The sequence below is a fragment of the Pleurodeles waltl genome, chromosome 10 (genome assembly GCF_031143425.1).
Source record: "Pleurodeles waltl isolate 20211129_DDA chromosome 10, aPleWal1.hap1.20221129, whole genome shotgun sequence".
NCBI lineage: Eukaryota > Metazoa > Chordata > Amphibia > Caudata > Salamandridae > Pleurodeles > Pleurodeles waltl.
Genome location: NC_090449.1, coordinates 32,823,264 through 32,895,352, shown reverse-complemented (window position 1 = coordinate 32,895,352; position 72,089 = coordinate 32,823,264). Strand labels below are relative to the sequence as shown.

Genomic DNA, 72,089 nt, shown 5'->3' with positions numbered 1-72,089 from the left:
CTCTGCGAAACCAACCTCTTTTTTTCACCCCAAAGACATTTCCCCTCTGAAGAAGTCTTCTCTTGACGGTCACAATTCTAACAGTACTGCCCTATAGCAAGTGTGACTTGATTTGGGAAATATACAGAATACTGTGCTGTCATCCAACTACAAAGCACTTTGACACACATAAGCTTCCCAATCCTTTTCAATTTGATATCACCAGTGCCACAGCAAGCCAGTATGACTCATTCTGCACTTTTGAAAATAATGTCTGCTTTCTTCTCATTCTCTTAGACTCCTCAGCACGCTTTGCCATCCATGACAATACACAACTCTTATCCTTCTAACTCATAGGTCACACTTACATTTGGTGTTAAGGATCAATTTATTCTCCCTTCCTCAATATATGCATGACGCCCTACTGAAAGAAAACTGCCTGCAATAGTCCTCACTTAAACTGCCAGGTGAGAAAAAATAAAAGCCTTTCTCACCCAGACCTCTAATATATGACCCATGTCACCATAATTTGCTGATCTATTGCACCTTCCTCTCAACAGGCATTTCCTCCTTCTTACCACCCCCAACCTCTATTCGTCTCATGCATGGGGTTGCTGAAAGTACGACCCCGTCTCAGATTCTCTTAAAACCATCATTGGCTTCCACTTTCACCTCTCAGATATAAACCTGCCTTACACGAGGGGCGTAATATGGGCTGCACAGCCTCCGCAGTGACGGAGACCCTCACATTACCCCATCCGAAAGGGAGCCGCCTACCCTCAAGTCTGCACTACAGAATGCTCGCAGCTGTTCGGGAAACAGTACAGTACTTTTACGAGCAGAAAGTTACAAACCGGCAACATTGTTGAGTGGCTGCCTGTAAACTCTCCTGGGCAGAGTAACGCAGACCCCTGCAGCAAAGGAGCTCCCCAGCCTTTCACGGAGCTCCAACACCTCAAGGGGGTTCATTCCAAAGCCAATGAATATCTGTGGGATGTGGTCACCTCAGGGGATCCTCATCCTATTTGGCAGGACTGGGACCATCATTTTGTCTTGTCACTGCCTGCAGGGTAACCATCATACATGTCCAGTAAATACTCTTAGTTGCTCTGTTCAACAAAACCTGCTGACAATCATGCAGTGTTGTGGTAAGAATATGAAACCCCCTCTGGACATTATCACTGTGCCACACCTATTCTCGTCAGCCGCCCGCTCAAATTTGTCCTAATAAAACCGCAAACCCCTCCTCAAGACACTGCCGGGGTCGGACTAGGGCAACCAGCCAGCACCCAATGGGCTGTTCTGGCAGGTGAGTTTGTGAGCTCTGTGTTTTTTTGCTGTTTGTGGGCCTGTCTTATGGTCTGCTGGACCATTGTTAGGGTAGAGCCTGCAAGTGAATGCGCTAGCGCATGCGTCTTGCTTGTGAGACTCTGTTGTGTACAATAAAGGCCTTGGAGCTCACCAGTCACTCACCACTTGGTGGCACTCATCTTTACAACCTCGTAACTCGTCCACTTCAGGCCTGGCATCATTTCCGGGGCCGTTCCTCTATGTGGCACAGGGACAAGCATTGGTTGATTCAACTTAATCAGTGCCTGTCGGTTGCTCCCGATGTGATCGAGGTACTATTTTGTTCTTTTCAACTTCTAGTGCCCTGCAAACAGAAGGCTTGTGACTGGCAAAAACATACCTAGCAGGAAAAACAAAATTGCAGTTTTCTTTTTTTTATAGCTAACTTTCTTTTATTTTGCCAGGTCGTCTTTTCTCAATTTCCAATCATGTTTCATTTTGTTTTTGCTTGTGGGCGCTCTTCTGAAAAGATTATTTTGTTTGAAATATTGCATTGCCACGTTGTTTCTTTAATATGTGTAATTTATGAAATTATGCTTTAACACATAATCGTGCAGTACACCCTAAGCCACACCACTACAATCCACATTACTTTACTCCACACCAGTCCAAACCACTCACTCCAATGAAGTCCATCCCACCCCATTCCAATCCTCTCAACCCACTCCAGTTTAATCTGCCCCACTCCAATTAGCCCAACTCTAATCCAAAACAATCTGCACTACTCCAAAACAATCCGCCCCACTCCAATTCAAAACAATCTACCCCTCTCCAATCCAAAACAATATGCCCCACTCTAATCCAAAACAATATTCCCCATTCCCATCTACCCCACTCCAATCTGCTCCACTCCAATATGAAAAATCTGCCCCACCTCAATCCAAACCAATCTGCCCTACTGTGATCTGCCCCAATCCAAAACAGTATGCCCACTGCAATCTGCTGCTCCCCAATCCAACACAATCTGACCCTCTCCAATTCAAAACAGTCTGTCCCACTCTAACCCACCTCACTCCAATCTGCCCCACTTTAATCCAAAACAATCTATCCCACTCAAATCCGTCCCGCTCCAATCTGCCCAATTCCAATCCAAAACAATACGACCCACTCCAATCCATTCCACCTCACCCCAATTCAATCCACCCAACTACATCCCATTTCACCACATCCCTCTCCAGTCCACCCTACTCCCTTTTAGTCCACAGTACTCCCATCCAATCCATTTCAATCTGCCCCACTCCAATCTTCCCCACTTTAATTCAAACCAACCCGCCCCACTCCATCCTGCCCCACTCCCTTCCCAAACAACCCACTCCAGTCCAAAACAATCTGCCCTATTCCAATCCAGTCTACCTCACCCCAATCCAATCCACCCGCACTAATTCAGTCCACCCCACTTCAATGCAATGTACTCCAATCCAGCCCAGTCTAATCTATCCCACTCCGATCCAATACACCTCCCCCCAATCCAACCCACCCCACGACAATCCAATCCACTCCAGTGCACCCCACTCCAGTCCAATCAACCCACTCCAGTTCGACACACCCCATTCTAGTCCAACCCAACCCACCCTACTCCAGTGCATCCCATCCCATCCCACTCAAATCCATCCTACCCCAATCAAACTCCACCTTCCTCCAATCCAGCCCACTCCAGTTTCTTCCACCCTACTCCAGTTCATCCCACCCTGCTCCAATCAAACCACCCTACTCCAATCCAATCCACCTCATTCCAATCCAATCCACCTACACCACCCCAGTCTACCCCACTCCACTACACAATACTATCCACATTAATACAGCCTACTCCAGTCCAATCAGCCCCACTCTAAACCACCTTAATCTATCCCACTTCAATCCAGTCCAGCTCTCCAATTCACCCACACCAATCCAATCCACCCCACACAATCAAATCCAACCCACTCCAGTCCACCCCAACCACCCTCAATCCATTCCACCTCACCCAACCCTTATCCACCCCATTCAATCCAATCCACCTCACTCCAGTCCAGTCCACCCCAATCTGATACAGCCCAATCCGACCCACCCCAATTCAGTTCTTCCCGCTCCAGTCCACCCCACTCCAATCCGCCCTACTCCAGTCCAATCCACCTCACCTCAATGCAATCCACCCCACGCCAATCTAACCCAACTCACCTTAATGCAATCCACCCCAGTCCAATCCAACCCACCCCACTCAATCCACCCCACCCCAATCCAATCCTCCCCACTCCAACCCAATCCAGTCCACCCCACCCACCCCATTTCAATCTAATCAACTCCACTCAAATCCAGCCCTTTCCAATCCAACCGCTTCAATCCCCCCAATGTACGCTAATTTAGCCCACCCCATCCCAGTTCAGTCCACTGCACTCCAATCCAACCAAGCTACCCCACTCCAATCCACCCCACACAATTACAATCCACACTCCTTCATTCCAGTTCAGTCAACCCTACTCCAATCCGTCCACTCCACCGCACTCCAATTTGCACCTCAATGCAATCCACCCACTTCAATCAATCCAATCCACCCCAATCCAGTCCAACACACCCCTCACCCATTTCAATCCACCCCACTCCAATACAATCTACTCCACTCCAATCCTCCCCACCCATTCCAATCTACACCACTAACTCCAATCCATCCACTCTATCTCACTACAGTCCACCCCACTCCAATCTATACAACCCGACCCACTGCAATCCATACAGTCCACCCCACTCCAATCCACCCTACCCCATCCTAAACCACTCCAATCCAATCCACCTCACTGCCTGAATCCATTCCAACCCACTCTACCCTATTTCACCCCACTCTGCTCTACAACACTCTCTCCCACTAAACCACTGAACTCTACCCCACTCTACTCAACTCTACAACACTCTACTCCTCCTACTCCACTTTACGACATTCCAACAAATCCATTCCACAACACTGCTCTCCCACTCCACTCTGACACTCTACGCCACTAACCTTTAGCCATGCTGAATAGCAACTACACAACATAGCAAAACACACTGACAAAGCCAGTAGCACTCCCCACACCCATTTCAATCCACCCCACTCCAATACAATCTACTCCACTCCAATCCTCCCCACCCATTCCAATCTACCCCACTCACTCCAATCCATCCACTCTATCCCACTCCAATCCACCCCACTCCGATCTATACAGCCCGACCCACTGCAATCCATACAGTCCACCCCACTCCAATCCACCCTACCCCATCCCAACCCACTCCACTCCAATCCACCTCACTGCCTGAATTCATTCCAAACCACTCTACCCTATTCCACCCCACTCTACTCTACAACACTCTCTGCCACTAAACCACTGAACTCTACCCCACTCTACTCAACTCTGCAACACTCTACTCCTCATACTCCACTTTACGACATTCCAACAAATCCACTTCACGACACTGCTCTCCCACTCCACTCTGATACTCCACACCACTAACTTTTAGCCATGCTGAATAGCAACCACACAACATGGCAAAACACACTGACAAAGCCAGTAGCTTTCCCCACACCCATTTCAATCCACCCCACTCCAATACAATCTACTCCAATCCAATCCTCCCCACCCATTCCAATCTACCCCACTCACTCCAATGGATCCACTCTATCCCACTCCAATCTATCCAGCCTGACCCTCTACAATCCATACAGTCCACCCCACTCCAATCCACCTTACCCCACCTCAACCCACTCAAATCCAATCCACCTCATTCCATCCACCCTACCCCACTCCAATCCTATCCACCCCACTCCAGTCCATTCCATCCCACTCCAGTACAATAATTCCAATCCACCCCACTCCAATACATCCACTCCAGTCCAATGTAATCCACCCCACTCCAATTCAATCCACCCCACCCATATCACTCTAATCCAAATCATCTATCCCAATCCATTCTAATCCACCCTCCTCAGATCCACCCCACCCCATCCACCTCATCCTATTTCAATCCACCCCACTCCAATCCAATCCCCCCACTCCAATCAACCGCAGATAAATCTTCTCCACTCCTCTCAATCCACCCCACTCAACCCCAAACCACTCCACTCTACTCCAATCTAATCCACCTCACTGCCTAAATCCATTCCAACCCACTCCACCCCACTCTACTCTACAACACTCTCTGCCACTAAAGCACTGAACTCTACTCCACTCTACTCAACTCTGCAACACTCTACTCCTCCTACTCCACTTTACAACATTCCAACAAATCCTCTCTACAACACTACTCTCCCACTCCACTCTGACACTCCACGCCATTAACTTTTAGCCATGCTGAAGAAAAACCACACAACGTGGCAAAATACACTGAAATAAGTGAGACCTATTGGCGTGGCCAATGCTTGTATACTGTTAAATTCCCCGATATTAAAACAAATATTACCATCAGGAAGCTCAAAACCATGCAGATTTCCAGACCTTGTGAAATACCAATAGAGCGTGTGTTTACAAGTACAAAACCATCCTAATTTGCAAACATGGGCCAACGTTTTAGCTAACTAATTCACTAATTGAGGATCACTTTAATTTTGCTGCATGTACCTATTTTCTGTCCCTGTCTGAATGTGTCCTGATCATTCTCTTGTTTCCCTAAATCAATATATTTTTCATCGGTATTGGTGAGAACGCAAACTTTGATCTGAAAGGAAGAGCAGCAGCTCATGTAGCATCAGAAATAAGTGCCCAACATGCACTAACAAGTAGATGCGTCTAAGTTACACTGATAAACAGGAACAGAATGTAAAGGGTGTGGACAAAAAAAATAGAGATTAGTTCAGGAAATCACACTTTCTCTGGTGTGGAGTGAGTCTGCTGTTGTGCTCTGGGATGGACTTGGCATATATCAGAATGTCATTGCTGACATTTGTTGCACCTGGCAGGCCTTCTAGGATTTCTCCGATCGTGTTTTGGAAGACTTTGGCGGCACTTGAAATGCTTAAGTTCAGTCAGCGATGATGCCTAAGTCCAATGTGGGTGGAAAAAGTGGGGCTGTATTGCGATTTCTCTGCCAGGGTGAGCTGATGATATCCAGAGCAAAGGTCAACCTTTGATAACCAGCAGACACCACTTAGTTCCGATAAGAGGTCATCTAAGGTGGGGGTGAAATGTTGTTTGCACTTGACTTGATGGCTGCATTAGGCAGTCGCATTTCTTCATATATGCACACTTCCCCTGGCTGTTTCAGTTTTCAGGTCGCTATGATTGGGGAGACCCACAGGGGGGTGGGCCTGACACTCTCTCAATTATTCCTTCTTCTTCCAATTTTGCGAGCTCTCTCTCCAACTTTGGCCTCAAGTGGAATGCAATTCTGTGGTGTCTCAGAGCCACTGGCCTCACCATTGGGTCAATATGGAGTTTTATTTCCTTCCCTTTGAGGCACCCATTTCCTTTGAACACGTCAGGTAACTCATCCAGAATGTGGGTCACTCCTTTCTGATGAACACCCAGGGCAAAGGTGACTATCTTCAACACTTCTGCTGTTCTGTACCCCAGCCGCATGCCTTTGCCTTTTCCGGTGACATAGACGACCTAGTTGCAAGTTTCTGTCCCATGGGTGATAGAAGTGTGAAACTTCCCTTGGATGGCTAGGGGTTGGCGTTGGCTGTATGCAAATAATTTCACTAGCATTGTCTGGAGAGGCAGGGGTGGATGTAGTTTTTGGTATATCTCCTTGGATAGTCGGCTGATTGAGGCTCCGGTGGCGAGTACCGGATGGGTGCCCATTCGTACTTGCGGGAGGTGGTGATGCGTTGTTACCACTGTTCCCACTGTGAACACCACGTGGACAGTGTGTTCAGTCTCTTTGTCATCATCCATGTCACTATGAGGGTCTGTTGATGGTGGCTTGGGTTGCCCCTTTTGCGCTGGATCGACATATCTTGGCGAAGTGGTTGTACTTGCCGCAGGCTGCACACCTCTTTCCTTTTGCAGGACAATCCACAATGCGGTGTGTGGTGCCTCGCAGTATCCACGACTTCGGTGGTGGACCTTTCCTTGGGGGCTTTCTTGGGGAGAGTGTTGAAGTAATAGTATTGATCGGTTCCATCTTGACGGTCGTCTGGAGGGCCGCCTCCATATGAGATGCTCTGGCTTTGGAGAGCTCTTTGTTCCTGCACATTTTCAGGATGTCTGTGAGGAATTTTCCTGATTCTTCCGGGATGCGTTCTCTTAGTTTTGCTGACACACAGCCCTGAATGGTTTGGACTGTGATCTCTTCACTCTCATCCGCAAAGCCACAGGTGCTTGCTAGCTCCTTAAGTCTTGTATGGAACTCATTCTCTTATTGCCTGGCTTGCCTGAATATGAATCGCTGGTAGTCTCGATTTACCATGGGTGAGAAGTTGACATTGAGCGATGTTACTTCTTATCGGAGTTAGCAGAAAAAAGTTTGGCTTACAGGACTATTAATGCTTGCAGTTCAGCTATTTCAACAGGCCATTTTCCTTTCCAGGATATCCTAGTAGGGGAACACCATCTAGTGTCTAGAGTGATGAGGGGGTCAGGTTATCAAGGCCCTCAGTTCCCAATATTCTTCTTTGTGGGATGCTAATGCTGTACTTAAGACTCTGGAGTCCGGGCAGGGCACAAGTTCCTTTGACAGAAATAGCTTACAGATAAGTTGGCAATTTTATTATAACTCATATCTTGCAAACGTGTTGGATATCAGGGCACTAGATATTTCAGACAGAACCTTTTCCTAAAAAGGGTTGTCGTTTTTCATCTTATGGAGAACCAAATACTAACACTAGAATGGTTCATTATCCAGCTTTTCCCCAGCATCCAAAGTTAGGCGTGGCACGATGCCTAAGGGAATATGAAGCTATGCAGAGTAGTTTTGCCCTCCAAGAATGTCTCAGCTTCTCATTGCTTAGAAAAAGATTGTTATGGCAGTCTCTTCTCCAACCATAGCATGTTGGGAGAGGTGGGTTGTGCAGGAAGCAGGTACTCTCACGTCTGTCTTCAGATCTCATTCCGCCTGAAGGGACATGGCTTCCAAAGCCTTTTAGCTCGGTGGTTGTCTGGAGGACATTTTAAATGTAACTGACTGATCCTCAAAATCTACTTTAAAAAGTTCCACTTTAAGTCTGTCTTGAGTGTGGCTTCTCTTGTGGTCAGTCAGCTTTAAACGTGTATAATATGACTCTCCAGTCCTGACACATAATGAAAAGGTTTCTAGCTAATGTGTAGGAAAGTTTCAATCTATTAAGGACACAGAGGTGAAGATTATGCCCCTCTACATTACTTCTGTATTTTCACTTACCCATCCTAGTAGCATGATTGGTACTCTGTGGGAATAAGTATATTTTCCACATTCTATTCTTTCAATACATTCAAAAATGTTGCGAGGCATGTTTAAACACTTAGCACAGTGATGTTAGTAATCAGGTCTAAGGATTTGTAAGTCACAATTTAATTTTTCCCATTTTTACTTGGAGCTGAACAGAAAAAAGGACTTTTACTCAAAAGCAGATGGCATAACACTTTGAACAAAGAAAGAGGAAGTGCCTTTTTTTATGATGCCTACATACGAGGCAGAGTAAGGCCATTGGTGGATTTGGACATTTGATTTAAAGACTCATGGAAAATGTAGTCTTTTGTATTTGTTAGTCAATACTAGTATGTTGGGCTGCTGATCTGAAAATAAAGTGCATAATCCACACCTCCGTAGCCTTACTAGAGTTGAAACCTTCCTTCACGTTAGCTAGGAAATTTTACCAAAAAGCTAAAGTAATCTATATGCTGAATCTCCTTAAAAGCTAGGTGCATACCCTTTAGCTGGTCATTGTCATTTTGAAATTGTAGAGAGAAGGAGCAGCAGCCAAGAACCTAGGATTTTGACAGGAAACAGGCCCAGGTGAGAGACTCTCCCAGCCTCCAGCTGTAGGTTTCATATGGGGTCTTCTGAGCCCCAGGAACTGCAGGATCCCTCAAAGTACCACAGTTCTCAGGCACCCAAGTGGCTGAGAGCTGCTTGTGTCCATTGTCACATGCCTGTGAATGGCTCTCCTGTGGTGTTTTGTGTATTGCTTCTAGATATAGAATCAAAAAAGAACTAGTGTGGAGGGAGAGAGTATTCCAGACAGGATGGCTGGAGGCAAGATGTGTCCTACTCTGATTACACTTCAAATGACCCTGCCTGCAGCACACAGAAAGGATCCTGACACCAGGCCTGCTCTTGCCTTTGTCACCCTATAGAGTTTGGAGCTGAACACAAGGCAAGGGAAAGAACTTACCAGAACCAGTTTGAGGGTTGGCCAGTGAATTCCCTGCATAAAGGCTGGCACCAGGTATAAATGTGGCATCTTCAGAACCTCTCATCAGAACAATCCTGGACCTGTGGAAGCTTCAGAAGAAGGACCGCCCTGCTATCTGAAAAAGGAAGATTGGATTTGCTTACCTTGAACCCAAGCTTTCCTGAAGTGACTCTTCAAAGGTCAGTACCCGACCTCCTGTTTGAGCTACAGGGACACAACAAGCTTCCAGATGCCTCCATGCAACTGCTCAGATGACCAGGACCAACTGACATTTCTTAGACCTGCCTGAACCTACTGCTGGCCTCTGCTGGAGTGATTCCTGATCCCCAAGAGGGCCTGAAACCTTGGCTGTCACCAGAGTGTACTCCTTCGAACAAAAGGTGAAGATACAGTTGTTTGTGACACCTTGTGACCATGAAGTGACCACTTTGTGCCAACAACTGCCTGCCAATGCAAAACTCCAGTGGGACCTGCTCTTTGTGCCAACAGCCACCATTTGCGGTGACAGCTTAAGCAAAGCTCCAGTGAGACCTGCACTTTGCACCAACAGCAATGGTCTGCAATGACTACTAACTGGAGCTCCAGCGATAACTGGCTCTTCCAGCTGCAACTGGAACAATCCAGGCCGTCCAAGCTGATCCCTGCAGAAGAGGGTCATGGTCCAAATACAAACAATAGAGATTAGACCCTTCCAACTCTCCCCATTCATGGTATTAGAAGATATCCTAAATTGCACCACTTGGTCCCAAAGTGACTGCACCTCCGGTAATAATGATGCTTCTGCTCCTCTATTTTTGTTATCTTATCCCTTGCTTCACTTTTCCTCTTTTTTCGTCCTTTCACTTCCTCCACCGACTTCCACTCTCACATTTCCCTCTCTCTAAACTGTCACTATCTAGTACCTCACTTTCTTTTTTCTTCTCCCCTTTACCTATTTCTCCTGCTGTTTCTCCTTTCGTTTCACACCACTTATCCTAAATCTGCTTAATGCTATTTTCTATTTGTGACCAACACACTCCTAGACCTCCTTTCAGTCTTGCAGTCCCATTAATCTTTCCTCACCTTCTCTTTCCCAGCTACATCTTGCCTTCCATCCTCTCTCTTTATCTCAGTCTCACTTCTTTGTCCTCCTTTTTTTTCTCTGGTATCCTTATTTCTTTACCCCCTCTTTCTCTCCCATATCTCTTATTGTTAGGTATATTCTTTCTCACTTTTACTCTTCTTTCTACATATCTTCTTCTACTTTTCCTGACTTGCTAATATTATGCCCTCGTTTTTTCTGGCCTCTCTTCTTCGTGTCTCTGTTGTTCTATCTTCACTATCATGTCTCACCCTTTATATTTCTCTCATAGTTTTCTCTCTGCATTTCTACACACGCTTTTTCTTTCCCCCACTTTCTCTGACAAGTGACTCTCCCTCACTCCTCCCCTGGGGAAACCGTGCACACGAGTCTGACGCTAGCAAATGACATTAAGACTGAGCGTGTGACATTAATAAAAAAAAACATCTGGCGCATGGTAGCATGGGCTCCTACCCCTCCGGGGCCACTACAGCCCCTGCGGGGTGGGGAACGGCAATCCTCCAGTAAGTCCTCAAACCTTTAAGGGGGCCTCATGGAGCTCAAGGCGAATGAATGTCTGTGCGATGTGGGCGACTCGGGACCCTCATTACATTCTGCAGGGGGACTCCATCATTTTGAGTCACGCCATTGGACTCGTTGCAGCACTGATAACTATGCCTTCGACAGTGGTCTCACATCCTAGCGAATATGCGTGTCCCCTCGTGTGTTTGCTATTCTCACCAAGCAGTCATATAACTCCGTAATCCTCTGCAATCAACTGGAGTACGACTGATTACTGAAGGAAAATGACTTTGCTCTGTGATGAAGAAGGAAAGCAGTATCCATATGAATGAAGCAGGCCTAGGCAATGCAGTGTGCACAAACATGCAGGTGGTTTTGATTGCAATAATGGTTTGCATCTGGCCTGTTGTAGCTGGACTGCCACCTGTGTGCAGTCAGTGGCACCTACTATCCAGTGGAAAACTACTTTGGCACAGAACTGCTGCCCTGTAGAGGCCATGACCAGAGTGGTAATGCACCCATCTCCCGGTGCAAGCACAATACGCTTGCCTGTAAGATGTCAGCCGTGGCCCCATAGGTCTTTTGGAATGATCCGGTGGTCAGGAAGTTAAGGGGAGCCAGAACGGTGCTATGTGCAGGGATAGTATTGGTGGAGTGAACCCCTGCTTCTAGCGGTATGTGACAATTACCACTTCCTCAGAAGTACCAAAGGCAATAATCATGTGTCCGCCTGATGAGGTGCAGCTGCTGCGAGGTGTGAAACAGGTACTTTTACCCCCCCCCCCCCACACACATGGACTAGCAATTAGATTATGTCTTGGCATGTGGCCTTTCGCATGCTGTGTTATTTAGAGCGTGCGCATGTGGTCATCTACCTGTGTTTATTTGTGACTGATGATCGATGTGATGTTTCTGCAGAAGATATTAGCGAAACTGAGGCCCCCTCCCTGCCCACTCCCGCATTCACACCTCAGTAGTAGGTTGATGTGTGCAGAATATTCTGCACACACAGCAGATGCACCTGCACACAAGTCAAACTACTACTGCTGGCACGTTTCTGAACGGGCCATTACATATTTGCTATTTGAATTGCGTCCCATGTGTTTTTCCAACCTACAAAACAATCAGTGACCTAGATAGTCTGTCACTAAAATAAGTGCACCAGGCAGCGCCACTGTGCCAATCTCTGATTGTTCAACAGATCAAACATGACTGAATATGTCGGACGTTCGCCCCATGTAAGCATGGAAGTCTCACTTACTAGGCAGCTGCCCCATTCCCCATCCTTTCCTTTGTCCCTATGGTTCCCCTACATTTTTTACTTGTATTAAATATGCTAAGTTCCGAATCCAAAGAGGCGCTCAAAGTGCAAATCTAGTGCAGCTTGCGAACATACTTGGTATACTGAAAGAGAGGTAAAACTTAGAAGTCCCCCCCCATCCGGAGGTTCTGAGGGTGTACTCCCCACGACATTGTCAATCAGGTTCTGGCTGGTGGCAGCATTAATGAATTTGGGTGCTGGAGCTACATACAGGGATGATGCCTGCTGACACCCCTTGTAAATTAAGCTCAGTAACCACAGCTAAACTGGACCGCTTCGTAATTCGTTTAATCAACAAGATTGTTCAAAGACGTTATCCAAATTAGTTTTTCTACAATGGTCGCAAACATAGACGTAGTAGCAGAAGGAAGACAGGTCACAAATTTCACTGAGCCTGCCATTACGGTTAGACGTAGAGGATCACAAACATCTATAAAGAGGTTGGCTCCTTCTCAGAGTGAAATAACAAGGACAGCCCAAGCCCACCTCCTGTGTCTTCTTTACCTGCCGGATGGACAGACACGAGGGTTATTACCAGAAAAGAACCCCGAGGAATATGGCTGTATGGTGTCTCTAAGAAACCAACTACAAAGTGTGGAGTAGAGAAAAGCTTGCTGTATCAAGCATTGCTTCTTGAGCTAAAAAAATCTGCCCAACCTGGTTGGTAGGATTTCTAAACTTTAAACAGTGGCAGCGAGCCTTCCGATGGTCCACGGCGCTTCTGGGGGCGGGAGGACCGTTCTGTGTTACACCACTGGCAAGCCACTGCTGAACTGCAACAGGGGTGAGCAAAAGCTGCAGGGCTCCTTTCAGTAGTGATCTGCTTCCCTAACCATCAGGCCTTTGACCCAGTATCACCAACACAGCTGGGTTGAGAGATGTTCACGTTTCCAGGTAACCGCATAAACGTAGCCTACCCTAGGAGACAAGGCGGCTTCCAGAGGACACTCAGTGCTACGATTTTGTTTTCTTTCCCAACAGGATGCCACTGATACAGGGTAGTTGTAGTTTTCATTGTGATTGTTATCAGCCTGTGGCCGCGAACAGCCTATTAGCAGTTATTGCTTTGGTGAGAGATGAGTCACCAATAAAATTTCCAAAAGCACCGCACTCACTTAAGTAAGTTCCCCAAAAATTGTATTTTGGAAAATAGTGTGGAAAGTGTAAGATTTTCCATCATATTTTGTTCTTTTATTGGTGTGTTCACTTAATTCAATTTTCCTACATATTTATAGGTGTGGGATGTCAAAAAAGGGTTTTTGCAACTAAGAATACTGGCTGGACAATACTTGATTGCTGCGGCTGTGATAACTGTGCCTACTGTATGAGTTTCACAGGTCGCACCTCCTCCTTGGAGCCAGGTCTGGCCTGCTTGAACAGGCTTTGATGCAAAGAATGGAACCTGTGTGCCCCATGTTGTTAGTATAGCTAACGAGCATTCAAAACGGCCAATAATGTCACAAACATGTTAAGCTCTCTGAGACACGTTAATGTTGTGCTTAGATTGTAGCATGTACTCAAATATGAATAAAAAGTACCAAACTATGTTGAGCCTTCTCTAAAACTATTTTAGAGCATTCTTTCCATTTTTATTAGAATATCGCCTCCGACGTTCAGAATCAGGCAGTCAGGGAGTGCTTCCTGCGCTGAACGCTCGCACACGTCTAAATCATAAATCACCTGTCCATATTCCAGCTTGCAGCTACTTGGCACCAACGAGCAGTTTTAATTATATCAGATATTTATAGTCTATTAAGGGTACACAGTAGCTTGGATTTCAGCAGAGTACATTGGCTGGGCCTTATTGCCATGAGTGGGAGGGCACAGGGGCTGAATCAGCAGATGGATTTGCTATATAAGAAGAGATGAAGTCCCTAAACTGAGGCGTCAGACATTTCAGGTGAGTGCAGAAACTTTGTCTGGGATTTGGGTCATTTTACATCCAGTAATACATGCAGAAGCTCCCATCATCACTCCCTCGTCATTCACTCACCTGCCCGTTTGACAGCTTGTCTCCTTGCTAACTCATTCAGTACCTTGTTCATTCACTACCTTGATTATTCACTTGCTAACTCGCATATCCACTCCTTTCACTCCTCTGTAGTCGCCCACTCATTAGCTTCCATTTAACCTTTATACTAATCACTCAGTAACTCACTCACCCGTCACTTATTCACGCCTAGTAAAACTGTACCTGGAAGAAAACATTTTTCATTTGAATTGTGAATACTCGTGCTAACGCAGGTCTTTTTGCTTTTCAGGGACCCTGGTGGAGGTTTCTTTTTCTCATCACAGTGACACTGTCAGGTAAGGCTTTTGTTTCACGGTACCCCAGTCCGTAAATCATGAAGCTCCAGGATGTCATCATTATCTGCTTTAGGTTTTTATCATTGAATACCAACGTCATAAGCATTGTTACCCGACAACAATCTTCAAACATTAGAGGGTCCACAGCTCACCCCTCAGCAGAGGCAGCTCGGGAAGGCTGGGATCCTGTAACACTCAGCACAGCACTTGCTACAAATGATCACAACACTCCAATCATAATACACCGCAAGAGCTTCTTGTTCACTCCTCACCCAGATTAGGCACACGGCTTGCCCCTGCTCTTGTGCAAGGAGCAGTCCCATGGATCTGGGATCGCAGGCCAGCCCCAATGCATGGATTCCAGGCGTCTCCCTTAAAGGATTATCAGGTGGTGATGAAGAGTGGGCACAGACTCTCCTCTGCCGCTAGTGAGGCGGTGTGAGTACTCCTGGTGATGCTTGTGGTCAGCAGACATGCCTTCTCCAGTGGAAGACCCACCTTTTCTGGCTGCTTGAGACACGAACTGTGTCACCCCCCTACGGTACTGGAAACACGGAACTCAATAACTGAGTGGCCCCTCATACTGTAGAGGATAATTCTTGATAAACATGTTTCTATCAATGGCTAGTACACACAGTCACACAGCTTTCTAAACCACGCCCTTCATTGTTGGACACACGGATCCTTGACAATGAAGGACACCAGCCACGCGACATCGGAAGACAACCTATGGGATTGTTCCATACCAAATGGCGAGGGGGAGTATCAGTAAAAACTGCCAAAAGGTACCTTGAAAAACTGAGAAAGACTTAAAAAATAAATAGAGCCTTTACTTTATAATAGTGAACTGAAGCCAGGGCCACACTCAATAACTGAGCGTAGGGCTCCTCGTTGCCACTATATAGACACAGTCAGAGCAAAGACATGAGTTACACACAGGTATGGATTGGGCAGCAGGATGCTTGGTACCATTATCAGATAGTGCAGATTGTGGCATCTGGCAGAGATGGACAGGCCATTCTACCACTCCGACATTGCCCTATAAGGCTGCAGACTCAGTGAGCTGCCATTGGCCCACTATGCATCTAGGGCACCAGTAAAGCACTACGTTTACCAACAGGATGGCCACTTTGTACACATGATTGATGCCTGCATGTTAGCCTGCATTATCAATTAGTGATCTGTAACTCCAATAAAGCTTTTAGTGAAACCCCAGAAAACAAGTGAGAATAGCAAAAAAGTGAACACCAGATAAAAAGTAAGAAACTCAAGCCCAAGAGCACAGGTGGTCTGCAGACTTTACCATGAGATGTGGGAGAAGAGGAGTATATGTGAGCCCTTACAGGAGACATGCATTGAGAGCAGCTTTTACATTGTGAAAATATGGTTACCATTCTTCACTGACACACAACACAGGGAGCTATACCACAGCACCAATACAAGCCACAGCGCATAGGAACAGCATTGTACGTTTCTTACCATCACTCAACGGTTAGCTCACAGGTATCAATAGGACACACACACAGCCACACAGATATGCATATACCTGAACATACACCTAAAAAAGGTGCACACACACACACACCGACATGCATGAGCAATAGTATGTGAAAACCCGTAAAAGCTTCAAGCATGTTCACATAGAAGAAACAACATCAGTGCACCTACTTAAAACACACAGAACAGGTACACCATCTGACAAGATTGTAAGCTTCCCTTATTTTGTGTGTTGGGGGGTTGTGTGAAGGGTTTGTGTGTTGTTGTAAGTATATAGATTGGAGGTAGTTGCTCTGGTTAAAGATTAGATAATGTGCTGGCCGGTAGATTGATCAAACATAGATGGCCAAGTCTCCGATTCAATGCTGTATACATTTATTTATTAAGGAGATTCCAAAAATGCTGGTTGTCATCTTGCAATGAATCCATAGCGCCGAGTTGCACCAAGGAAAGCAGGGCAAACAATCACTAAGTAAATACTATTTTGTTGGAGTGCAGTAGGAAGGCACGGTAACCCAAAAAGTTGCACTCCTTGATCAGGGTACCTGGGAAGAGGATTGGTCTCACTCACACTGACTACAGAAGTAAAGGTTAATTGGAAATCCTGGATTACAGGACGTTTCGTTGGAAGCAAGACATGTAAGGCTGTAAGATTGCTGTATTATTTGAATTCAAAGCGAGCGGTTACATTTGTTGTAGATATACTGATGGATTAAAGGTTGATAGATTCTGTGCTGGTTGCAGTGATTGCACGCAAATTGAAGAGGCACAGGTGAACAACACCTTCAAATAACTACTGGGTGATTTAGACCCTGACGTGAAGCCTGCCCACCTGCCAGGTCAGCAGAGAATTTGCTCCCCAGAGGAGGATCACACACCCTAAAGAGATCCCTGCCAGCACTGCGGTGATGCTAGCTCCCCCAGTGGATCTACTGATGTGGAAGACACGATGAAGGCAGAGCTGAGTGACCAGTGAAGACCATATTCTATTCTCCGGCTCAGCATTCCTTTCTTGTAGTTCACAAACAGTGCTGGGAAGAGGCGACATCTTCCACAGATGAAGGATCTGCTTAGCACTGTAGTGGCTTGAAGAACATTTTCAACCACGGGTACCCTACTTCTTCCAGTGACCGCAGAATTTGCATGTAGGTTAATAAGTCCAACTTGCTAGAGTACATTTCATGGATCAATTTCTTGAAAGAAGACACATTTGTAGTGTCTTCTAGTGCCGTATTACTGGCATTAGGATAACAGGTAAAAGCGATCTAGTAAAGACTTTACTGTCAAAGTACAGTATGTGGGAGTACTACATTGATAAATTGCATTCACCTATTTCAGTAATGCTTGTGATGTAAACGCCCTTCGTTTTGTGTGACAGAAATGTTGGTTCTAACCACTTTAGTAATTGCCAGCGGCCATGGCTTCGGATGCAGAAATGGCCGTGTTTGGGGAGGCCGCACAGTACCTGCGGAAGTCTGACAAAGAAAGGCTGGAGGCTCAGAACAGGCCATTTGATGCCAAGAATTCCTGCTTCGTAGATGATGACAAACTTCTTTTCGTGAAGGGAATGATCACGGCCCGAGAAGGTGGCAAAGTCACCGTGAAGACCGATGATGGAAGGGTAAAAAGAATCTTATACCAACGATGACATAAACAAGTCTAGCATTATAATGTAGCCAGGCGTCTCTGCTTAATTCCAACTTTATCGGTGTCTGTCTTTTTTCTTCCCAGACTGTAACAGTCAAAGACACTCAAGTCTACCCTCAGAATCCTCCCAAGTACGACAAGATTGAAGACATGGTCATAATGACCCATCTGAATGAAGCCTCCGTGCTGTTCAACCTCGCTGATCGGTATGCAGCCTGGATGATCTATGTAAGTACAGATAACCGGCACGTCAACACTGCTTGCTTTTTTCATAAAGATGTTTCTATGACTAGGTGTGACATACTCCTCGCGTATGTGTAAACTACACCTGGATTTCATGAACACATCACACGTACAGAAATAAGCTTTGAGATTTTGGCCATGTACGTTCAATGACCAGCGTTTGAAATGTATCACCTTAAAAGGGGTCAAATAAGTCGGTTCACGTTAAGAAACTGACACAATTGTTCTGTGTGCAATGTGTACACACGTCATCCTTCATAAAAGTTGTTTTGTCTTAGGCCGGGGAGCCAAGTGCACTTGTATAAGACTAGTTTCTCCCCTGGTCCTCACTCTTTCTGTCCTCTGGGTTTCATTATCATAAAACACATACTCTCTTCTGATTTTGCCCTCCTGTCTTCCCTTTGAACCTCCTGGATGCCTCATGCTGCACACCTGTTGACATGCAAGCTAGCCTCTGCGTTTTTGTTTTGCCATCACTGCTAAACGGGGAATATAAACGCTAGTTTTCCGTCAGCTGGGCCACACATGCCAGAAGGACATTATATAGTCTTGGTTACTAAAATGTAGGGCACGCGGCATGCACAGAAACAATACAGTGAAGCTCAAGGTTAATCATGTTTGCCAACGCTGAGAAGGGAGCTGGATGAAAGAGGTGTGCGGAAAAACCTGGGCAAGGAAGAGATCCTAGTATCCCTGAAATGCCGAACCCCAGTCGCAGATCCTATATTTTACTTGATTGCTATCAGGTCACAATGCAGGAGTATTCACACACATTCAGCGCACCGGCGATATTAAACAAGGGAACACAAATGATAGGTAACGTACAAAAATATTTCTGAATGCTTAAAGCATGTCTAAAATAGAAACTCTCTTCTTGTTACTAGAAAATTATGGTTCCTGTCACCTAAATAAGCTGTTTTCCTTTACAGACCTACTCTGGTCTCTTCTGTGCCACTGTGAACCCCTACAAGTGGCTGCCGGTGTACAACCCTGAGGTTGTAGCTGCCTACAGAGGCAAGAAGCGCCAGGAAGCCCCACCTCACATCTTCTCCATCTCTGATAACGCCTATCAGTTCATGTTGACAGGTAAAGTTTTGTTTTAAATTTGGTGCACTGTTTCAAATTCATCATTGCCTACCCAATAATGACATTTATTTATTTTCTTTAAAAAAAGATCGTGAAAACCAGTCTGTCCTGATTACGTAAGTAAATCACATATTACTAAAAAGTTATTTGCAATAAGCACATGTTTTATGGTGTACCATGGTCTATGTACATGTTTAATTAATTGTTCTGATTTTATTTAAAGTGGAGAATCTGGTGCAGGAAAGACTGTGAACACCAAGCGTGTCATCCAGTACTTTGCAACAATTGCAGTCGCTGGTGATAAGAAAAAGGAGACCCCTGCCATGGCCAACAAGATGCAGGTTTACAAATTACTTTTAGTTCATTTGTAAAGAGGCTGCTCATGATTCACACTATGCCAGACAATTTCATACATGTTGAAACTTTGCCTCTTCTAGGGAACTCTGGAAGATCAAATCATCCAGGCTAATCCGCTGCTGGAAGCCTTTGGTAATGCCAAGACCGTGAGGAATGACAACTCATCTCGTTTCGTAAGACTTCCAACTTCATTTACTTCCCTCCTAACTCTTGTTTTTAAATAGCGAATTATTGTCTTGCAATAAAAAAATGAATTCATTTAGTCTGTGTTTTCCCTCTAGGGTAAATTTATCAGAATCCATTTCGGAACTACAGGAAAACTGGCTTCAGCAGATATAGAAACATGTAAGTGTTGACTCTAAAATCTATATATATATATTATTAAATGTGTCCCAATTTAAATAATACTCTTCTTTTATTAATGCCTTATTTTACAGACTTGCTGGAAAAGTCTAGAGTAACATTTCAGCTCTCAGCCGAGAGGAGTTACCACATCTTCTATCAGATCATGACCAACAAGAAGCCAGAGCTTGTCGGTAAGTTTTAGAATTGGTCATAGCTCCAGTTTTCAGTATTCAAGTGCATTCATGTGTGTTAAAGAAGGGCAAGACATCATAGCAGAGATAACAGGCATGAACATTGCTTGAAGTCTATTTCTATTTGACTAACATGAAGTAGTTGGAGAACATGTGGGTTTTCTCAGCACTGAGCCACTGTAAATGAAAAATTCAGAAAAAAGCTTCATCTGGCAATCATTCTCACCAAAAAGGATTACAAACTGTACATGAACAATTTTCCACAGATGATGTAAACTACAGAATGTGTCATCTGAGGCAATTACACTTGATTGCCAGGAAAATACATTTTGATGGGCATTCATTATATATACTTCCAAACGTTCAATTACCCAAGATAACACAGCCGTTCTAATTCTTAAGTTTTATTATGAGAAATGTATTTGTATATCATTTTTATGATGGCTTCTTTGTAAATTGTCATGTCACAATATCTTGAAGCAACCTTATTTGGTCTATCGATGTATTCATTTTTAGCTTTGTACATGTATATCTATGTATAACTTTAATTTTATTTTTTTATGTTTTATTAGGAATATTATGGATATGTGTGCTTTTAATCTATGTCTTTGTTTGTTTGTCATAATATTGAGTACAAAAATACTGGGCTAGAAAACTATTTTACACATCAAAATAGAACACCACCTTGGCTCAGGAGTTCAAATAATCTTTTTCTATAAATCACACTCATTTGTTCATAACCTGTGAGGAGAAGCCCCATGATGAAGCATGCCTCCCTTTGTGAGGGTAAGAGCTTTTATCTAATAAAAGGAGCTTCACATCCACATCTGAACCGAAAGGACATTCTTTCTTCCAAAAACACCAGCACAAAACTAAGAGGCTAAGGCCCGTATTTATACTTTTATATTGCCACATTTGCATAATTTTTTGACGCAAAAGTGGCACAAACTTACAGAATACAATTGTATTTTGTAAGTTTGCACCCCTTTTGCATCAAAAAGAGGCACAAATGCGGCGCTAAAAATGTATAAATATGGGCCTAAATCCGTAGCTACTTTAAGAACAGCAGTGATGGAGCAACTCTCCCCTGTCATTATTTTCTAATGTTACTGTTTTCTTAATTGAACGTCATCTAGAAATAGATATTCAATTGCTGCAGATGGGACAGTAACATAATATCATTAAAAAATCCCCAAATAAGACTAAAGAGACACCATTGGGTCCAAAGTGCTACCTGTTGAGAGATGAAGAAGCATGGTGAGGCCCACAACTTGAAGTTGAAGCACAACTCTATGACTGCAATTTGCAATCATAATTATCAAATCAAATCAAATCAAATCATTAACATTTATAAAGCGCGCTACTCACCCGTGCGGGTCTCAAGGCGCTAGGGGGGAAAGGGGGGGTTATCGCTGCTCGAACAGCCAAGTCTTTAGGAGTCTCCGGAAAGCGGAGTGGTCCTGGGTGGTCCTGAGGCTGGTGGGGAGGGAGTTCCAGGTCTTGGCCGCCAGGAAGGAGAAAGATCTCCCACCCGCCGTGGAGCGGCGGGTGCGAGGGACGGCAGCAAGTGCGAGGCCAGCGGAGCGGAGGGGGCGGGTGGGGACGTAGAAGCTGAGGCGTCTGTTGAGGTATTCCGGTCCCTTGTTGTGGAGGGCTTTGTGTGCGTGGGTGAGAAGACGGAAGGTGATCCTTTTGCTGACTGGGAGCCAATGCAGGTGTCTCAGGTGTGCGGAGATGTGGCTGTTGCGGGGTACGTCGAGGATGAGGCGGGCCGAGGCGTTTTGGATGCGTTGCAGGCGGTTTTGGAGTTTGGCGGTGGTCCCGGCGTAGAGGGTGTTGCCGTAGTCCAGGCGACTCGTGACAAGGGCGTGGGTCACGGTTTTTCTGGTGTCGGCGGGGATCCAGCGGAAGATCTTGCGGAGCATGCGGAGAGTGAGGAAGCAGGCGGAGGACACGGCGTTGACTTGCTTGGTCATGGTGAGAAGAGGGTCCAAGATGAAGCCGAGGTTGCGGGCGTGGTCTGCGGGGGTCGGTGCGGTGCCGAGGGCCGTGGGCCACCAGGAGTCGTCCCAGGCGGACGGGGTGTTGCCGAGGATGAGGACTTCCGTTTTTTCAGAGTTCAGCTTTAGGCGGCTGAGCCTCATCCAATCTGCGACGTCCTTCATACCCTCTTGTAGGTTGGTCTTGGCGCTGGCGGGGTCCTTGGTGAGGGAGAGTACAAGTTGGGTGTCGTCGGCGTAGGAGGTGATGATGATGTCGTGCTTGCGTACGATGTCGGCGAGGGGGCTCATGTAGACATTGAAGAGTGTCGGGCTGAGCGATGAGCCTTGAGGTACGCCGCAGATGATCTTGGTGGGTTCTGAGCGAAACGGAGGGAGGTAAACTCTTTGGGAGCGGTTAGCGAGGAAGGAGGCGATCCAGTCCAGGGCCTGGCCTTGGATCCCGGTGGAGCGTAGGCGGGTGATTAGGGTGCGGTGACAGACGGTGTCAAAGGCAGCCGAGAGGTCGAGGAGAATGAGGGCGACTGTTTCACCGTTGTCCATCAGGGTTCTGATGTCGTCTGTGACTGAGATGAGGGCGGTTTCCGTGCTGTGGTTGGTTCGGAATCCGGTTTGTGAAGGGTCGAGCAGGTTGTTGTCTTCCAGGAAGGTGGTCAGCTGTTTGTTGACGGTCTTTTCTATTAGCTTGGCTGGGAAAGGTAGAAGAGAGATGGGGCGGAAGTTTTTCAGGTCGCTTGGGTCAGCCGTAGGTTTCTTTAGTAGGGCGTTGACTTCAGCGTGCTTCCAGCATTCGGGGAAGGTAGCAGAAGAAAAAGAAGAGTTGATGACGGTCTGGAGGTGCGGGGCGATGATGTCGTCGGCTTTGTTAAAGATGAAGTGCGGGCAGGGGTCCGAAGGGGCGCCGGAGTGGATAGAGTTCATGATGGATTTGGTTTCTTCCGTGTTGATGTGATTAGAAATTGAGGAGCTGATAAGGGAACAGCACACAGATGCATCATAAAGCTGTTTAAATGGCAAGGATGCTTAAATATTGATGACTGACTTAGATTATTTTGTTATAAACTGCCATTAAACTTGCTTTGAAATGAACACACTTGATGGTGTTGCTAAACAAAGGTGTTAAAATATCTTGGTATTAAACTGTAAAATGTTAGATTTTTAGATACTCATAACATTTAGTCAGAGGTCAGAAGGAAATTTAAGCACTTCACATCTAGATAGCCATTGATGTGTCATGAGCAAGGGCCTTCTGTAACATTTGACTCCTCGTATTATTTCTCCTCAACAGAAATGCTCCTCATTACCACCAACCCATATGACTTCCCAACCATCAGCCAGGGTGAGATTGCGGTGAAGAGTATCGATGATGAAGAAGAACTGATGGCTACTGATGTGAGTTACCATAAACATAACTTGCGTTGTGTTGTTAATTAAAATTACTATGAATAAGGACTGCAGAAATACCCATCCATGGTTATTCCTCTAACTAAATGCTATCATTCATAAAATGCTGCCCCTTGTTTCATTACAGAGTGCCATTGATATCCTAGGATTCAACCAAGATGAGAAGATCGCCATCTACAAGCTGACAGGAGCGGTCATGCACCACGGAAACATGAAATTCAAGCAGAAACAGCGAGAGGAGCAGGCCGAGCCCGACGGCACAGAAGGTGAGGCATACTGTGCACTTCATCATAGAGAAAATCATTGGATATTAGAATGCAATTGTATCATCCAGTAATTAAAACTAGAGCCTGCCTACTGAATAGATGAAAAAACACAAGGTGAGAAGGGTTTGAACATGGAATGCTACAGAGAGGCAGAAAGCAGGGTGATTTACATGGTAAGAGAAAAACGTTTTTTAAAAATAAGTATAGGATATGAAGACAGGTTGTCAAAGAAACACAATATTACTTTATTGTACAAAGAAAGAAAATAATATGTATAAACACCATAAGGCAGAAGAGGATTTTTCAAGTATAACATTTTCACTTCTTACTTATTCTAAACAAACATATATTATATTATATTATATTATATTATATTATATTATATTATATTATTATATTACATTTTTATTTATGTAGGGCATTCTATACACCTTGTAAGGCCTAAAACCAGGCCTGGGAGGAACGTCAATTATGCCAGAGTAAACAGAGTAATTTTGGAAATTCCTTGTTATTCTTTGATGCAGACTACAGATAATTATGTGATTACTCATGATTGTGTAATTCTGATTGGAAAAATCTTAAAGTAAGAGTACATTTAGCGGGAGTGAGCAACTGCTGGCACTCGCTGTTGGTGTTCTGCTGCATTTAGCGCAATAATTTTGGTGTAAAATAAAATGCATCCTCGCGTCTGTTTTTGGCAAACAAAATAGAGCTTGATGCCCTGAGTATATTGGTGGAAAATCCTACCTCAAGAGCACCCTTAGCAAGCATGAGCGGCTGCTTGTGCTCGCTATTCGTGCTTTGTTGCATTTAGCACTACTTCTTAGAGCAAATATACCCGCTTGAGTCCATTTGAATTTTTCCTCTGAGACATAACACTAAACACAGAATTACTCTTATTGCTTAATTTAATGTATTCTCGCAGAATTCTTAGGCAATTTCACATGATTGTGCTACAAGGGTTACGTGAGTTATGCCCACACCTACCTAAAACACTTTTTCGACTGCTGAGAAAGTAACTCCTTTGTATGTTTAATTTACATAATGCCTTGTAGCCCTGTTAAGGACATTGAAGATTCTTCATTTGTATCATCGATGCCCTTCAGGTTCATGGTTGAAAGCATGTTATTTGTAGACTGTCCTCTTTCTGAAGAAAACTGGGTTCTGTGCATGAAGATAGGAACAGACTATGGGCCTGATTATGAGTTCAGTGGAGGGATTACACTATCTGCAAACTTCCGAAGGGGAAGTTTCCGCCATACTGGCTACCTTCCCGCCAGGCCCATTAAGAGTTTCCTGCTAAGTCAACGGGCAGAAATCTGAGTTTCCGCCCGCTGGCCTAGCGGGAAACAGCCTAGCGGGAAACAGCCTACAGCATTGTTTCTGGCTCATAATTGCAAGTGCATGGGTAGTACGGGGTCCCCCCTAGGTCCCCCTGCACCCATTCTCCACCAGCTTTTTCATATTGGTGCTACCACCATGAAAAGGCTGGCGGAGAACAAGTTCGTAATCCCCAAGGCGGCGCTGCACTGGCAGATTAGGACCGCTGCAACCACCAGACTGCCAGGATCTCTGATCTTGGCGGTGCTGACGGGCCCACTGCGGCCCGACCACCAGAGTTAATATATGGAGCTTATACCGCCACATTGGCGGTGGTCCGACCGCCATCTGCGAATAGAGGCCTAGATGTGTAGTGTGAGTCTTTATGCATATAAGTGGAGAGGGAGTGTGACAAACAGCCACAGGCGGTGATGCAGATACTTACCAAATATATATGTTGCTAATGTGATATATGGAGTTGCTGTTTGGCATCTGCAATTGTGACACCTTATTAATCTCACACATTTGTGGGACATATGCCAAAGTGTTCTGATAATTTTTTAGTCTATCCAATGGCACCATGGGTGTGAATACTGGGACATTTAAAGATATGTCAAAACAAAGTAAGTATTCCTAGCCAATCTAATTACAAAACAAAGAAAAATCCCTTTCTAGCATTACCCACTTGGCACCTAATTACCACTTCTATTTTGGATTTGTAATCATATCCTGGAGGGCTGCTAAAAAAGGAATGTCCTGGACCCTCAATAGGTATTTTTATCTTTAGACCCCAGGTATATTCTTTTAAGTGCTCCTTGAAATATGGTTGAGCCAACCTTGGCTTGGACCCAATCATGAAGCATGCCACTACTAGAGTGGGTGGGGGTCACTTATAAGGAACAACATTCTTTTCCTTTTTTTCTGTATATGCCAAGTGGGGATTCTAGAAAGGTATTTTTCTTTGTTTTCACATTAGATTGGCTAGGAATGCTTACTTTGGTTGGGTAGTCTGGGTTGGAGAGTGTATTCCTTAGACCCCCAATTATTGGACATTTTCTTCCTTGTCCCTCCACTGACAAGACCTTCCCAGGTCTTGTTTCACTTTGGTTTCTGACATTTCATGCAATAGACTGCTGCATTGTCGACTATTTAATATTGGAATAGTCTAACCATGCACTGATGTCAATTAATGGTGTGTAAATCGTGATTCTTTGTATGTGTGTCCTGGATATTATATTGCCTTCACTTTAAAAGTAACAGAGCAATGCATACTATTTAGTGTAAAGATGATTCAGTATTTATACTACTTCTTAACTGCAACACTTTCATGTCTGGAGACATTAGAGAAGCACACCTAGCAAGCATAGGAAACCAATGACATTGTAAGACCCCTAGAATGGGAGACAACGCGTGGCTGAAATTAAATTGCACTGTTATAGATAACATGTTGCATTGTGGTTGATAACATGCTAATGATGACATGTTAAAGTGTTTACACGAATTGTACATTTAGAAGAGGAAGTAAAAGACTGTAACACTTTCCCACCTCTCATTTCTACCTGCAGTTGCTGACAAGATTGCATATTTGATGGGTCTGAACTCAGCTGACTTACTCAAAGCACTGTGCTACCCAAGAGTGAAGGTTGGCAATGAATTTGTCACCAAGGGGCAGACTGTTAATCAGGTACATCTTCTACATTTCTATGCATTTTCAACATACAAAAATAAAACTTACTTATTTCAGAACAAGAGTTGCACTGTAGCAAACTTCTATAAAAAGTGAGGGCAGCCCAGTACAACATTTATCAACTATCAATTCTGACACTGAAGTTTAAAAAAATTGTTAACAACTACACTCCAAAATAACCAAAATATCTTTAATCATCTAGAGTACAAACAAATAATTTATTGCCCACATACAGATCCTAAAAATGTTCATGTGCGAACTTTACCTCAAAATAGCATTTGTTGTTCTAATATTTCTGAAATGTATTTAAAAAACCATTTTAATCAAAATCTATTTAACAAAGACGTCTACAACATATGAGAAATGTTTCCTTTAAGATGGAATCTAAAGCAGACACTTCATTTATTTCTAAGAAATGTGGATAGCATCACTCACCTTGTACATGCACTTGGGCCAAGCAATTAACATTATGTGCACTTTGGTAAATAGAATTCCATTGTTTGCGTGTCATAATTTATACTAAGGTGTAAGATCCATTTAGCTAGATGTGTACCTTAACTTAGCAGTAAGCATTCCAACATTAACCTAGAAAATAAAGTTAGACCAAGGTTAGCACCCTGCCAAAGAACTCAATCGAACCCTTTATCTGTGAGGAAAACACTGAAAACGCATCCTGTCTGTCTCCATCTAAACTAGCCATAGATAGCATAATCCTGCCATTATGTTTCTATTAAGTGGACTTTTCAGCCCCTAGAATTTTGTTGGTGTAAAATTTAGTCTTTTACAGACCTGTGGGCAACAGAAATTCTCAGATCCAGTAAAATACCTGCATCTTGGCAAGGAGACCGCAGGTCCACAAAAAAAGAGGATAAAGGGATTCTAAAGAATTACTGACTCTTAACTTTGCTTGACTCCGAAGGGAAGCTATCTGGCAGATATCTACTGAATGCATTATATGCTTGAGCGATGGAATCCAAGCTTTTGCCACTACACCAATCTGGATTCAGGCAAACCCGTTCAATTACAGACAACATTGTCCATTTAAAACTTCCTATTGGTAAAACCCTACAAAGGGGTCTCAACCTATACACATGTATCTTTCATTACTCATCAGCTCTTGAACAGGTCAACAGATCAAGGTTATGGGAAAAACTATCTAACTGGGGCATCAAACAAAACATTATTACACTAATTGGTTTTGTTGCACAAAAGCACCTGGCTTCAAATCAAATTAACCAATAACACGCTTTCCCCTGAGATGTCCACCAACAACGGCCTTAAACAAGGCTGTATCCTTGCACCTCTTCTTTTTTCGTTATACATATCTGATTTCTCTCATTATTAGGCAAAAGACAGTGGACTTGAACCACAATTAGGGAAACAATTCATACCCTATTTATCCTTATGCTTTTATAATATACCTCTAATGGCCTCCAAAACCAGCTAAGGAAATTGGAAGAACGTAATCATGTTGCTGATCTAAGTGTAAATTCTGGAAGCCAAGGAAAGCTGGAAGGTGGTATATAAGCGGGACTTGCCTTGAAGAAGTAAAGACATAAGAGTACCTATGGGTCACTGTTACTAACATCTTATCATGGTCTGCACATGTTGGAAACAGACGGAAGAAGACATCTATTATCACTAAATCAGTAAAGAGATTTCCAAGCAATTATGGCGAGAGACCGGTTACACAGACGCTTAATATAATGAATTGAAATTGATCCTTATTTTATCATATGGCTCTATGGTCTTTGAGGACTTAAAATTATCCTGAGTAAAATCGATGATAATGAGATAAAATCACTGTTATCCTTTCGGTGGTCAACACCTAAGGCAAGACTTAGACTGGCACGGTCTTTGCCATCTCTGATTATCTGACACCAATTGACTAAACTAACCTACATCTGTGACTGTCTAGCATTGACAGAGGAGTCCTTAATGCAACTTATCGCCTATGAACTGAAAAGTGAACACGAAATTCCAAGGCTCTGTATTCATAAACCCACATCATTCATCTTTAATTCGGTAACAGAAACCCCATTTGCTTTTCTCTCATGTCTGCAGGTTCCCGCTTTCTCCCTTTGCGACGGTTTTCATGTCTTTCTCTTCTTCCGTCTTTCTGCTTTTTTTTTTTCTCCGTGTTTTGCTCTTAGTAAACATCTAATGCCGATAAACAAGTGCTGGTCCCCAAAAATAACTTCCGGTGCCCCAGGTGGTAACCACCGGCTCAAATTGAGCACTGAACTGCACGTCTGCAGCGGAAAGGCTTGATAAGTGACAGTAAATACCAAATAGCAGAGTAACGGATCTGGGTTTATTAAAATCGTATTATTGTTCAGATTATACCATGGACTCCTATCTACACGCAGCTCATTGTTATCTTTCATCAACTTTAGCACCTCTTCTAAATTCAAGGGCCTGCGTTTTTCGCTTGTTTTACCTCTTGTTAGCTCAGTTTGAAGGCACATGGAACTCACACTACAAAAGCTTACTAACTTTCTAATTGCAAGCATGAAACTATCGAGCGCATTGTATGTATTTGCCTAATTCTCAGTGAGTTGCCGAAAAGTATCTGAAGCTTTTGCTTATTGCAAATATGATTTGAACAATGAAGGTTTTGCCTTTTAACCCAGAACTTCCAAGCAATAGGATGAATAACAAAATGTTTACACCTCATATTACGCCATTTACTTCAGAGTAGTTGTAGGAACATTTGATAATACCAATTTTTTAATTTTAAAACGCCGTTTTCTTTTATGTCTCTGATGTGCCAGTTCAGTGTTGGATAACTTATTATCTAGCTGTTTTTATCATTTTTACTTAGTTATTGTACAGTTGCTTTATTACTTCTAATACAATAACCATATTCTATATACTATTATTGTGAAGGAGACCGAAATAAACCACAACTTCTAATCACTCAAATAGCAGACAACTACAATGCCATTTGAAGACGTTATAACAAAGGGCCTGATTTAGAGTTTGGAAGACAAGTTACACGGTCACAAACGTGATGGATATCACGTCCACTGTATTACGATTCCCATAGGACATAATGGGATCATAATACAGTGGGTGGGATATCCGTCACGTTTGTAATGGAGTAACCCCATCAGCCAAACCCTAAATTAGGCCAGAGTCTTAAAAGGAGATGGAAAATAATCACCATTTAAACGAGCAAGTGATGCACAGCCAAAATAAACAGTGTGAATTAAAAGGTAATATAAAACACAGCTAACATTTAAAAAGGACACTTCCAACCACCTTGAAGAGAAACAAACCATTTTTAGGCGAATATGAAGAATGTGCACAGGATTGTGCAGTCACTAAAAGTGAAAATATCCAATGGGAAAAGTGGACTGACCCACTGCCCCATGCTGTTTTTATGATAAGTGGAAGCAAAATTAGAATGAACATGTAACAGACCAATTGATGATGTTTGCTGAACAAAATCCCCTTTATGTATGTTTGTTACGTATGATTTTTTTTTTTTAAGAATAGTCTGTTCGAGAAAGCTAAGGGTATTTCACATGCCATAACTAAAAAACAAAAATGTGTATTCTTTATGATAGCTGCACACAGTTTCCAGCCCCCAGCCTAGTCACCCACCCTCTGTTCCTCACCCTGCCCAGAGGTCTATGAAAAGATTTACCATCTTCTCAAAGCAGGTAGCAAACATATGTTTTACACTCCACGGAATTGGGAATTCCATGTGGTTTTACAACTGGAATAAACAGCACCCGACAATAATTCCCATACCAGGGGGTTTACCTTGGAATTAGACAGTATTGAGGTGGATTTACAGCACTGTGACAATACATTTGCTTGCATGCAAATTTATCGTTCCCCCACTAACGCCCAACTCTCAATTGGAGAAAATGCATTTCTTGTTTTTTTCTGATCATCTCAGGTGGTTCTGGATTTTAGAGTTCTCTAATGCCCCTTCTCTTTAGGACTCAAATTTAGTGTAACCATCTCTTCTGAATTGTGTTGTGCCATACATTTTCCCACTTTAGGTGGGCCCACTCTTTTACTTGACAGATGGATAGCAGAGCCTCTTGTGCATCTCTGTGCTGCTCCCTTATCAACTTCTAATTATGCTTGCAAGTTTCAGACAAAAAGTATTGCTCTGACTTAAAGTCCAATACAAATCACGTCCATACCTGAATAGACAGGATATTTCATGTATTTACAACACATTAGGAATAGTAGTAGTATAGATATAGCCAAGGGAAAGGGTACAGTGGCTTTGTTTTAGAAGACACCCTTTCTATTTTCTTGCCTCATTGATTTTAGCACTTAAATTAGGACCATAAAAGTCATGATGTTTAGATACTCCAACCTGAGAATGAAGAAGAAAAGCATTCATCCTTAAAGCCACCCTTTACATGCATCTCCATTCATAGCTTGCAGTTGAACTCCCACAGTGAAAATGAGTCTGTTGTATATATAAACCTGACATATATTATCTGACTACGTGCCATATAATAGATCAAAAAGTTAAAACTGAAACCACTCTAGCCCATTCTGCGCCTGGTATTTTCTAGCAATGGGTGCATAAGACTGCCTCAAGAAAACCTCGATTTAACCTTAGGAGCTCACACCACAGTCTCTGCAAACAATCTCCGAAACGTTCCCTTCTTTGCATATGTTTAACAAAAATGTTTGGGTCTTTTAAACATGCGGAAAATAAACAGTGCACATCTAATTATCTTTCTTGAAGCTGACCAAAGTAATATTTTCTCCGCAAGGTCTATAACTCCATTGGTGCACTCTCCAAGTCTGTCTATGAGAAGCTCTTCTTGTGGATGGTGATCCGTATCAACCAACAGCTGGACACCAAGCAAGCCAGGCAGTACTTCATTGGTGTCCTGGATATTGCAGGATTTGAGATTTTTGATGTAAGTTTGTGCAGGCTTTGAAATCTTTTGGTGGCTAATGTTTTAAATGATGCTGACACTCTGATCACAATAAATATCTAATCACAGAAAAACTGTATTATGTTTTAGTTCAACACCCTAGAGCAGCTGTGTATCAACTTCACCAATGAAAAACTGCAACAGTTCTTCAATCACCACATGTTCGTCTTGGAACAAGAAGAATACAAGAAGGAAGGCATTGACTGGGAATTCATTGACTTCGGCATGGATCTGGCTGCCTGCATTGAGCTTATTGAGAAGGTGGGTGTCTATGTGAACAAATTGCGGTTTTCTAAATATAATTCATAAATACATAGAGGACTGATGGAATTATTTATTCTTCTCAGCCCATGGGAATCTTCTCCATCCTTGAGGAGGAGTGCATGTTCCCCAAGTCTACAGACACCTCCTTCAAAAACAAGCTGTACGACCAGCATTTGGGCAAATGCAAGAACTTTGAGAAACCCAAGCCAGGCAAAGGAAAGGCTGAAGCTCACTTCTCCCTGGTTCATTATGCTGGTACTGTGGATTACAACATCACTGGCTGGCTGGAGAAGAACAAGGATCCACTGAATGAATCGGTCATCCAACTGTATCAGAAGTCCTCCATGAAAGTTTTGTCCATGCTTTACACAGCAACTGCTGCAGAGGCTGGTAAATATCTTGTAGTAAAGGAAAATGTGCAAAGCATGCACTCTTGAGCAAATGCCAGATGAATGGATTGTTTTTGCTACTTTCAAATTGTAGAAGCTGCTGCTGCTGGTGGAAAGAGTGGAAAGAAGAAGAAGGGAGGGTCTTTCCAGACAGTGTCTGCTTTGTTCAGGGTAAGTGGAATTGATACACATATTTCTGCTGTACAAATAGCCTTCTGGTAAAATATACGGTATAATACGTCTTCAGAATTGATTGGTACATCACATTTGTGAGGCACTGACTAAAATATTTCCAATACTTTAAATACACTTGCATCACTGCTACTACAGGAAAATCTGGGCAAGCTGATGACTAACCTGAGGAGCACTCATCCCCACTTTGTGCGTTGCCTGATTCCCAATGAGACAAAGACTCCAGGTAGAGCATCGCTTTGATGAATACCCATCCATACAGTATTACTGTGTTGCTAGTGAGCATTAAGTGAGCTGATATGGGCTTTACTCTCTGTCTGTAGGTGTAATGGACAATCATCTTCTGATCCATCAGTTGAGGTGTAATGGTGTATTAGAAGGCATCAGAATTTGCAGAAAGGGATTCCCAAGCAGGATCCTCTATGGTGATTTTAAGCAAAGGTAAAAAGACCACACAAAAACAGTTGAATACATCTTGAACTATAACTAAACAATTGCACAGTGCACAGTTACATTAAAAGAACATAAATGTATATGGTACCTCTTTATTTAACAGTGAGCTTAATAGTTTTTATGAATCATGGGTAAACTGGGATATGTCCTAACAAAGTAAGAGAAGCAAACGTATACACAGGGACTCTGTCTCGTAAATATATAAGACAATATTTGTATGTTCCATTTAACAAATACATATTTTAAATAATTTAAATAAACCTAGTGTTATAATCACAAAACTAAATTTGAACATATTTTATTTAAGGTACAAAGTGCTAAATGCAAGTGCAGTTCCAGAGGGCGCCTTTATTGACAGCAAGAAGGCTAGTGAGAAACTGTTGGGTTCCATAGATGTTGACCACACTCAGTACAGATTTGGACACACAAAGGTAGGAAATTTGTGTAATCACTTTATAAAATGTCAGCTGATAATATTGCAAGGAGAACTTTTTCTTATTCACTTCATTCACATTAAAGGTGTTCTTCAAAGCCGGCCTTCTGGGTGTTCTAGAAGAAATGAGAGATGAAAAGCTGGCTGAGCTCATCACACGCACACAGGCAGTTTGCAGAGGGTACCTCATGAGAGTAGAATTCAAGAAGATGATGGAAAGAAGGTTTTTATCAGAAGTGATTAATCAGCAAAACTTATATTAAGAGTTCATATGGTGACTTTTCTAACTTCTTCTTTATTTCAACCCTAAACAGAGAATCCATAATGACCATCCAGTACAATGTCAGATCATTCATGAATGTCAAAACCTGGCCATGGATGAAGCTTTATTTTAAGATAAAGCCTCTTCTGCAGAGTGCAGAGACAGAAAAGGAGATGGCAAACATGAAAGAAGAGTTTGAAAAGACAAAAGAAGCTCTGGCAAAATCTGAAGCAAGAAAGAAGGAACTGGAGGAGAAAATGGTTTCCCTCCTTCAGGAGAAAAATGATCTTGCATTACAGGTTCAATCGGTAGGTGAAATTTCATAAATGTCAAGGATGACCAAGTAAGCTTTTAGATACGAAAATAAGTGAAACATATTTGATTGAATATATTCTTTTAGGAAAGTGAAAACATTGCAGATGCAGAAGAAAGATGTGAAGGTCTCATTAAAAATAAAATCCAACTGGAAGGTAAAGTGAAAGAGTTGACAGAAAGGCTTGAAGATGAGGAGGAAAGTAATGCTGAGCTGACAGCCAAGAAGAGGAAACTGGAAGATGAATGCTCTGAGCTGAAAAAAGACATTGATGACCTTGAGCTCACCCTTGCCAAAGTAGAGAAGGAGAAGCATGCCACAGAGAATAAGGTAATGTGATAATGTTCGATTTAAATTTAAACATCAACATTGTCAATTTAGGATTTATTAACATGACAGCTACTCATCTGTGTATTTTAGGTGAAAAACCTCACTGAGGAAATGGCAGTACTTGATGAAAACATTGCAAAGGTTTCCAAGGAGAAGAAAGCTCTCCAGGAGGCCCATCAGCAGACTCTGGATGACCTACAGGCAGAGGAAGACAAAGTGAGCACACTGACCAAAGCCAAAACCAAGCTGGAACAACAAGTAGATGATGTAAGTGTCCATGAAAAAAGAGAAATAATAGAGAAACCTCAATACATTTCCTGTTTTTTGCTGACCCAGTACCTGGCATTTACCAATGATGGGTTTAGCTCTTTGCAATATTTCCATTTATTGCATAATTTTGATCAGTAATTATTAATACGAAAAGAAAAATCGTTTTGAATAGCACCAATTAAGTGATATGTTTAACAATACACAGCTTGAAGGCTCCTTGGAGCAAGAGAAGAAACTTCGCATGGACCTAGAGAGGGCCAAGAGGAAGTTTGAAGGTGACCTGAAGCTGTCCCAGGAAACGGTGATGGATCTTGAGAATGATAAACAGCAAAGTGATGAAAAACTGAAGAAGTTAGTATCAAATAGAGAAAAACTGATTGCTAAAAACATATGTATGTTTCAGTTTCAATTATGAATATGTGCAACTTATTGTAAATAGTTATATTAAAGTCTATTTGTTTCTACTGACAACTTTCTAAACAAATATATATATTTAGAAGACAATAATTTGGAGAGTTCCCCACTAACGAAAGGTATGCATATTGATAACCTTAATTTTCTTGTGTGTCTTTAAATGGGTCTGTTTCCAGCAAAACAAATTCCTGACTATGGAGGCAGAGCTCTGTCACAGGCAGAAAGAAGGAAGTCATTGAAAGGGATGGCAGGTTACACCGGGCACACAACACAGGGCAAAACAAGAAACACTAGAAAGGGAAGCACACTCCAGGAAAGAGTGGATGGTACAAGAGAAAGCAGGACATCAGAAGTGGAGTCCATGGAGTGCACCTGGCTGATAAATAACCATAGATAAAAACAGCATTTACCATGCACAAAGAATGGGGAGCACGAGGAAGAGTACAGACACGAAAAAGTCTCAGCAACGTTTTGTGTCTCACACCTTGAAGAACAGTCTCACTCGATCGGTGTGAATCTCACATCTTGAAGATGAAGACAAGTTAATTTGTTTGGGTGTGAATCCCACCCCTTTCAGAACCGTCTTTTACCTGCAAAATACTCTTGTAATTAAGACTGTGCTTTAAATGGATGTTTTGAATATATATATATATATATATATATATATGTATATATATATATATATATATATATATATATATATATATATATATGTATGTATGTGTGTGTGTATTTTGCAAGTTTTCAAGATGCCACCAAACAAATATTGAGCGTTGGAAATGTACAAGAGATTATACTCTAAGAATTGAGTTTCACTGAAGCGAGTTAGACTGCAATCCAGAATGTAGGAAAGCAAAGGATAACCTATGTGGAGGCTGCAGGAAACAGGCGAAAGGAGGCGAGGGGTAGGGGAACACAATAAAAACAACATGTGGCCACTGAAACATGATGCTGGCTGGCCGTAGTATGCCGGAAGGTTCAAGGATAGTTTAAGAAGAGGATTTTGAGTGGGGGAAGAGAGATGAGAATAGGCAGAGATGCAGAGGTGCTGGAAAAAATAAAACATACTACCACTGACACAATGGTCCTCATTCCGATTGTTTGTAACATCTGTCGGGCCTAGTAACATGAGTTACCAGGCCGATTCCGATTACGAGCATGGTATTCCCAAAGGCACTGCTATTTCCCTGAGGACTTCAGCTGCTCAAAGCAGCTGGAATTCCCAGGCAAAAATCTGATTATGAATTAAGAATAAATTGGAGAATCAATGTGAAATTCACCTGGTTTTCCCCATTCCTACTTGGAGCGTCAGGGTCCAACCTGTAAAGGGGTGCAATGGAGGCCTTTAACGGCCTCTACTGAGGCTGAAATTACCAGGTTCATTACCAGTTTTCATCTAATGATGGCTAAAATGGCACATATGGCAGTAACAAAGAAAAGGGAGTGGCAGATTAGGAGGAGAGGGGCATGGACAACAGAAGGGTAAAAGTATGTAGCCCAAAGACTGCAATGTGAGAAAGAATTCAGTGGAGGCACTAAAGCCACTAGCTGCCAGGCTGTCACAGACCACTAGAAGTGGGGACGAAGCACAAGCATGTTTAGTGACTGATTGCTGAAGCAAGCATCAGTTCAATCTATATGCCCTGGAGTTATACATTTTTCACTGTATTAATATTATTTTCTCATATTGTGCTGACAACGTAAATATTTTGTGATATTTAAACCTATAGAACTAAAGCCCTACTAATACAAATCCTTTTGGTTATCACAAATTGCTTGAAAATAACACCATATTTTTCTACAAAAACAGGAAAGACTTTGAAATAAGTCAGTTTCAGAGCAAGATTGAAGATGAGCAATCTCTGGGAGCCCAGCTGCAGAAAAAAATCAAAGAACTTCAGGTACTTACATTTGACATGTACTTTATCAAGTCAACTGCCATGGTAGAAATGGATAGTTATCATTAGAATGCGATTTATAGATTTATTATTTTAATATTTGAGGCTCGTATTGAAGAACTGGAGGAGGAAATTGAAGCTGAACGTGCAGCTCGGGCAAAGGTTGAGAAACAGAGGTCTGATTTCTCCAGGGAACTTGAAGAAATCAGTGAAAGACTGGAAGAAGCTGGTGGAGCCACTTCAGCCCAGATTGAAATGAACAAGAAGCGTGAAGCAGAGTTCCAGAAAATGAGACGAGACCTGGAAGAGTCCACTCTTCAGCATGAAGCTACTGCTGCTGCCCTTCGTAAGAAGCATGCTGACAGTGTGGCAGAACTTGGGGAACAGATCGACAATCTGCAGCGGGTCAAACAAAAGCTGGAGAAAGAAAAGAGTGAATACAAGATGGAAATCGATGACCTTGCCAGCAACATGGAGAATGTTTCCAAGTCCAAGGTATGTTATTATGATGCAAACTTCTCATATTGGAATTTCACTCAGTTATGGCTTCTAATGCCAATGCAATCTTTTTTTAAAGGCCAACCTTGAGAAGGTGAGTCGTCTATTGGAAGACCAACTCAGTGAGGTTAAAGCCAAAGATGATGAGCATCAGCGCCTTATTAATGACCTCACCACTCAGAAGGCACGCTTCCAGACGGAAAATGGTATGAATTCAAACACAACTGTTGGTTGATTTATAGCACTTACCTTTGAAGTTACGGAGTAATACATACAAGATTGATAAAGGAGTATTTAGCAGCATGGAAGCCTTGTTTCTGCATGCATGACTGATAGCATTTCATATCAAAGCACCTCACAATTATCTTAAACGTAATGTATTACTTATGACAGTGGTTTCTACACACAAGGTTTCACGCTCTTGGCATAAGTGATAATCACTCCACATGCGCAGTGTCAGCGAATGAACCCCCAAAAGAAACAAAAATATGTCAGGAAGGAATTCAAAAGGTACTTACAAGACTTGCTTGTTTGTTAAAGGTGAACTCTCTCGCCAGCTGGAAGAAAAGGAATCGTTGATCTCCCAACTCACAAGAGGCAAACAAGCCTTCACTCAGCAGACAGAAGAGCTGAAGAGACAGCTGGAAGAGGAAACAAAGGTACCTCACTTTGAAATAAAAAAATCCTGCTCCAAGCAAATGTCTTCACAGAAAACTAAAGCCACATTCTGCTGACAGAAACAGCATTTGAAATCAACGTGATGCATTAGATGGGAATAGTAAACTAAGGGGAACTTTAATGGAACTCCAGCACATGCATACTTCCCTTTCAAAGCACCACAGCTTTTCCATCTTCAGCAGTTCCTGTAAGGGAATGCAAACCACGTTTCACACACTTAAGAACATTCACCCAAAAAAGAGTGGTTTAGTTAGTGAGATTCCTGTGTGATAGCGAAGTGACGGGGCTTCACTGGGCTCTCAGTTCATAGAGAAAAGCTACTAAATGAGTCAACAACTGAGACACCCTGAGAGAAAGAGCTCTGACACCACTTTCTACCTGAAAAGAGAAGACGGTTACTGCTTGAGGAGAGATCCCGTCCAGAGAGGTGGTGATATGAGAACCTGTAAGGGATACAAAATGGGTCCACGACGACAGTGCTTAATTTGTGTTTGTTGTTTCCGGCGCTGAGCACCGGCACTAATTTTTGAGGGCCGGCGCTTATTTTTCTGCCTCAAGCATTTGCTGCCAGCAAAAGACACATATGGGAAAGACAGAAGAAGGAAAAAACAGAAAAGCGTCAAAAAAGGGAGAAAGTAGAAAGCTGCAAGTGTGAGCTAAAGGGGCAGGGAGTGGCTTTATATGGAGTGAAGAGGCCCGAAGTGGCTTCAGGATTACGCTGCCTCAGTATTCTGTGTTAGCGCATTTAATTGCAGAAGCCTCGTGTTTTAAGAGGAGGCCTTTGGGTACCAGCACCTTTTTATTTACAAATTAAGCACTGCACGACGGGAAGCCATAGATTATTGACATTGTTGAAAAATGTTACTGTTCTGTAACAGGGTGCACTAAAACTAATTTACGGCAGAAGCAGCGTGGTCGTATGTCTTAGTTCTTTCAAATAAAAAAACAGATGAGCGGAGGCAAGCCTTATGATCTCCTCAAGCTAAAGGAAGCTTGATAGTGATCTGTACATCCAGGATAAGAAAAGGCTTAAGAGTAGGGTAGAGGCACATTAGCATAGCAATATAGGCATAGTCACTGCTTTCTGGGTCTATATTTAAATAAAACGTCAAATAGTGGCTAATAAAGAAATCATATCAAGGCACTGAAATTTAAGAAACATTTTAGTTTCTTTACATATACTTCTGTCACACCAGTTCATCACATACAGAAATGGTTTGCTCCATTTGACTGCTCCTTGATACATGGTCTGCATGAATGAGGACACAACGGCCTTCATCCCCCTGCACCTCTCCGCAACATTTGACACAGTCTTCCACCCCAGCCTCATCCAATGCCCACACAACGTCAGGGTCCAAGGACACAAACTCGGATGAATATGCGTTTTCCTGACTGGAATGTCCCAATCAGTCAGTCTGGCATCATACACCTTGAATGGCCGCAACCTCATCTGAGGAGTTCTGCAAAGACCCTCACTAAGTCTGACCCTCTTCTATGCATACATGACCGCTCTATCCACCATCATCTGCTCTCATGACATCAACTTCCTCTCTTGTACCAACAACACGCAGCTCATTCTCTCCCTTGTGGACAAGATACATAGTACCCTGATCAAGTTCAGTGCCTGCATTACTGAAATCGTCCACTTGATGAAGACCAACTATCTAATGCTAAACTCACCAGAAAGCTGCAGACTAACCAGAACTTAGAGTCCAGCATCACTTACAACCTTCCACTCTGCACACCCATCACACCAAACCACGCCTGAAGGAGCTCCACTGCCTCCCCACTCAAACGATCACAATTTAACCTTCTCACCCGCATTTTCAAATTACATAACGCTGGCCGTGTAAACATCAACAATCGCATTTGCTTTCACAAACCTTCCAGACATCACCACTCCTCCTCTCTCCTACTTGTGCACATCCCTCGTATATAGAAACAGATCCGGCAGTCAAGCTTTCTCCTACATTGATCCTAAAGCATGGGCGACATGCCACTACACATAAGAGCCTCCTCCTCACTTCTTGAATCCTACAAGAAGACCTGGCTTTTTGAGAAGTCTCTCTAAGCCTTAGGTCTGGCTATGCTCACACCTGCTCAGCGTCAGGACACCCTCCCGGGTGATAGCACGCTCTACAAATCTGCATCACATAACAAAATAACACACGCTTATTGTTGAATCAATGGCATTCAGCACTTTTACTCTTTCATACTGAAATGCTGTGTCATACAGTACTAATACTGTGAAGGTACATTGACATTTTGATCTACTTACAGGCAAAGAATGCGTTGGCACATGCTTTGCAATCTGCTCGGCATGATTGTGATTTGCTCCGTGAGCAATATGAAGAAGAACAAGAAGCTAAGGCTGAGCTCCAGCGCGCTTTGTCCAAAGCCAATGGAGAAGTTGCTCAGTGGAGGACAAAGTATGAAACTGATGCCATTCAGCGGACAGAGGAACTGGAAGAGGCCAAGTATGCTGAGTTCAATAAGCCAATATTTGTTGATGTGAAATAGATGATTTATTTCCTCTGTTTAATAATTTGGTTCTTGGAAATATCTAGGAAGAAGCTGGCTCAGAGACTGCAGGATGCTGAGGAACAGGTTGAGGCTGTGAACTCCAAGTGTGCATCTCTGGAAAAGACCAAGCAGAGACTACAGTCTGAAGTAGAGGATCTCATGATTGATGTAGAGAGAGCTAACAGCGCTGCTGCAGCGCTTGACAAGAAACAGAAGAACTTTGATAAGGTAACACCTGACACAAACATTCATAGAAAGCATTTCATGTACTTTGTGAAGGTTTACTAAATATTCTATATAATTACTTTAAAGGTCCTTGCAAACTGGAAACAGAAGTATGAGGAAGGCCAGGCTGAATTAGAAGCCGCTCTGAAGGATGCTCGATCCTTGAGCACTGAACTATTTAAGATGAAGAATGCGTATGAGGAGTCTCTGGATCATCTTGAAACCCTGAAACGTGAAAACAAGAACCTGCAACGTAAGCTTCTCAGTATATACTAATGAAGTGCTGGTTATTGAAGATACAAAGAAATGGTAGATGTAACACATTTACCAATTATAATTGCCACTAAATGTTAGTTAACATATTAGCCAATCATATTTGTCATTTATAAGTGATTAAGATGCCTGTTTTAAAATACAACGTATTTTTTAGATTTTAACATTATTGTTCATATGTGCAATAGCAACACCTGAACTATAGATGTATCACATTCAAGTTTATTTTAATCATCAATGATGCTATCTTTGAATTGACTCCGTTCTAGAACTGGGATTGCAAACTCGCTAACATTTTTCTTATTCATCTGTGTCAGCAATTAGATGCTTCTAAGTTAGACTGGCTGCCATTGTAAGAAACTCTCTCTATCAAATTGAAAAGGCTTTTCTGAAAATTGTTGTGGATCATTTAAATGATGATTCCATGAATGAATTAAGTAAATTCAATAGGACAGTTCACATCTCAGACAGAATATGAGGCGTGTGCACAGCTTACAATACATTGTGAGGCAGAAATTAATCAAAGCAAAAAGGGCCTGATTACGAGTGTGGTGGTCTTCTGACCACCACACTCGCTGTGGCTGTCTGATCGCCATGGTTGTGGTTGTAGCAGTCCAACCGCCACATTACGAGGATGGTGAGCAGCCCTGCCAACCTACCGCCATCTCTGCCAGGATCTTTGACCCCAATGGGCTGACGGTGGTGGAGGTCGGAATCAGGCAGGGTGGTGCTGAAGTCAGGTGGGGCCCCTGCACTGCTCATGCACTTGGCATTTGCAGGTACACCTGCCCAGCACCCTCACAATACTCACTGTCTGCTGTGCAAACAGTGAGCATTGCGAGGGTGCTGGTGCCCCCTGCAGGCAGCAGCGTTGCCACCGGCTTGATTACGAGACAGCGACAATGCTGCTGCCACTCTCCCGCTGGGCTGACGGGCAGAAACCTTGGTTTCCGCCCATCAGTCCAGCAGGAAAGTCATAATGGGCCCAGCGGGGAGGTAGCCAGTATGGCAGCAGCCTCCCTGTTGGAAGTTCGGCAGATGGGTTATCCTATCCGCTGAACTCGTAATCAGGCCCTAAGTTTGTGATCAGTTAAATAGTGTAATGTTAACTAGAGAGATTGTAAAGTAAGCCTGGACTAAAAGCTAATAGGTTGCTTTGGCCCTCTGTACAGACTTAGAGGCCAAACAGAAAATATTTAGAGAAGGCTACTTCAGACGACAAATGTCACTATTTATAATGGCCTATAAATCAATGGAATATTTCAAAGCATGCACAACTTCATTTTGGATATACAAAGAGGCATGATTAATTATCAAAACATTCGTAAGTGCAAGTTAGCATAGCAATCTCTCCTACAAATTAATGCCATTTAAGATCTCTTCTTTATTGATTATTATAACGTTAATACACACTTTTTTAGAAATATGCAGCCTTAATTTTATACCTATGTCCTTTCCAGAGGAGATCTCAGATCTCACTGAACAGATTGGAGAAACTGGAAAGTCCATTCATGAACTGGAAAAAGCAAAAAAACAGGTTGAGCAAGAAAAGAGTGACTTCCAAACTGCCCTTGAAGAAGCAGAAGTATGTAAAAAAGATGTGTTATTAACAGTAGAACTATCCAGTTGAATTGGTATTTCTAAGCAGTGATTAAACGGTCTTTAAATTGTAAATTTTTACCTTGTAAAAGGGATCACTGGAACATGAAGAAGCTAAGATCCTACGAATCCAACTTGAGCTGAACCAAGTGAAATCCGAGGTTGACAGGAAGATTGCAGAAAAAGATGAGGAGATTGAACAGCTGAAGAGGAACAACCAGAGAGCTGTAGATTCTCTGCAGAGCACACTGGATTCTGAGATCAGAAGCAGGAACGATGCCCTGAGGGTGAAGAAGAAAATGGAAGGAGATCTGAATGAAATAGAGATTCAGCTCAGCCATGCCAACCGCCAAGCTGCAGAATCACAGAAGCAACTCAGGAATGTACAAGGTCAACTCAAGGTACTTTGGTAAAAACAACAGCAGACAAGTGGGGTTCTACCTTTTAGCTAAAGATAGCTAAGTCTTAACATGGTTATTTTATTAGGACGCCCAGTTACATCTTGATGATGCTACCAGAGGACAAGAAGACCTGAAAGAGCAGGTGGCTGTTATTGAACGTAGAAACAATTTGCAACAGGCCGAAATTGAAGAGCTAAGAGCTGCTCTTGAACAGACAGAACGATCTCGTAAAACTGCTGAACAGGAACTTCTTGATGCAAGCGAACGTTTGCAGCTCCTCCATTCTCAGGTAGAACGTTTTTTCAGGCATACCTTTCATGATATATATGAACATCCTATTACGAACAATGCGATCTTTAAGAAAAATGTGTATAAAAGGTGCAAACAGCGCATACCACTTGATGTTCCTGTCAGGTACAGTGTGGTTGGCAACTAATTATGAACTCTGTGGTTTTCACCTTACTCACAGGTTAATGTTGAATATATTTTCCTTTCTTTTTAAGAATACAAGTTTGATAAACACCAAAAAGAAGCTTGAGAGTGACAGTACCCAGCTGCAGAGCGAAGTAGAGGAAGCTATCCAAGAAGCTAGGAATGCTGAAGAAAAAGCCAAGAAGGCCATTACTGATGTAGGTTCCTTGTTGAAACTAAGGAATTAAGTAAATATGTATTTAGAATGATCACATAACAATATACATGGACACGTGACGAGTTATTGCACAAATACTAAAATTGTAACTGTAAAAGCACAGTGAAGTAAAACAGTCACTTACTGTCACCCTACCTACACGGTTTTTTGTGACTATTTTTAGTTGATGTGGTTCAGTATAAGAATGTGATTCAAAAGAATCTGTTTTGTTGTATAGTAAGTCACATTTCTATGCTTTCATGAAGGCTGCTTTAATGGCTGAAGAACTCAAGAAGGAGCAGGACACAAGTGCCCATCTTGAGAGAATGAAGAAGAACCTGGAGCAGAGTGTGAAGGATCTGCAGCATCGCCTGGATGAGGCCGAACAGCTCGCAATGAAGGGAGGAAAGAAGCAACTCCAGAAACTGGAGAGCAGGGTGAGTTATAAACTGAATCTTGACATCGACTTGGTTTGTTATTGGGGGGCTAGTGACATAATATACATAATAATATCTTATTAACACTATTCTCAGGTACATGAACTGGAGAACGAGCTGGAAGCTGAACAGAAACGCGGGGTGGAAGCCATTAAGGGCGTCCGCAAGTATGAGAGGAGAGTTAAGGAACTGACATATCAGGTATTTGTATGTTTACTGTTTGAATTATGCTCTACTCACAAGTAATTCGCTGTTCTCCATGAAACTTAACTTGACTGTACCTTTTGTTTCCTTCGTTTACAGATTAGATTTTCTTTTAGCTCCTGAGGGCAATGCTTTAGAAATGTAAAAAGTACTACCTTCTAAGTACTACCTCTATAAGTCCTTAATGTGCTTAAGGCACTTTGGACACTTACATCTGCTCATACCTGAAAACATGACTAGTGTGGCTCAGAAGTTGTTATACTGCACCATATTTATGTGTCTTTGCAAACCTCATGAAAGGTTTTGCAATGTCCAAGGCCACTGAGAACATGCATATAAGCATAACACTTGTAGAAATCTAAACACTACAATTTCTCTAGTTTTCTTTGCACCTAATTACTGTACATAGTCACTCATACTGATGTTCTCATCAGAGAAACACCTTTTACATAGAGTCTACATTTGTTTCTATGTTCACCAGAATGAGGTCATTCAAAGTACAACCAAAGATAGTACTAATGATGTGTATTTTCCTTTTGCTTACAGTCTGAAGAAGATAAGAAGAATGTCCTAAGACTTCAGGACCTAGCAGACAAACTGCAATTAAAGGTCAAAGCCTACAAGAGACAAATTGAGGAATCAGTAAGTTATACAATATTTTGAAACATACTAGTTATATGATACAGGCACTTTTGCTCACATCGAAATAGAGCTCCTGATTCACAAAACTCCTGCCAGGACTTCTTCTGGCTGTAGAATGACTTTATTCCACAACACTGTGATTATACAAACAATGTGTGATATGAGTCTAGCCATCAAACTATGCAATGGCAATGTTGAAAAACTCAGCTGAGCATTCTTAAAATATGTTGAAAAGAAAGTCTCATCTAGGAGAAAGCACTACCGTTATGGTCCATAATTAAAGCAGTAGAGACTCTTCCTCTGCTGTCACTTACTTTTATAAATTTCCAAACGGAATCTGGTAGTATGAAAGCTTGTCCTCCATGACTTTTTGCAGAACTATTTAGTGCATTGTGGTATTCAATGACACTCTAGTTTGTCCTCTCAGTCGGACAGCTAAGCATGCATGACCTTTTGTCAAGAGGAGCCGCAAGGGTGTAGCAAGTGAGGGTCTGGATAGCCCGTAGCCCAGATGGATGCTGTAACTGTTGATCTAACCTATTGGAAATCTTTCAGTTGAATTGCCCTACAAGGCACATGTATGAAGACATAGGCTCAGTTGAGTTGCATATAATGTGAAGGGAGATACGGAAAATGGATAGTATTGACTTAAAATAAATATCCAGAACAAATGTGGGCCATTCACTTCTAGTTTCAGGTACGCTCCTTAGAATCACAAGTTCTAGCAGTTTCCAGTTCAGATTAGGTGAATGATTTTCTATTGGCTTCAAGTTGTAAACTAGCTCGCCGCAGGGCCACTGGGTACTTGACTATACTTGCATTCTTGTCACCTTCTGGTTTTATACCATTTAGATGTGTGGACCACAATTCCTACCACGTATACACAACTTTTCTGTGCACTAAAACAAATGTTAAAGGTGACATGATAGGTAGATTGGGATGCGTTTTCACAACAGCAGTAGAAAACGATCCTGTTTACAACTGGCATTGACAAGATAGGGTAGTACTGCACAATGCTTCACATGCAAATGCCTTGTATGTTGTTTTCCTCCCATTAGGAGGAACAAGCCAATGCACATCTGACTCGATTCAGGAAAGTACAACATGAACTTGAAGAAGCAGAGGAGAGAGCTGATATCGCTGAATCCCAAGTGAATAAACTCAGGACAAAGACTCGTGACATTGGGAGCAAGGTAAGTCAAATCAAACGGAGGTAATAATTAAGATTTCGTTTTTTTAGTTTTTAACTTTGCCAACATCATACTCTGTACCGCTTTGGAGCACTTTACCGAAGTTGCAGGGGAGACTAAAAAGTTAAAAGAAGACTTACAGCACAGGATGGGAACCCAGGGGAGCCAGTGCAGACTGGGAACGGTGCAGGCAGCCTAGGAACTCAAGGAACATTTGTATTCTCTAAAGCTTTTGTAATTCGGGGATCAGGCACAACCATGAACACAGTGGAATTTCCACAGATTTGGAAAACGTCTGCAGGTGGTTTGCTCTGTGTCTTTCTAAGCTTGGGGCAAGAGACTCTACACAGATAAATAGTTTTGGATCTAGTTATCAGCATTTAGGACCTTTGGAAGAGTTTGTCTACTGAGTTGAATATGTGTGTATGACGACCAACTTGGAAATATTGCAAAACAAGTGTTATGCACAAAGTTAATGTAACCTGGAGTTCAGTAGGGATTCAGAATTTGAATACATTGCTCTAGACACGCGGTGATGCGTAGGAGTGGCCCTTTTGAAGGCACTCCAGTAGGAAAGGAAAGGTCAGAGAAATTGTAGCTCTACTTCGACTTCACAATTAAGGTGGTTTCAAAATGACTTAAGATGGTATATCTCTCTATGGAGTTTTTTCAGCTGCTCCTTGCACTTCCTTAGTGAACGGAATTCATATATTTATGTGAATCGTAAGACAAAATGTTCTACCGAAATAAAATAAAAGCATTCATTAGTGGCAGGTGAGGGAAAGAAAATCACCTATGTGCCACAAAGGTATACTATTGAACGATAAGACCTACATTTTTAATCCCCATAAATACAGAAACGTATTTTCTATGAAAAATACAAACTTGTTCTTGACAGTGAGCGCCTTCAGAGATACTCTTGGATTGATATTGCCATTATAATGACTAGTTATACAAGGCTACCAATTCTAATATTTTCTGACTATAACTCTGTTAAAGTAATAGCTCGCCTTGGACCGAACTCCCTTTTTAAAAAGGACAATGCTGTCTGTGTATTAATATTTTCTTTCCATATGTTTTTTCCCTTGAAAATTTCAATGTATTTATTGTAAAATGCATTTTTATTTACTACTTGCTTGATGCAGTTATTAATTACTTGCGTTGTGACAATATAGAAATATACGTTCTGAGTAATGCTTTAATAAATGTGTCTTTCTCCTAGAAAACCGAAGGTGAATAGTTTCTATACTTCTATCAACAAGTGAAGATTAATAAATTTGCAAAATGTGAATTTTTTTGCTTCCTTGAACCTCTTTATGTACGTGCTGGCTTTCTTGTGTAAACCTGCCAACAATAAAAGTTTTACTACATAATCAAGTTGTCTCACCTCTCCATTAAATATGGACTTTGATTTTCAGACTGGGGTGTCTTCAGCAGGTGTTTTTGAACATGTTATAGGTGTTGAATGATCTCCTATCTTCTCTTCCATTGCGTGCAAGCATGTCTCAGCCTCAGACCAAAAGCAATAGTCTATAAACAAGCAACTAAAAAGCAAAAATGAAAAAATACACAGAAACACAATGCAGGGTGCCCATACAATTCATACACTAATACAGATCCAAAGTGGAAGACCGTTGTGGGCATAGCTGATTAGGGAGCCACCACTTAACGCCCTTTAGGCTGAGATAATGAGTAAATTCCTATGCAACTGTAGGTTAGCCCTCAGCCCCCCTGAGATGTGGTGTCAAATACATGTGAGCATGAACCTACCAAAACAAGTGCACAGAATCCTGAATAATTAGTGCGGACAGATTGAAAAAACATACTTATAGAAATCTGAAAAGTGTAACAGGTCACCGTCTTTGAGTTTTTCTTGAAATGTGTTCCTACTCTGTGATATTTACAACACACACAAGTCCTTAAAGAATTTCCCTCACCGCTACTACCGGATGAGAATGAATGACAGACAGACAAGTTATTCATCTGTAAAGGTGGAGAGCGTCCTTGGTATCTCTTAGTTTGCACCACATCAATTTGCTAATAACGTTATCTGCCCTCATTTCTATACTCAGCCCATGTAACTGATCTTATGTCCAACGCTGCGACCCACAGCACTCCGATGCTTAACAACTGAAGCAATGACATAGCATAGATTGTTTAAAAATGCTTGCTGTCTTGTTGCCTGATATCTAATAAGCTGCATGTAGTGTTATTTTGCTTAGGGTGTAAAACACCATATCCACTCACGCAACCTGCTTTGATCCACATTCTTCTTAAATTAAACGGTTATCACTTTTTCAGTAATTTATGTGTGGCATAACCAGTGCTTGATTTGTAAAACATTAAGTGCCAGGGGCCCAAAGGTTTGCTCAGAAGCCACTAGCCAGCCGCACAGATATCAGAGGTGACTAGTACTAAGGCTGTGTAGTCTTGATTCCAGCTCATGCCTCTTTCATCCCCATCCGACCCTCCCTGTCTCTTTATCTCACAGCTTTTTAACCACTGCTTTCTCCTGTTGCCAGATTTACATCTTTTTATTCCTCTTTCTTTCCCTGTGTTGTTTTGGTCTGTCTCTTGCTCTGGGTTACAGTCCGATGAGTAGAAATAAGCGTCAGTTCCCAAAAAATGAGTGCCAGTGGCCCCCACCTACACCCAGCAGCTCAAATGAAGAACTGGATAGCCCCATTCGTTAGGCAAACTTCATAATATCCAGGAAAATCTCGTACCACAATACATAGAAATTAAGGTTATCACAGGAAGCTCCTATTCGTATTACTAGCCACTCCCCTTCTCACCCACCGGTTACTATGGGTACCTCACCTAATCTCAGCAGTCATAACAAATGTCATGAAGTATTTGATTCTTTAAAAGTCTCTACAAATCCAACCAAAATTGTTAAACACTAAAGCCTTTAAAACGCCTCAGACGCCCATTACTAGGTCAATTTCACATGCCCCATGGCACCAAAAACGGTAATTTTTATGTTCATACCTCTTGTTAAAATATGGCATATCATGCTACCAAGTCCACTCACCCCTTCCTAAGTAGGAAAGTATCCTGTAAAATGTTAAGATTTTCATCACTGACTTCATTGTTTCTAGCATACCAATTATTATTAGAATGTACATCATTCTGAAAGCTGTGACACGGCAGTTTAGTCAAATTTGTCGAAATGTGTCTCCTATTTCCCTCCCTTAAAGCCACCAAAGAGGACCTAATGGAAAAGTCTCTTTTGCTAAATAATTTTCTATAAAAACAAAAGGTGACAGCATTGTTCTCTTTTGGCAATCCAATCACAGAGCAAGTGTTAAATAACCCCCTGCACTTCTTACATCTAAAATGAATATACATACCCCATGTAGTAGCCCTGCCCATTCCAAGACCTTGCTTTCTATGAAACTGATATATAACAGATACTTGTCCCAATTCACCAGTTATCTGACTTTGGACTCATGCCAGCTCACAGTAAAGACCTAGTGCTGTTCAAATCCAACAGCCAAATCTGACCTTAATTGCTCCTCAACTCCCCCAGACTTCAAGATTTTCTAATAACAATTTTCCACAACTGAGAACCGTACTCAAAAGTACTGGACTACTCTCACTCGATCAGACGCATCAAAATGATCAAATAAACATTTTATCAGGTCATTTTATTCTTCAATTCCTCATGTATTTAAAAGTATCATTAAAACTATGCTTGACACCACACCTCAATTCCCTATCAATAAAATACACGTATTATGTACATAAGGACTTCTGTCTTACTGACAAATTCACAAAAAAAGAAAACCTTGGGACAAGCAACTCCTGTTTGATAAACAACCAATAGTTGCATTAAACGTTGTTCAGACAAAATATCACCACACACTTCTAAGCCAGCATTATTGTTGCTGTGACAGTTAATCCTTTTGGGCAGCTTTAGGTCTTTAACGGGAGCTGGTACGTTATCCAACGTTAGATAACTGGTTAACTAGGACAAGTATCTGCTAGAGGTCGATTAACCCATTCCATACTCAAGAAGCACTACTCAGAGAGTAAACCTTCCTGAGCTTGCAAGGGATTAAGGGGGTCATTCTGACTCCCGCCGGCCGCGGTAACCGCGGTGCCGGCGGGAGCAGCCAGAATACCGCTGCGCGGTCAGAAGACCGCCGCGGTTATTCTGTGTTTCCCGCTGGGCTGGCGGGCGACCGCCAGAAGGCCGCCCGCCAGCCCAGCGGGAAACCCCTTCCCACGAGGAAGCCGGCTCCGAATGGAGCCGGCGGAGTGGGAAGGGTGCGACAGGTGCAGTAGCACCCGTCGCGATTTTCAGTGTCTGCATGGCAGACACTGAAAATCTTTGTGGGGCCCTCTTACGGGGGCCCCTGCAGTGCCCATGCCATTGGCATGGGCACTGCAGGGGCCCCCAGGGGCCCCACGACACCCCTCACCACCATCCTGTTCCTGGCAGTCAAAACCGCCAGGAACAGGATGGCGGTGAGGGGGTCGGAATCCCCATGGTGGCCGGTTTTCCGTCTCTGACCGCGGCCATACCGCCGCGGTCAGAATGCCCTTGGGAGCACCGCCAGCCTGTTGGCGGTGCTCCCGCGGTCCCCGGCCCTGGCGGTCGATGACCGCCAGGGTCAGAATGACCGCCTAAGTGTCACAGCAACAATAATGCTGGCATACCAGTCTGTAAGGCAGAAGTCCTTTTGTGATGCTGTTGATAGACGATTCTGTGCTGAGGCGATGACATTAACGGAATATTAGTCCGAAGGAGAAGAGATTGAGGCAGTTGAGAGAAGCAGAGAAGGGGCAGACGCCAGTAACCACAGTTTTAGAGGTAACTCCTATAAAGCACATTTATAAAGACAGTCACTTATGTAACTTACATACCTGGAGAATCTTTCAGAATTGTTCTGAGAGAGGCCACGGGTTCCAAAAGCATCAGGTTTGCTTCAGATAACCTTCCTCGACAGGAGAACTCCAGATGAGAGGTAGACATGCGTGTAAACTGTATTTCGGGTGGCTTGCAGGGCTCAAAGCAATTTGCAATAAGAGGTGACAAAGCCACTTCCTTTATTGCTTGGAGTAATATCAGTGGACCACCAGCTTTGACAGAAAGTATGATGCACGATGAACTTATCCAAGTCATTCCAGTGCTTACCTGGCAGTAGATTCACCTCCATCACAGATAAGTAAATATGTTCTTCAAAAAATATGAAGCTGTTGCAATTGCTTAGATCTGATAACAGTGGGAAGCTCACCAACGCACGCTAAGTGCCAGCGTCCTTCTTAGGGTGAAACACCGATCATTTCCTTTGTTTTTTTTCACTCGTAAACAGGGTTCACCCGTTCTTTTCCCCTGCATGCCTTGTTGTTGGTGCAGCCTTATCCCATACTTTTATTGCTTTCCTCCTTTGTGAGAGGGCTGAAGATGTGATCAACTTTTGTGGCCTGCCTCTACTTTGTGACAAGGTCCTTCTTTCTTTTTTGGCCTTGAGTGGACAGTGTATACGTTGTCTCTTTCAGACAGGTTCTTTTCTGTTAGTGGGCTTGGAGGCTGCCCATTACTTGCCACCGCTGGGCCTCAAAGCCACTCTCAGTTCCTTGCTTCCTGCCTGCCAGCTCTGTGGTCAGCACTTCCCTCTTCCTGCATCTGACCCCCCTGGAGCACGGCCCTGGTTCTTGTGTCCTTACACTGCTCACGCTTTTGAGAGCTATTTTTTTGTTTATGTGGAGCCACTCTACAGAGTGCACCTTTCGTAGCTGGCTCGCTCTGCTCCATATCATTGCCTGTGTTTGCCTGTTCCCCCCATTACATTGCTCTACCCCCATCTAGCGCAATAGATGAACTGGGAGGACAGCTACCCTTGTTCAGTCCTCTGACTTTTGTTTTTGTTGCAGCTTTTATTTAGCATGAAATCGATCTGAAGGTGTTGGAGCGCTTTACACAAAGATACATTAATTTTATATAGCATGAGAAGATTATGGGGGTTATTCTAATTTTGGAGGAGGTGTTAATCCGTCCCAAAAGTGACGGAAAAGTGACGGATTTACCACCAGCCGTATTACGAGTCCATTATATCCTATGGAACTCGTAATACGGCTGGTGGTATATCCGTCACTTTACCGTCACTTTTGGGACGGATTAACACTCCTCCAAAGTTAGAATAACCCCCTAAGTGATTTGCCCAAAGTCACAAGATGTCGAGCCAGGGCCAAGACTCGAACCTGGGTCCCAAGGGTCCAAAGTCATATCCTCTTCCCTGGCTTGCTTGCGGATATCAATCAGCACAAGTTGCTTCTGTGTTTGAAGTTCCTGAATGCAGAGCTTCCCAGCGCAAACGCTGATATGATGATGTTTATTCTTGCATTGGGAAGCTCTGCTTTCAGGACTTCACCTAGAGAAGCAAGAGGACATATTTCTCAATAAAACAATTAACATTTTACATCTGTTTGAAACAACAAATAAATGCATGACGTTCAATTTAGTTGTATAATCTTAAAGTTGTGTTTTTCCATAGAACTAGATAAAAAATATAACAAAAGCAGCATGCAAGTTCTTGACACAGAAGGCTCTGCTGCCTTGGAGAACAAGAACGAGTACATTGTCTGATAACTTACTTTTCTGTAGATACAGGAACATTACGTGATTTGCCCAAAGTCAAAGGATGTTGAGTCGGAGCTGAGACTAGGACCAAACTCCCCAGCTTCAAAGTTGGAAGTTTTGGCCATAAGGTCACATCCTTTCCCCTGGCTTGCTTGCAGATATCAGTCTGCAGACAAAACATGCTTAGGTTGCTGACAGTATTTATTTTGGCACTGAGAAGCTTGCATTTGAATCCTTCCCCTCCCACTTTCTTCTTCTCCCACCTGCCACCGTGTCCCTGTACACTCCACATAATTTCACTCCATGCAGACAATGCCACCATACATAATTGAAGTCTACTTCATGCCGAATAATTACATTCAACTCCACATAATTCAACACAACTGTACACAATTAAGTGCAGCAATTGCAGAACACACAAATCCACATTGCAGAATTCCACTACACACACAAAATACATTTCAACATCTCACAATTCCATGCCACACAATTCAACTCCACACAATTCCACTTCACATCATTCCACTCCATACTACATAATTACAATCCAACACATTAAACTCCACATATTTCCACTTGGCTCTATACGACATAATTCCACTTCCGATAATACCACTTCACACAACATAATTACACTCCACTCCAATTCTAATTACACTCCACGCAACATAATTCAACTCCAGATAATTCCACTACAAGTAATTCCACTCCACAGTACCTATTTAAACTTTACATATATCCTCTCAGCCCCAAAACATATAATTACACTCCACAAAATTCAACTCTGCACCATGCCACATAATTACACTCAATATAACTCCACTCCACAACATATCACATAAGTTCACACAAGGCCACACAATTCCACACCGCACTTTTCAACACCACCCAATTCCACACAACACAACATAATTACACTCCACATAATACCACTCCACACCCCATAGTTCACCTCTATATAATCACATTCCAATCCATGCTACATAATTGCACTCCACATAAATCTACGCCACACAGCAACACTCCACATAAAACACTCCACATCATCCAACATACTTCCACTTAACATAATTCCACTCAGCGTCACACAATTCCATGCCACAGAATTCAAGTCCATACACTTCCTCTCCACACCACATAATTCCACACCGAAGTACATAATTTCACTCCACAACACATAATTCTACAACACAACACATACATCCAACCCACACCACAAAATTCCACATTATGCCACATAATTACACACAACACATACTTCCACTACACTCCATGCCACTCTACGACCCAAAATACCACTCCACATAATTACACTCCATGGCACACAGCCCGACTCCACATAATGCCACTACACTCAATACCACATAGTTACTATGCACATATTTCTAGTGTACTCCATGCCATATAATTACAGTACACATAACTCCACTCAAAGTCACACAATTCAAAGAAACACAACCCCATGCCACACAATCTCAAACCACAGAATTCCATGCAGCACAATTCCACAACAAACAATTCCACTCCACGTAACTGCAATCGACACAATATGATTCAACATCATGCCACATAATTCCACTCCATGTCACTCATCACACAATGCCGCTGCATGTAAATCCACACCATGCAAAATATTTACACTTCACATAATTCCATTCCGCACCATGTCACATAATTTCAACCCACATAGTTCCATTCCACACCACATAATTCCAATTGTCAAAATTCACCTGTGCTCCATGCCACATAATTCCACTCCACATAATCCCACTCAACACACACAATTCAACTCCATACAATTCCACACAACACAATTCCACTCCACAAAATTCCACTTGACGCAACATAAAGCTATGCTAAATAATTCAGTGCCACACAGTTCCACACCACACTACATAATTCCACTATAACACATAATTCCACCCCATATCATAGAATTCCACCCTACAAAATAAAAACATAATTCAAACCCACAACACATAGTTGCAGTCCATGCCACTCCACACCACCATGCCACATAAGAACATAAGTTACTACCTGTAACTATAGTTCTCCAGTATTGGAATCTTTCATAGATTCACATGCTTGATTCATTCCCCGTCATCAAGATGGGAGTCCCCGGTACCTTAGAAAAGACAGTGTCCCCCAAAGACATAATAGCTATATTATTAAAAACTCTACATTTTTGTAATCTATCCAAGTCCTTATGCACAAAGGACCAAACTTGAGCCTCAGCCAATCAGAGTGCCCCACCCTCTGGACCCTCCTGAGAGAAGCTCCAGCACCTCAGATTTTCTAAGCACTAGTGCACATGTTAAAGGTTGAACAAAAGATATTGAAGGTGAGCTTCCCCAGGAGCTGGGTGAGTCGCATGTGAATCTATGAAAGATTCCAATACTGGAGAACTATAGTTACAGGTAAGTAACTTATTTTCTTACTCCAGTATTGGAACTTTCATAGATTCACATGCTTGAATCAGACTATAAAGCAGTATTGATAGCACATTGCATTGACTCTACATCATTCAAATTAACGAGAGATCACTGAGCTGTCCTTAATAACATGAAAGCATTACATTCTATAAAGATAGCATCATCTATCTGTACTCATATTTATATACTATGAAAGGCATATGTAAATGAAACATATAAAGATTAAAGCATGCAATGTGGGTAGCAGAACAGAAGGATGGAGGGAGGCAAAGTGAGCTCACTGTTACTGAAACAGATGTCGCAGGACTGCCTGACCAACTGCCACATCTCCCTTAGGGATGGCATCCAGACAGTAGTGCTTTGTAAACGTGTGAGTAGTCTTCCAGGTGGCTGCCCTGCAAATGTCCTGCAGGGGTACACCTGGACGCTGAGACAGATCTCGTAGAATGTGCCCTTACCGAAGAATGTAATGGCTTGCCAGCTGCTTGGTGGCAAAAGTTTATAGCAGCTACTATCCACCTGGCTATACCCCGCTTGGAAAGGGTGTGTCCCTTCCTAGGGGCACTATACGCGACAAACAATTGAATAGTCCTTCTTAAATGCTTGGGTCTTTCCAAATAAAATTTGAGATTTCTCTTGCTGATCAAAGAGTGCATAGCTCTCTGCGCTGGAGATGTTGGGTTTGGAAAGAAAGATTTCAAAACCAACGGTTCGTTAATATGATGGCACCTTTGGAACAAACTTGGGGTTCGTACGAAGTATCACTCTATCTTGTTTAAATTGAAGGAAAGGCTCTTGAATGGTCAATGCCTGGATTTCACTGACCCGTCTAGAAGAAGTAAGGGCTAGCAAAAGAGCTACTTTCCACGATAAGTGCTTTTAATCTGCTCTGTGTATCGGTTTAAATGGGTGTTTCATGAGCGGAGACAGAACCGTGTTGAGTTGCCAAGACGGTGGAGGAGGCCTTACAGGTGGAAAAACTTGAAAGAGCCCTTTGAGAACTTTTTGGACCAATCTAGAAGACCACAGAGATGGTGATGTCGGCGAACATCTGAAGCGAGATATAGCTGCCAAGTGCACCCTGATGGATGCATGCACCAAGCCCGTGGACGCCAGATGGAGAAGATAGGGCAATAATCGCTCTGGCGGTGATAGCAGCGGATCAATCTGCTCCTGCTGACACCACAAACAAAATCTTTTCCATTTTAAAGAGTACGATTTGTTGGTGCTATCTGCTTTGGCTTTTGCAAGAATATTCCAACATTCGGGGTTAATATTTAAATGGTCGAACTCATTGTGTTCAGGAAGCCAGGCCGATAATTTGAGTGATCTAGGGTCCGGATGTAAAATCTGGCACTTGTTCCTCGTCAAGAGCTGTGGTGAAACTTTTCAGTGGAATGTGGTCTGCATCTGAGAGCAGGAGGAGTTCCAAGAACCAATGTTGGTGGGGCCAAAACGGAGCTATCAGGATGAGCCTGCAATGCTCTCTTTTGATCCTTGTAAGAACTCTTGAGATCAAGGGAATGGGTGGAAAAGCGTAGGCAAATATTCTGCACCATGCCATCGAAAACGCATTCCCCCAAGAGCCCGGATGGTGAACCCAACTTGCATAAAAGCGGCATTAGGTGTTCTGCAGAGTTGCAAAGAGACCCAGTTTGGGTTTCCCCCACCTCCTGAAGACGTGGTCGAGCACCTCCTGGTTCAGCTCCCATTCGTAACAGGAGGACATCAGTCTGCTGAAAGTGTCTTCCTGGTAGATGTTCCGCTCGTAGACTGATGCCAATGAGAATGGCCCAATTACAAATAGTCTGCGATTCGTGAGATACGAGAAGAGATTTTGTTCCACCTTGCTTGTTTAAATAATGCATTGCTGCAGTATTGTCTGTTCTTATGAGGTGGTTGCCTTTGGGAGTATTGAGGTGGGAAGTGCTGTGTAGTATAGGAGGGGTAACGAAAGCTCTGGTAACCCCCTCAATATGTCAAAACTCCTTGACCTCTGGAGGCACGAAAGGGCATCTTCTTAAATTGAAGAGTTCCTAAGGACCTTGTAGTGTCTGTATCTGTTTTGATGGCTTCTAGGGCCTCATCAACATGCTTGCCAAAAAGAGCATCCCCATCAAACGGAGGTCCAATACCTTATACTGAACCTTTGGACAAAAGGAAGTTGCCCTAAGCCAGCCCTTATGCCGCAGCACTGCCCGCCAGCTAGCTGCCGAAAAGCTGTGGTTGCTATATCCATGGCACAGTCTATTACCTCAGCCGAGGTGCACTCTCCCTCGAAGAGAATTTTCTTCACCTCCACCTTAGAGCCTTCCGAAAGGTGGTCTAGATAGGGGGCAATATCGGCCCACAGCTGTCTGTCATACGTCCCCAGGATTGCCAATGAATTCACTGCTTTACTATCAGACCCAACATGGGAGAGAAACGCTTCCTGATGTTGTCCAGCCTTCTCCCTTCCTTGTCTGGAGGAGCTGAAATTGGTGTCAATTGATTTTTTGAACACCTCTGCGCTGCTTGGGTTATGACCGAGTCTGGCTTCGGGTGACTAACTAGACACGCCGGGGCATCTTCTGGGGCCTTATATTTTTTGTGCAATCGAGGCAAGTCTGCTGTCACCGTAGCTGGATTTCTCATCACCTTGAGACCTTCTTGCCAGATGTAGCCTACTATGGGTATGGAGTGGACACTTTTCTGATAAGGCTCCTTGAAGTCATATAAAACACAATCCATCTGCTTAGATGGCATGGTCAACGCAAATCTCTTTGCTGCTCTCTCAAGCAGATTATGGAAACCCCCAATATCTCCTGGGTGATAATACACCGGAGTAGGCGATGGAGATGAGGGTGTCTGCAATATATAGTTGTCCCAATCTGAGTTTGCCTTCTGCAACTCTCCTTCTTCTCTCTCTTCATCTGAAGAGTAGGTAACCTGCATGAAAGACTTTTGTGGGGTATTTCTGGCTGATCTAAGAGATAACCTAGGCTGTGGCACTGGAGTGGCAGGCATCGAGGGAGGAGGCGCCGTTTGAATGTCCGATTGTGGCACTGACCTCTTTTTGTAATCTGATAACATAAACTGTAAATCAGAAATAAGGGAACTCGGGACACAGACCATATCTTTTGGTATATATGGTTGCTGTCGTTGAGGAGAATAATACTGCTGATAATACTTCTCTTCATCCTCTTGACATTTAACATGGAGTTACCGCAAACGGCCCATCATCATCAGAATCGTCCTCCTAAATATAAATTAGGATTAATGGTGTAATCTTACCTGGGGATGTAGCTCTTGGAGTTATATCTCCTCTCCCAGAAAAAGACGGCGTTTTTCTTCTCGTCAACGGTATCGAGGATGGTGCCGTCGACGAGGTTGTCGACAAAGTCACGTCCAATAGTACTACTGCATCAGCCCCCGTCGACTGTTTAGCTGACGAATGTGTAGACGTAGGAATCCTTGTCGTCGTTGGTGTCGTCGACAGTGTCATCGACGGAATCATCATCGACAACGACATTTTGATCTTCAAATTTGACGGCCTGTATTTCGTTGCCATCGATGTGGATATCGTAGACGAGCAGGAAGTCACCATCGAGAGACTGGTTACCGTTGACGACATTGCCATCAATGAATCCGCTGTGTAAGTTCTCGTCGCCGACGGTGTCGACGACGATGACTTCGTCGAAAGTGGAATTGTTGTCGACAGTATGTCTTCAGGAGCTGAAGAAGGCTTTCTGAACACAATCAGAACCTTTGGAGGAGGCGTAGAAGGCTCTGAGGAAGGTTTAGGCACCTCCTTTGATGTTGAAGGCCGATGCTTGGACTTAGCAGAGGATCTTCTCTCCTGAGGTGAGAATGAGAGACTGCGGCCTTTACCAGACCCCTGTGAGGTCTTTTTGAAAGTCTTTGAGGGTTGTTTTGAACCCTTGAGGTGATCTTTGCCTCTTATGTGAACTAGAAGACCATGAAGACTCCTCACTGTCAGAGTCTGAGACAAGGTTGTTTCTTGATTTAAGCTTCTGGAGCCATATTAACAATCTCCCCTCTCTATCCTTTAAAGTCTTTGAGGAAAATGTATGACATACCTTACAGTCAGTAGCAGAATGTTCAGGATAGAGAAAATATATACAACCTGTATAAGGATCTTCTGAATGGAGCCTTTTCTTCCCGCAAGTGCTGCAGGCTCTAAAAAGACTTTTTCTTTCTCTGTCAGACATTATACTGGTATAACAGGCTCCAGAAAGTATGAGTGCAAATCAGAAACACTCAAGAAGCAAGTAGAAATTCAGATGTAGTGACTAAGGGCTACATGTATCAATATTTTTTTGCGAGTCGCAAAACCGTATGTAGGATAGTGTCCTTGACACTATTTGCGACTCGCAAGGGGGTCGCAAATGCCCACCTCATGATTATTCATGAGGTAGGTCGCAATTTGTGACCCCCTTTGGAATGGCGGCCCTCACAGGGATGGTGGCCTGCTGGAGACAGCAGACCACGATGTGTGTGACTGCTTTTAAATAAAGCAATTTTTTTTGCAATGCAGCCCTTTTTCCTTAAAGGAAAACGAGATGCATTACAAAAACAACAAATGAAATGTTTTTGTTTCATTTTTTCATAGCAGGCAGTGGTCCGTAGGACCAAAGGCTGCTCTGAAAAAATGTTTTCAGTGACATTCACAAAGGAGGACCCCTTCCCGTTTGCGAATGTGTTAGCACCAGTGTCACAGTGCCATGCACAGTCACAAAACAATCATACATGGGACTGCGAGTCACAATTAGGAAGGGAACACCCCTTCATAATTGTGAGTCGCAATCCTGTTTTGCAATTCGGTAAAAAGTTTACTGAATCCCAAAACTGGCTTTGTACATGGGGAAGTGCTTTTTGCACGTCGCAAAACAGCCAGATTCGCTGTTTGCGACATGCAAAAAGCTTTGTATATGTGGCCCTAAATCTTCTTCCACAAGAATAAACTGAGCAGAGCTCAGAGGAGACTCCCTAGCACGATGTGCGGTAGAAAATCTGAGGTGCTGGAGCTTCTCTCAGGAGGGTTCTAGAGGGTGGGGTACTCTGATTGGCTGAGGCTCAAGTTTGGTCCTCTTTGCATAAGGACTGGGATAGATTACGAAAATGTAGAGTTTTTAATGATATAGGTATTATGTCTTTGGGACATTGTCTTTTCTAAGGTACCAAGGACTCCCATCTCGACGACGGGGAATGATTGAAGCATGTGAATCTATGAAAGTTTCAATACTGGAGTAATTGCAGCTACATCTCAAATTTGCTGTTATTTCTGTATTAACAGTTGCACATGCTGTGGTGTGTAATCCTGCAATACGATTTAAACAGAAAAACTTCAAGACATGGTCTTAGCAAAAGTATGACCACATACCTGGTGATTAACGATTCTTAATAAATTAAGCTGTGTAATATGCTAAACCCAAAATTAATTCTTAGAAACATATGTAAAATGTGAGTAATATAAAGTGCTACCTTTATCAAAGTTGCATATAAGCCAACAGAATGGACAGATGCACATGCAATTCAGTCAAGAAGAGACTGTGACCTATATGCTTCAGTAGACTGTTCAAGTAAAAATAAACTAAAGAATATTTAAAACCCATTGAATACAGTGTGGGCAGTTGTTCTTATAGTGCATTCAGCACCTAAAGATCGGAATGAGCATGAGTGCCTGCCTTGTACATGAAAAATCGGGGTAAATATGGGAGAGAACCGTCTAGTCAAAGTGGTGGCACCAGCTGTATGAACATTCATAGATTGAAAATACCAAGTTGGGTGGCATAGCTTTGCCCGATTACACAACTATACACACACGGAGTATTCAAAGGATTCAGGCTTACCTAGACTTACCCACATTAAGAGAATACACCCTCGTCTGCTAACCACTTTAGTCTTTAGAGCACCAAAATAAAATGTTAATAGCGCAATGATTCACTGACTGTATGAGAAGCAATTGCGCTTTTCTGTCAGAGTTCAAGGGCAACAGTGTGTTAGAAGGTGACTCCATAACTGACTGTGCCAGTGGCGTAGCGTGGGTTGTCAGCACCCGGGACAAGGCAAGTAATTTGCGCCCCCTAACCCGTGGATTTTATCACTCGCCAGTGCGAGCGCCCCTCCCCCAGATGCTGCGCCCGGTGCGGCCGGCCCCCCCTGCACTCCCCACGCTACGCCACTGGACTGTGCTTTATATGGTTAGAATAAATGAAGGGCCTGATGTAGAGTTCAGAGCACGGGTCACTCTGTCACATACGTAATGAATATCCCATTGGCCATATTACAAGTCTCACTAGATATAATGATGTACTTGTAATACGAGGGACACGCTATCTGCCACGTTTGTGATGAGTAACCCGTCTGCTGAACTCTAAAACAAGCCCTAATTTAGCAGTAGTGCGGGGGCATACAACTAGGGGTGCCGATACAGTAATAAGATCAGTACCTTATTTGATCCACAGCACGTATTTTTCTGCATCAGGTATTTACTGCGAGCAAAAGACATGTATGGGAAAGACTGAGGAAGAAAAGGACGGGAAAGCCTCTCAAAGGCAGAAAGAAGAACGCTGTAAGAGTGAGCTGAAGGGGCAGGGAGTGGCTGTAAATTACAGAGTCCCCAGATGGTGTTAAGATTATGCGGCCTGTGTATTCTGTGCTCCCACATTTAGTTGCAGCAGCCACATGTTTCAAAGGAGAGCTTTGGGCACAAATTAAGCACTGAATAAGATAGTTGCAATGCACAACATGGCACATCAACAAATCACACCAGGTAAGAACCATTTATCATTAAGGAATTAAACTAAAATTAACAGGTGCGTTCTAACTGAGAATGCAGGAAAAAGTAGGCATGCAAATGTGGAAGTGGGAGTGGATGAAGACCTCATTGCCAGGCATGGCATGACATGAAAGATTCGCACAGGCAGAAATACTGATGAGCAGTGGTATGCTGTTAAGCAGACAGTGAAGTGACAAAAATAAGGTTTTTACCAAAAAATAAAACCTAGGGTCTGATTTAGAGGTTGTCAGGTGAACGGCAGACCATCAGGGTGACAAGATATGGAAACAAGTTACTTACCTGTAAGGAAATGCCTCCTTGGCATGGTTGCCCCCTGACTTTTTGCCTTTGCTGATGCTATGTTTACAATTGAAAGTGTGCTGAGGCCTGCTAACCAGGCCCCAGCACCAGTGTTCTTTCCCTAACCTGTACTTTTGTATCCACAATTGGCAGACCCTGGCATCCAGATAAGTCCCTTGTAACTGGTACTTCTGGTACCAAGGGCCCTGATGCCAAGGAAGGTCTCTAAGGGCTGCAGCATGTCTTATGCCACCCTGGGGACCTCTCACTCAGCACAGACACCCTGCTTGCCAGCTTGTGTGTGCTAGTGAGGACAAAACGAGTAAGTCGACATGGCACTCCCCTCAGGGTGCCATGCCAGCCTCTCACTGCCTATGCAGTATAGGTAAGACACCCCTCTAGCAGGCCTTACAGCCCTAAGGCAGGGTGCACTATACCATAGGTGAGGGTACCAGTGCATGAGTATGGTACCCCTACAGTGTCTAAACAAAACCTTAGACATTGTAAGTGCAGGGTAGCCATAAGAGTATATGGTCTGGGAGTCGGTCAAACACGAACTCCACAGCACCATAATGGCTACACTGAAAACTGGGAAGTTTGGTATCAAACTTCTCAGCACAATAAATGCACACTGATGCCAGTGTACATTTTATTGCAAAATACACCCCAGAGGGCACCTTAGAGGTGCCCCCTGAAACTTAACCGACTATCTGTGTAGGCTGACTAGTTCCAGCAGCCTGCCACACTAGAGACATGTTGCTGGCCCCATGGGGAGAGTGCCTTTGTCACTCTGAGGCCAGTAACAAAGCCTGCACTGGGTGGAGATGCTAACACCTCCCCCAGGCAGGAGCTGTAACACCTGGCGGTGAGCCTCAAAGGCTCACCCCTTTGTCACAGCACCGCAGGACACTCCAGCTAGTGGAGTTGCCCGCCCCCTCCGGCCCGGCCCCCACTTTTGGCGGCAAGGCCGGAGAAAATAATGAGAATAACAAGGAGGAGTCACTGGCCAGTCAGGACAGCCCCTAAGGTGTCCTGAGCTGAGGTGACTCTAACTTTTAGAAATCCTCCATCTTGCAGATGGAGGATTCCCCCAATAGGGTTAGGCTTGTGACCCCCTCCCCTTGGGAGGAGACACAAAGAGGGTGTACCCACCCTCAGGGCTAGTAGCCATTGGCTACTAACCCCCCAGACCTAAACACGCCCTTAAATTTAGTATTTAAGGGCTACCCTGAACCCTAGAAAATTAGATTCCTGCAACTACAAGAAGAAGGACTGCCTAGCTGAAAACCCCTGCAGAGGAAGACCAGAAGACGACTACTGCCTTGGCTCCAGAAACTCACCGGCCTGTCTCCTGCCTTCCAAAGATCCTGCTCCAGCGACGCCTTCCAAAGGGACCAGCGACCTCGACATCCTCTGAGGACTGCCCCTGCTTCGAAAAGACAAGAAACTCCCGAGGACAGCGGACCTGCTCCAAGAAAGGCTGCAACTTTGTTTCCAGCAGCCTTGAAAGAACCCTGCAAGCTCCCCGCAAGAAGCGTGAGACTTGCAACACTGCACCCGGCGACCCCGACTCGGCTGGTGGAGATCCAACACCTCAGGAGGGACCCCAGGACTACTCTGATACTGTGAGTACAAAAACCTGTCCCCCCTGAGCCCCCACAGCGCCGCCTGCAGAGGGAATCCCGAGGCTTCCCCTGACCGCGACTCTTTGAATCCTAAAGTCCCGACGCCTGGGAGAGACCCTGCACCCGCAGCCCCCAGGACCTGAAGGACCGGACTTTCGTTGGAGAAGTGACCCCCAGGAGTCCCTCTCCCTTGCCCAAGTGGAGGTTTCCCCGAGGAACCCCCCCCTTGCCTGCCTGCAGCGCTGAAGAGATCCCGAGATCTCCCATAGACTAACACTACAAACCCGACGCTTGTTTCTACACTGCACCCGGCCGCCCCCGCGCTGCTGAGGGTGAAATTCCTGTGTGGGCTTGTGTCCCCCCCGGTGCCCTACAAAACCCCCCTGGTCTGCCCTCCGAAGACGCGGGTACTTACCTGCAAGCAGACCGGAACCGGGGCACCCCCTTCTCTCCATTCTAGCCTATGCGTTTTGGGCACCACTTTGAACTCTGCACCTGACCGGCCCTGAGCTGCTGGTGTGGTGACTTTGGGGTTGCTCTGAACCCCCAACGGTGGGCTACCTTGGACCAAGAACTGAACCCTGTAAGTGTCTTACTTACCTGGTAAAACTAACAAAAACTTACCTCCCCCAGGAACTGTGAAAATTGCACTAAGTGTCCACTTTTAAAACAGCTATTTGTCAATAACTCGAAAAGTATACATGCAATTTTTATGATTTGAAGTTCCTAAAGTACTTACCTGCAATACCTTTCGAATGAGATATTACATGTAGAATTGGAACCTGTGGTTCTTAAAATAAACTAAGAAAAGATATTTTTCTATACAAAAACCTATTGGCTGGATTTGTCTCTGAGTGTCTGTACCTCATTTATTGTCTATGTGTATGTACAACAAATGCTTAACACTACTCCTTGGATAAGCCTACTGCTCGACCACACTACCACAAAATAGAGCATTAGTATTATCTATTTTTACCACTATTTTACCTCTAAGGGGAACCCTTGGACTCTGTGCATGCTATTCCTTACTTTGAAATAGCACATACAGAGCCAACTTCCTACATTACCTGTAACTATAATCCTCCATTACTGGTATCTTTCCTAGATTCACATGCTTGACTCATTCCCCGTTGTTGAAATGGGAGTGTCACTGTAGAACAAGAAAGGCTAGAGAACATTCACTTTAGTAATGTATCCCTATCATTTAAAAGAACCAAACTCCAGCCAATCAGAGTGCAGCACCCTGTAGAATACTCCACTAAGAGGCTTCCTTCCCTCAGATTTTTGAGCACCAGTGTGAACATGACAAAGCATCAGTGATAAGGGGAGCCTCTCAAGGGTGAAGTATGGGTCGCATGTGAATCTATGCGTGATGTTTTATTTTTCCTAAAAGCTGCTAGATGTACAAGGAAACTCTGCAGTGCTTTTAAAACTGCTTCACTAAGGAAGTAATTAATATTAAAACATGCATGTTTCTGTCTAGAGGCCCCAGCTGGAGAAGGGCCTCCCTTGGCTTGGGTATGTGTCACAGACGCCTGAGGGGCCGCAGACCACAGTTTGGGAACCGCTGCACTAAAGCATCCATCAGCACTGCCAAATCTATGCAGTAGGGCTGCATAAATGTGTCTATTTTTCCACGTTGTAGCTCTGCAGATATCCCCTATAGACACACCAACAAACAGGGCTGTAGATGTCGATACACTTCATGTGGAATGCACTTGTACTTTACTCTGTAAATGTGTTCCTGTTTGTTGGTGACAGAATTGTATAGCTGCAGAGATCTGTTAACGCGTCCCTTTATGACCAATTTACTCACTTTGGGACTCGTTTTAGGCCAATGAATCTTTTGACCCTGATTGAAGACACCTTAGGACGAGCTAGCTAATCAACATGTCAATTAATATTTATCATAACAATGCAATTCACCTTAGTAAATGACATTTAATGAAACTCAGGACACCACCATGACCTTCCAGTCATGAATAACCACACCAGTTTAGTACGATTTTGTGATATTTATTCCCTATTGATTACAATTCTACTAAAGCTCATCAACCTTGTCACAATTTGGCAACTCGAATAAGATTTCATCAAAGCAAGAATTATGAGAATTAGAACATAGCACGTCGTCAACATAGGTTAACCTTAGCAGAGTATCATTGGCACATTTTTCAACAAAGCATAGATTCAGTCATTTGTCTATTTGCGTCAGTTCAGTGAACCCCTATCCTAACCTCGAATTAGCATTGGCATGTTGGGCTTCATGCAAAACAATTTAGTAACACCAATTTGGACAACATCTGTAGGAGGCTGGCCTGGCTTGTAGTGGGTACCAAGGGGTACTTACACTCTGTACCAGGTCCAGTTATCCCTTATTAGTGTAGAAGAGGTGTTTCTAGCAGCTTAGGCTGATAGAAGGTAGCTATAGCAGAGCAGCTTAGGCTGAACTAGGAGACATGCAAAGCTCCTACTATACCACTGGTGTCATATGCACAATATCATAAGAAAACACAATACACAGATATACTAAAAATAAAGGTACTTTATTTTTATGACAATATGCCAAAAGTATCTCAGTGAGAACCCTCAGTATGAGGATGCCAAATATACACAAGATATATGTACACAATACCAAAAATATGCAGTAATAGCAAAAGGAAGTAATGCAAGCAATGTAAAGTTACAGTAGATTGCAATAGGAACACACAGGTATAGGGGCAACACAAACCATATACTCCAAAAGTGGAATGCAAACCACAAATGGACCCCAAACCTATGTGAGCTTGTAGAGGGTCACTGGGACTGTAAGAAAACAGTGAGGGTTAGAAAAATAGCCCACCCCAAGACCCTGAAAAGTAGGTGTAAAGAGCACCTATATTCCCCAGAGAGCACAGAAGTCGTGATAGGGGAATTCTGCAAGGAAGACCAACACCAGCAATGCAACCAAAGTGGATTTCCGGACGACAGTACCTGTGGAACAAGGGGACCAAGTCCAAGAGTCGCAACAAAGTCGAGAGTGGGCAGATGCCCAAGAAATGCCAGCTGAGGGTGCAAAGGAGCTGCCACCGGATGGTAGAAACTGTGGATTCTGCAAGAACGAAGAGGGCTAGAAACTTCCCCTTTGGAGGATGGATGTCCCACATCGTGTAGAAGCTTGCAGGGGTATCTCACACAGAAAGACTGCAAACAAGCCTTGCTAGCTGCAAGGGTCGCGGTTAGGGTTTTTGGGTGCTGCTGTGGCCCAGGAGGGACCAGGATGTCGCCACTTGGATGAGGAGACAGAGGGGGGGCCCAGCAAGCCAGGGAGCCCTTACAAAAGCAGGCAGCACCCGCAGAAGTACCGGAACAGGAACTTGGAAGAGGAGTAAACCAGAGCTCACCAGAAGACACAAAAGGGAATCCCACGACGCCGGAGGACAACTCAGAAGGCTGTGCACTGCAGGTTAGAGTGTCGGGGATCCAGGCTTGGCTGTGCACAAAGGAAATCCTGGAAGAGTGCACAGGAGCCGGAGCAGCTGCAAATCATGCGGTACCCAGCAATGCAGTCTAGCGTGGGGAGGCAAGGACTTACCTCCACCAAACTTGGACTGAAGAGTCACTGGACTGTGGGAGTCACTTGGACAGAGTTGCTGAGTTCCAGGGACCACGCTCGTCGTGTTGAGAGGGGACCCAGAGGACCGGTGATGCAGTCTTTTGTTGCCTGCGGTTGCAGGGGGAGGATTCCGTCGTCCCACAGGAGATTTCTTCAGAGCTCCTGGTGCAGAGAGGAGGCAGGCTACCCCCAGAGCATGCACCACCAGGAAACAGTCGAGAAGGCGGCAGGATCAGCAATACAAGGTTGCAGTAGTCTTCTTTGCTACTTTGTTGCGGTTTGGCAGGCGTCCTGAGCAGTCAGCAGTCGATCCTTTGGCAGAAGGTGAAGAGAGAGATGCAGAGGAAGTCTGATGAGCACTTGCATTCGTTATCCAAAGAATTCCCCAAAGCAGAGACCCTAAATAGCCAGAAAAGGAGGTTTGGCTACCTAGGAAGGAGAATAGGCTAGTAACACAGGTAAGAGCCTATCAGAAGGAGTCTCTGACGTCACCTGCTGGCACTGGCCACTCAGAGCAGTCCAGTGTGCCAGCAGCACCTCTGTTTCCAAGATGGCAGAGGTCTGGAGCACACTGGAGGAGCTCTGGGCACCTCCCCTGGGAGGTGCAGGTCAGGGGAGTGGTCACTCCCCTTTCCTTTGTCCAGTTTCACGCCAGAGCAGGGCTGGGGGATCCCTGAACCGGTGTAGACTGGCTTATGCAGAGATGGGAACCATCTGTGCCCATCAAAGCATGTCCAGAGGCTGGGGGAGGCTACTCCTCCCCAGGCCTGACACCTTTTTCTAAAGGGAGAGGGTGTAACATCCTCTCTCTGATTAAGTCCTTTGTTCTGCCTTCCTGGGCCAGGCCTGGCTGGACCCCAGGAGGGCAGAAACCTGTCTGAGGGGTTGGCAGCAGCAGCAGCTGCAGTGAAATCCCGGGAAAGGCAGTTTTGCAGTACCCGGGTCTGTGCTAGAGACTCGGGGGATCATGGAATTGTCTCCCCAATGCCAGAATGGCATTGGGGTGACAATTCCATGATCTTAGACATGTTACATGGCCATGTTCGGAGTTACCATTGTGACGCTATACATAGGTAGTGACCTATGTATAGTGCACGCGTGAAATGGTGTCCCCGCACTCACAAAGTCCGGGGAATTTGCCCTGAACGATGTAGGGGCACCTTGGCTAGTGCCAGGGTGCACACACACTAAGTAACTTAGCACCCAATCTTCACCAGGTGAAGGTTAGACATATAGGTGACTTATAAGTTACTTAAATGCATTGGTAAATGGCGGTGAAATAACGTGGACGTTATTTCACTCAGGCTGCAGTGGCAGGCCTGTGTAAGAATTGTCAGAGTTCCCTATGGGTGGCAAAAGAAATGCTGCAGCCCATAGGGATCTCCTGGAACCCCAATACCCTGGGTACCTCAGTACCATATACTAGGGAATTATAAGGGTGTTCCAGTATGCCAATGTGAATTGGTGAAATTGGTCACTAGCCTGTTAGTGACAATTTAGAAAGCAGAGAGAGCATAACCACTGAGGTTCTGGTTAGCGAGGCCTCAGTGAGACAGTTAGTCATCACACAGGGAACACATACAGGGCACACTTATGAGCACTGGGGCCCTGGCTGGCAGTGTCCCAGTGACACATACACTAAAACAACATATATACAGTGAAATATGGGGGTAACATGCCAGGCAAGATGGTACTTTCCTACAACATCTAGCTATGGTCTCTGTCAAAAGAAGCAGTTGGTACCTAGAAAGGAAAAGCAAACAGACAATCACAATATCGTTGTCATATAGTGACCCTCCGTTTGGGTCAGCACTCAGGTTCGGTCTTCGTCTTCAGGACATCAGTTGATTCGCCATCAGTCAGGAACTCAGCTCAGATAAAAGGGGCACTTCCCTCATAAGGAGGTAAAGTGTAAATGCCCAGTCTAAGGACAAGGATGGTTTTAACTTTAATTATCAAGTCACTAAGCAAAGTGACAAAGTGTCTGGATCATAGCAAAATGCATCAGCATCTCCCCTAGTCTCTGGTCTCTCTAGTTCTCCCGTTCTCCTGTTCTCTCTAGTTCTCATCCTGGTGTCAAGGATTTTTATCCCATTTTCGTTGTATATTCCCCTAAAATCCAATTGGTTAAAGTCGATACCCCACTATCTCCCTCCAATAAGGTTGTAATTACATCATCAAATTTGTCACCCCATAACTGTTCTCACGTAGTTCATTGGTCCTTATGATTGACGTCTTGAGCGGGTAGAATGTCCGGTATGATTTCATTCTCTCGTGGTCCTTTGTACATCTTCAGTCAGTGGCCCCATTGTCTGCACCGGTTCAGGCGGCCTTATAGCAGGCACAAATCTACACTGTTGCATTCAGCTCAAATGTTTCTACAAGCACATTGAATTTCATGAGAACGGATCTACCACAGTTACATTCAGCTTCCAACTTTGGAAAAAAAGAAGAGTTCATGTCCTTTAGCAAGTCAGCACACTGCACGTTATAAAAATACATTAATATGAGAGTCAGGCAGCTAGGCCTCACCTTATGCTAACTAAGGCCTAATGATTTATTAGCAAGCTTTAGCATATAGGTTTTCAACATTAATGCAAGATCACAATTTAATAACAAATTTCATAATTATTAGTCAGTTTCATTAGTCCCCGTGTATATTGTCGGCCACTCCCCGTGGGCACATTTCAAGCGCACATTTTAGCAAAACATTTTAATACATTTTCTATGTGGCATTATTATAAATTAGTTCATAAACATTTCATGCTAATATTGATTATATAAGCTACGCTCTCTCAGTCCCTCCTCTTATGACCTTTGTCATCACACAAACCTCTCCCTGTTCAATTTTTCCCTTTCCACATTATGCGCATTTCGACATCTTGCCCTTTGTGTGAGCTTTCCCAAATTTAATTAAACATTTTCTCTCTTTCATTTTCTTAATTTCTTTTGTGTCGTTTTGTCAGATTTCTTTTTATCCTTTCATTAACTTTACATGATAACCATAAACCCAATAAACAGATCAGGACAATCAATAGACCCCCTAATATTTGTGTCGTTTTGTCAGATTTCTTTTTATCCTTTCATTAACTTTACATGATAACCATAAACCCAATAAACAGATCAGGACAATCAATAGACCCCCTAATATTTTTGCAAGTACCCCATTCCAAATCTTGCTAAATCAATTCCCTACTCTGGTAATTCCTTTCCCAACTTTCTCCCAAACTCCAGGTTCCTCCAATTCCTTCAAATCTGCACTATCTCTTGTTAGGTTAGTAAGCATACTTCTAATCTTTTTGCTGTTATCTGGTATGAACGCACAACAATGGCGCTCACTAAGCATCTTACAAATTCCGCCACTCTTCGCTAAAAGAATGCCTAAAGCAAGCCGGTTTTGAAGAGTCATAGCTCTTTCCGCAGCAAGTTCAGTATCCATGAGGAGTATAACCCCTGTGAAGTTTGTCAGCATGTTATCCACAATAGTAGACAACTTTCAAATCTTTATGGAGTTTAAGATAACCCCTCTGAAGGAATTATGGCTCCAAATATGTCTTCAACGACAGCAGCCGCTGTCTCTCTCTTTTGTCTAGTATGTTGTAATTCAGACATTTTAGGAATTTGTTTTAAGTCATCAATCTGGTAGATCTTTGGGAAAACTATTCCCAAATAACATGTCCCATACCATCCTTTAGGAAGACGGTAATAAGCATTAAGCCCACATATATAATAGATCCCAGGGATCGCTGGATCCTGTCCATTTAACATGAATGTCCATTTACTCTGAGCCAAAAACACATGCCTACATTCACTCGTTCCCACAAATAAAGTGTCATTCTCAGAGTTCGGCCTATATATACAAAGCCTACCTACATGTAATGCATCTAAAGCTAACTTGCCCTGAGTCTTTATTGCAGTGTAAGCATAATCATTTGCAAGTGTGCGTTTTTCTAACCCTTTCTCTAGCCTCTCCTTTAATGCCTTGCGTCTATCATCAGTGTGATCTAAGAAGCTCTTCTCTACAGGTGTTAGTAAGCAGGTTAAATTATTGCGGTGCGCATAAGCTGTTCCAAATGTCAGTGTCGGCTCAAAGAAACCCCTAACTAATTTTATGCTGTGTTCCTTAGCTAATTTGTTTAAAAACTCAATTACAGGCACAAAAGAAAACACTACATCTAAGTTAGAGTAGAAGTATTGCACATGTTCCTGATTATAGAATCTTGTTAGTAGCAAACTACAGCTTATCCCATATGTTAGTGGCAGGCTATGGTAAGTAACCCCTTCTTGTACTGACAAAGGAATCTTTGTGCACACATAACAATTCTTTGCATCCATTGTGTCAACATACTCATTCAACAAGCGATAGAAGACATTAGTGGATAGTTCCCCTTTTGGATTAGTTCCTGCATGTAAGTATTTTGCATCCTTCTCAAACTTCTCCCATGATGTTAATGTAGCGGTCTCAGGATTTGAAG

At 43.4% G+C, this 72,089-nt stretch overlaps 1 protein-coding gene across 1 annotated transcript; it reads left to right on the top strand.

Moving 5' to 3' along the window:
- The first annotated feature begins 14,765 nt into the window (after positions 1 to 14,765).
- On the top strand, positions 14,766 to 47,665 carry LOC138260986 (myosin-4-like). The gene is made up of 40 exons (XM_069209554.1): positions 14,766 to 14,817; positions 17,717 to 17,935; positions 18,046 to 18,189; positions 19,134 to 19,290; positions 19,379 to 19,406; positions 19,514 to 19,631; positions 19,728 to 19,820; positions 19,929 to 19,992; positions 20,085 to 20,183; positions 23,472 to 23,575; positions 23,715 to 23,853; positions 26,739 to 26,857; positions 31,612 to 31,761; positions 31,870 to 32,040; positions 32,127 to 32,433; positions 32,527 to 32,603; positions 32,763 to 32,850; positions 32,948 to 33,065; positions 33,385 to 33,508; positions 33,597 to 33,733; positions 33,825 to 34,080; positions 34,173 to 34,415; positions 34,506 to 34,682; positions 34,891 to 35,036; positions 36,910 to 37,000; positions 37,103 to 37,492; positions 37,575 to 37,701; positions 38,036 to 38,154; positions 40,454 to 40,650; positions 40,741 to 40,924; positions 41,009 to 41,174; positions 42,655 to 42,779; positions 42,886 to 43,194; positions 43,280 to 43,483; positions 43,698 to 43,823; positions 44,089 to 44,259; positions 44,356 to 44,460; positions 45,010 to 45,105; positions 46,164 to 46,298; positions 47,518 to 47,665. The coding sequence occupies exons 2-40, from the start codon at positions 17,732 to 17,734 to the stop codon at positions 47,533 to 47,535; spliced, it is 5,826 nt and encodes a 1,941-aa protein (XP_069065655.1). The 5' UTR covers positions 14,766 to 14,817; positions 17,717 to 17,731; the 3' UTR covers positions 47,536 to 47,665.
- Positions 47,666 to 72,089: the final 24,424 nt, after the last annotated feature.

What these genes read in the sequence shown, in the direction of transcription:
- LOC138260986 (XM_069209554.1), top strand. Translation starts at nt 17,732, where the DNA reads ATGGCTTCGGATGCAGAAATGGCCGTGTTTGGGGAGGCCGCACAGTAC. An exon ending in CAGTGTCTGCTTTGTTCAGG is followed by an intron (nt 32,604 to 32,762) that starts GTAAGTGGAATT and finishes CTGCTACTACAG; the next exon opens with GAAAATCTGGGCAAGCTGAT. An exon ending in TATGGTGATTTTAAGCAAAG is followed by an intron (nt 33,066 to 33,384) that starts GTAAAAAGACCA and finishes ATTTTATTTAAG; the next exon opens with GTACAAAGTGCTAAATGCAA.